General features: G+C 37.0%; 1 protein-coding gene across 1 annotated transcript; it reads right to left on the reverse strand.

Moving 5' to 3' along the window:
• Positions 1-8403: 8403 nt before the first annotated feature.
• LURAP1L (leucine rich adaptor protein 1 like) lies at positions 8404-51276 on the reverse strand. The gene is made up of 2 exons (XM_023213137.1): positions 50238-51276; positions 8404-9151 (listed from the first exon to the last, which is right to left on the reverse strand). The coding sequence occupies exons 1-2, from the start codon at positions 50541-50543 to the stop codon at positions 8777-8779; spliced, it is 681 nt and encodes a 226-aa protein (XP_023068905.1). The 5' UTR covers positions 50544-51276; the 3' UTR covers positions 8404-8776.
• Positions 51277-72089: the final 20813 nt, after the last annotated feature.

Raw genomic sequence — 72089 nt, forward strand, 5'->3', positions numbered from 1 at the left:
ACCCCAAAAAAGTCATGGTTACTGTTTGATGGTCTGCTGCCAGTCTGATCCACTGCAGCTTTCTGAATCCTGGTGAAACCATTACATCTGAGATCTATGCTCAGCAAATCAATGAGCTTCACCAACAACTGCAACACCTGCAGCTGGCATTGGTCAACAGAAAGGGCCCAATTCTTCTTAATGACAACACCTGACCACAGGTCACACAACCAACCCTTCAAAAGTGGAACGAATTGAGCTATGAGGTTTTGCCATACATGCCCAACCTCTTACCAACCGACTACCACTTCTCAAACATCTAGACAACTTTTTGCAGGGAAAATGCTTCCACAACCAGCAGGATACAGAAAATGCTTTCCAAGAGTTCGTCGAATCCCAAAGCATGGATTTTTATGCTACAGGAATAAAGAAACTTATTTGTCATTGGCAAAAATCTGTTGATTGTAATGGTTCCTATTTTGATTAATAAATATGTGTTTGAGCCTAGTTATAATAATGATTTCAGATTCACAGCCCGAAAACACAATTACTTTTGCACTAACCTACTATGTGAACTATGAAGCAGGGTAGACTTTCATAATTAGAAACACAAGGCTGGAATGGAAGAATGTGGAAGTATTTGCATCACTACAAGAAATAATGGATTACAGTGTTAATATAAAATTGAATTGTTCAACTTAAAACCAAATAATTCCCAGGTACCAAATAATGGTGACACCAGCAATTGGCAATTTGGATTTCTTCATAGTACTCTTAAGATAACAGTGGATCACGTATCAGTGGATCACATATCAGATGTAATGATAAAAATTTGGATTTCTTCATAGTACTCTTAAGATAACAGTGGATCACATATCAGTGGATCACATATCAGATGTAATGAATAAAAATTATGAAAAACTTTTGGTGTGGTGAATTATGAAAAACATGCGGTGAAAACTGCATGTCATTTGTTTTTCTGGTCCCCGTTCCAGAGCAAAACCTCAAACTTGAATTCTTAAGACCTTCAAGACCTGTGAGTCCATATATGTTCCTCATCAAAATAGAAAACCGAAATAGGAAAAGAATAACATTTTTACTGTAATATTTTCATTTTTTCTAAATAGTGTTTAATCGACCCAACTTGTCTAACTTTGCAAATTCTCTGAAAGGCTCAAAATTTTCACTTTTTCTAATTAGTCAGCCATCTTGGGACACACTACATTAGATTGCAGTCCTTTTCATAGATCTACTGGTCTTGGGATTTGGGAGTATTCACATTGTGCCTGTCATGAACTCAAGTGGGAGACTTAGCCCTCAATTTGATGAAGACCTTCACTCTGAATGCTGACAGATATTTTTGCCTAGAACCATGCCAATGAAATCTATAAGGATTTTAGTATTTTAAAGTTTTATCAGTAGTACAAATTTGGAATAAGATAGAATCATGACAGATTTTTGATGAATTATTTTGAACATTTATTCAATCAAAATAATCTCTATGGGAAGTGATATGTATACTATAAATAGTATCACCAGCCATCATTTTGTCACCTATTATTGTCTCACTGATTGATTTGACAAACCTAGTAGGAAAAAGTAGGTCAGGTACAGCTCCATTAAAAACTCTACTCCTATTAATATTGGCTTTGTTTTTGCATCTGTAATAAATCTATCAAAGAAAGACATTATCATTTAACTGGTGGTATATTTGTAAGTGATCTAAAAGAAGAAAGTGACACATTATATAAATATTTCTTTCCTCTTTTTAAGACATAGCTCCAAGTGAAATTTGAGACAGCAAATTAACATGCTTTATAAAGTCTTCATTTCTAAAGAATTCTCTATGCACCTTTGTAGGTTTCCAGAAAGTAAATTAAAGAAAACAAGCTGAATTTAGCATAGTGTCATCATTCTGAAGACCTATTATTCTAAAGCATGTACTGTAAAGGTGAAAGCTTGTTTTGCTTTTTTAAAAAAAGTCTCCATATCAATTAGCTGCGTTATGGTAACACTGAGGATGGAATAAAAACAACTGTATTTCGTTTGTTTAATTCACTGCTAGCACTGTGTATTAACAGTACGAAAATGCGAGTTGCACTTTAAACATTTTTTTCCTGCAAGAGTTTACAACTGCCATAGGAAATAAGGATGTGAAAATCTCAAAATATTGTTAGCTCAAGAATGGCTTATATAGACAGCTCAAAGTCAGCAAACGTTTTCCAGAAACCTGTCTCAGAGTTCTGCTTATAGTTTATTGGGCAAAACTTTGTCCTATGGCCATGGTTAGCAACTAGGGGGCTGCAAATGTAACTATTTTATTTCTGCAGGCTTTATGGAAGATATTTTCCAGAGAGATTGACAAGTTATTGGATTGGTCACACAACAGTATGTATACTTAAATTATATGCACTATGATGAACTAGTCTTAATTTCTTCCTTCTTAGATATAAAACAGATTACTTGATTATTTGTTATAATGATAATAACATAGTGTATTGTTTCTGTGTGCTAGGTTACATTTCAAGCACTTTCTAAATATTAATTAATTCTCCATCAATTTTATGAGGCAGATAATCATTATGTCCGTTTTACAAATGAGGAAACTGAGGCACAAAGAAGCGAAGTTACTTATTCCAAAATTACTTAACTCAAACATAATCATGAGTGGTAAAACAGGGATACCCTGAACCCTAAGCCTTGATAGTTTGTTATCTCTTAATTGCAAATTAACGATTATACCATTTTACTTCTTAAATATCATTCTTTTTCCTTTAATATTACATCAATTGTATTTTAAATAAAGTAAATTATTTTTGTTTTGCATTAAAACATCTTGAGCCACTCATTCTATGCTGCAAGTGTGGATCTGATGATTTTCTGAAGCTTAATTTACTGAAGCTTAATTTAGACACACAATGTGGCCATATTGTCTATCAAAGGCACAAGTTGCCCAAGAATGCCTCATTTTCCTTATTTGTACTATTCTACATGTCCTCTAGCAGCCCTTTCACACCTAACACCATGCAATCTTTGAATTAAAAAAAAAAAACTAGATTTTTGAGGGTTTAGCAGAATATATATATATAATAATCTCAGTCCATTATTTTATGATGAACAAAATTTTCAGGGATTTATTGAGGAAGTCTTCACTAATACTTTTGCATAAAAATCACAAAGAAATTGCTTTCAGCAGAAGGCCAAGTGACAAGAAGCTGGAATGCATCAGCAATAAAAGAGTAAGGAATATTCCTTTGCATGAGAGTGAAAAAATGCAGAGTTGCTAGCTAGAAATATATTTGATTTATAGGTGCATTTGGCTGGTGTCAAAATAATTGTAGTAAATTACTCTGAGAATAATCTAAAACTTCAAGAAAGCATGTATTTTCCTATTGGTACAGGATCCTTCATTAGTAAAGAGTGAAATAATGCACCCTCTGACAGTTCTTCCTCCCATATTGGAAAATAGACCCTGCACACAGTGTTGATGACTTGAAAGAATGCAAACTTGGACCATATTTGTAATGTCACTAGCACTCAAATACAGGTAAATGTGAAACAATCCCAGAGCTCTGATTTGACCCAACCAGGCCTTGGATTACATAAAAATAATCCACAATGATAGGTGAGAATATTTGAGTTTTAGTGTTTAATGGGAATTCTCTATTAAATATTTGAACAATGATAACAGTGATTATATAGAAATAGCATAAGATTGATACAGCAGTTCAAGCTGAGAAATAGAAACTGTACCCTGCTTGCATTCCTTGGCTCTGGCCTCTTCTTCTACCCTCATAGCCAGCAATATATCATTTTGCATGTCTTCACTTCTCTCTTCCATTCTCTCTCACTTTTTTACTCTGACTCTCCTACTTCTCTCTCATAGGTCCCATCCAGATAATCTAGCGTCATGTTTCTATCTCAAGATCCTTAACTCAGTCACATCGGCAATGTCCCTTTTGCCACTTAACAGGTTCAAGAGTTTAGGAAATGGACATATTTAGGGTGAGAGTGGAGACCGTTATTCTTCCAATCAGAGAAACGTACTAAACAGATGAACTCTCAGAGGGCAGGTTTCATACCTTCCTCATCTTCCTAACACCAGAAACTAGCACAACTATTGCCTGGCACCTAAAAGGCACTCAGCAAATGTGTAATAATTGCTTTAGTCAAAGAAGATTTACTTGGTATCTACTATGTGACAGATACTTTTCTGGGTTCTAAGGGATATGGCGGTGAACAAAATAAAGTTATTCCTCTCACAGACCTTTCATTCTAGTGTGGGGAGGCAGAAAGTGCACCCCAAAACGTTAGGTACTGATAAGGGTTAGGAAGAAAAATAAGCCAGGGTAAGGAAGATAAACAGTGCCAGGAGACTCTGGAAGAAGTCCTCAGACAAGCGGCCACTTTATTGGAGACCACAAAGAACTAGGGAATCAAGACTTACATGTAATTAGGGGAATATTTCAGAAAGAGGAAATGAGAAACGCAAAGATTCTGAGGTAGGAACATGCTTGGATTTTGAGATTTGTAAGAACTAACAAGGATGCAAATGAGGCTTCACAATGAGAGAGGAGGGGAATTGTACTAGATGAGATCAGGCAGAAGGATGGCAGATTGCATGGGGTTTTGTAGTCCACAATAAAGATTTGGACTAGACTCTGAAGACTATGGAAATTCATTACAGGGTTGAATAGGGGCTGGTAAAATCTGACTTGTGTCTTAGAAGATTACTCTGCTGTGCTGAACACTGACGGTAGGAAGGTAGGGATGGGAGGGAGGAAACAAGACAAGGCTATTGCAGTAGTTTCAGGGAGAAGCGATGGTGCTTGAATTAGAGTGATAGCAGTGGTGATGATGATGAGAATCTGTAGCATTCTAGATATATTTCTAACATGTAACTCATACGATGTGGATGTTGTATAACAGAAAGAGAATAGTTAAGAATGACCTCAAGGTTTTGAACTGAGCAATTGATGAGTGGAAGCACCATTTACTATACTGGGAAGGATTTCAAAATGAGCAAAATTTCCATTTTGGATATGTTCAGATTGAGATGCTTATCAGACATCAAATAGAGATGCTGCAGGGGTAGGTGGACATGGGAGACTGGAATGTAGAGGAGAGATTGGGGCTAGACACATACATTTAGAAATCTCAGCACATACATGACATTCAAAACTACGAAACTGAATAGATTCTCCAAGGGAGCAATTTTGGAAGAGAATTGAGCCCAAGTACGCTCTTGCTTTTGGAGGTCAGAAAAAACGAAGAGAAACCAGCAGTGGAGTCTGCAAACATGCAGGCATTGGGGGATGGGGGAAAGTCTTGTCCTGGAAGAAAAATGAAGATATTCTTTCAAAAAGGAGTGATCAAATATGTCAACTGCTGTGAGATCAGTAAGATAAGGAGCTTGAAATAACCATTTATTTTGTTTTCCTTTATTTGATCTATATTTATTTTTATTAGAAATAGGGTCTTGCTTTGTTGCTCAGGGTGGACTCAGACTCCTGGGCTCAAGCAGTCCTTCCATCTCAGCTCCCTGAGTAGCTGGGACAACAGGCATGTGCCACTATGCTAGGCTTAATAATCATTTGTTGGTTGGGCAGGATGGCTCATGCCTGTAATCCCAGCAGTTTGGAAGGCAGAGGTGGAAGGATCACTTGAGTCCAGGAGTTCGAGACCAGCCTCAGCAACGTAGTGAAACTCCATCTTTACAAAAAATGAAAAATTAGCCAGATATGCTGGTGCATACTTGTGATCCCAGCTACTCTAGAGGCTAACTCGGGAGGATTGCTTGAACCTGGGAGCTGGAGGCTGTAGTGAGCCATGATGGTGCCACTGTATTCTTCCTGGGTCACACAGTGATACCTTGTCTCAACAAAACAAAACAAAACAAAATTTAAAAAAAGTTTATTTTGTCCTCATGGAGGTGATTGTGTTTTCATGAAGTTGGGGGAACACATGCCTGAATGCAATTATATGTGGGGCTCCAAGTACCTTTATAGTCCACCCACAGTAAATAATATTTTTTGCATTTCCAAACATTGATGAATACCTAAAACTTTATAATATGTAATTTGGGGCTGACTGGTAGTATAAACATTGTTTCCTTGAAGTTTAGTTAAGACTCCTAGGGGTCTTCTAGAGTTCCTTTATTTGCAAAACTCCAAAAATGTACTAGTTTTAACTTGTCTAAATTCCTTACATCTAATTATTTTCCATCCATTAAAAGACTAACAAGTCCATAAAAATTGAGAGATTAATGTAACTCAGGAAAATTCCATCTTCTCTGGGAAAACACAACTCAGTGTAGGCAGAATAGTTTGAAAGATACTACAACGTTTTACTCCTTTTCCTTCAGGTGCTGACAGAGATCAAATATCAAATGGTCCAGGTCAGAGATTAGTTACGGGGATTCTTCAGTTAAAAATGAGGCACTCCTATGTACTCACTCTCTTGAGACCAATGAATATGTTAATAGTTAGTGTTGCTTAATTGTTTATTGCCTTCCTTTTGGTAGAATCAATTATTTAAAAATTGTTGGCTTCCATGTGATTCCATGTAAGCCAGGTCAGAGATCAGTTATGGGGATTCTTTAGTTAAAAATGAGGCACTCCTATGCACTCACTCTCTTGAGACCAATGAATATGTTAATATTTAGCATTGCTTAATTGTTTATTGACTTCCTTTTAGTAAAATCAATTATTAAAAAACTTGTTGGCTTACATGTGATTCCATATTTTTAAATGGTGGAATCTATATTTGCTGTCTTGCAAAAAATATTGGAATTAATGTAAAGCATATAAAACTTATAAAACCAAAAACGTTCTCAAGTGTTCTGCCAATGTTCATTATAGGTTCCTTAAAATACAATATATAAATGAAACCTATTCCAGACACTTCTCCTACATTATGCTCTTGTGTTTTTTGCATTTCCTTTCTCCAGAGGGAAAATTTATAGAGGGCATGGGGTGGACATATAGCAGGGGAAGTGGGTTGCATGAGAAGAGTGTAACAGAAATTTACCAGATTGTATTCACGATCTGAAACTGATCTGAGAACAGAAATAGCCTTTCATGTGTATGGCTTGTTCAAGGCAAAGGGCGGGTTTTAAAGAAGTTAGAATTTACCCTTGATGGCTCATACTCTTGCTGCCTGCCACGTCTCTGTACTTGAGGATATCTCCTTGCGAGGCTATAGACATATGGTTACATATTTCATTATCTTCTGCTTGAAATTGGTTGGTTACATTTTTAATTTTTGTTATGGACTTACATTTGCTTTCTCATTCTGATTTTATTATTTAACATCAATAATTACCAAAGAGGTTATTGAGTTTTACTGTTAGGAATAAGACACATGCAAGTTAAATCCTAGCTTTGACACTTACCGGGAGACTTGTCTCAGTAACCTGCCTTCTATTTGCCTCAATTTCCTCAAACATAGGATGGTGACAATCCTCACATTATGACTCTTGTGATGAGGATTATATCAAGCAATTTATGGGAAAAGATCAATGCAACATATAAGCCCTGATATATTTTAATTAGAAATTGAATAATATATGCCTTGGAAACAAACAATAAATTTGACATGTGTGGTAAGCATATAATAACAAAGGAAATTTGGGTGAAGTATTTTTCGGGTATGGATATTTCTCACTTATAAGAAGGAAGACTTTTTGATTTGTATTGTAGAGGGTTTAGTCCAGAAACATTTATCATTACAAAGAACAGCATGAAATCTTAATTAGATTCCCTCACTAGGAGTTATCAAGATAAAAGAAATGCAGAGGATTAATAACATTATATCAAAACTAAATGTCCACTCTATGTGAGTTACAATATTCTATTTCAGAAAACTAAGAGATTATTTATTTATACTAGGATGAATGAATATCATACTGGACTTCTTAAATGAATAACAATTCTGCTTCCCTACTATTGGGATATTTATCTGTCTTTCTATCCATCTGTTTGTATGCATCTAAGTATTTGTACATCCTATCAGAATTGCAAAATGCATACAAGTAAATGCCAACAAAATCTCAAAATACAATTAAATTTAGGACATTTTTGCCTTGAATGGGCTCCATACTTAATCTCAATTATTCTTTGAAATTTGGAAGAATAATATGTATTATTACACAAATAAACATATGATTTGAGTTAGAATCACCGATGACAAAATGTTAATTGTAAGTACCAACACAAGGGTGAGTTGGTTGAACAGACTGTGTATAAGGGACTTCCAAATGACTGTCATGTGGGCATGTGTGACTAACAGTATTGTTGATTATACAGTAGAATGTTGTGGCCTAGAAATAATGCTTAATTTTGTTCCAAGCATTTTATTCAACCTGATATGCAAACAGTAATACATGTCAATATATTGAATCATTTAAGAACACAAGCAACAAAATTAACTGTTATCAGACTTCGGTTTATTGTAAAATTTAGCAAAGTTTTTCTTGTAATCCCTGACCCATTGCTCTGAAAACAAAAGCAAAAACATAATTATTGCTTATACTTTTCCCCCTACTTTGTTTGTGCTACTATAAAAGAAGGGAGAAAATCATTATAATAAATAAAAAATAGAGATATAACAGAGAAAAATAAATCAGTTCAGATGAGAAGTATTAGGAGCAACAGAAATACCATTAAGCAGTTTCAAAATCAGCTTCTTTTAAAAAGATCATCTTATTAAAATAAAAATCACACCAAAAATATAGCAGCGGAGAAGAAGGATAAATACAAGTTAATTGCACACCAGTCCCATGCAAAAAACTGTGTCACTAGCCAAAGCAGTAGTATTGTGAATCCAATTTAGGACGCTTGTGTAGTGCCTGTGGGTCCTCTATTAGGGAGCTGTCACTGAATTGGTCCAAGTCTGAAGGGGTCTGATGGCCTGGGACATCATCTGCCAATGTGTCCAGATAACTTCCCACGGAAATGCCATCCAGCCCATCACTGCCATCGTGTAGGCTGTTGTAGCTGCCACGTAAGGAGGTACTCTGACTCTCCAACAAACTGCACAGGCTACCACTGAGGCTGCTGCCTCTGCTGGTAATGGTGGCTTTCTCTTCAATCATCCACTTGATGGACTCAATGCTCTCATTGATTACAAGCAACTGGCGCATGAGCCTGACGTCTGTGGCTCTGAGGTTAATCTATGGAGAAGGAGAGAAAAAAGACATTCCAGTTATTTTACATTCTTGAAAGACCTCAAATTCATTTGGGGACTGTCTGCTGCATTTCAGAATTTTAAATTCACAGAAAAAAATATAAGTGGACTGGATCTCAGGAACTTTTTGAAAATTGCTGACTGATGGTAGGAGTTGTAATAAAAAAACTCACTTCCTGCCAGATGCATCAGGCTCCAAAAGGTACGACAAAACCCCTGCTGCATCCCTGACCCTAACCAAGTGACCTGAACATATCATATTGAATGGCAGGTTCTCTACTACAAAATTTATTTTCTCTTCGGCCAGATTAAGTTTATTAATGTTTACATTGTAGTATATATGTGAGTCCTGAGGGACGGGGAGAAAATGAAGGTGAAGAAATTAAGGAGTCATCCTCAGCTCATGGAAGACTCTAAAAGCCTCTGATTATAGAGTGATAATGTGCCAAGTGTCATCATAAAAGTACAGCATTCATTAGCAAAATATAATAACACTATATGACAGGTATTATTATTTTTGTCTTCATTTTACAGATGAAGAAGATAAATCTGTAGAAAAGAGTTAAGAGTACAAGAAAAAGGCCTGTATTCTTAATGACTATATTAACATAGTGCTGAATAATGCTTTTGCTTTTAAGAAACAAATTGCTCTAATATTCCCTGAATCCAAAGGATGGTGATACACTAGGCTGATCCAATTTATGAGATGAAGTGAACAAATATTTCTGTAGATCTGACTATTTGTTTCAGATATATCAGGGGCACCCCAATCAAAAGTGGGATATCAGATGTTGGGAAGGTCTGAGATCTCCCTTATGTGCCTTCTAGGTGTGTGGTCCTTCTGATAGATCTAAGTTACTTCAGGGATATCTATCTCCACAGCCACAAAGCAGAGTCTCTTCGCAGGTCCCACAGTTTACTGTAAATATTTGGTAATATCAAGAGGTGGTGTTTGGGGAGGTGGTGCTGTAAGAATTCCCATGATTGTTCTGTTGAAACAGAAGAGATAGGGCTCTTGAGTCCGGAGCCTGGTGTTTGGCCACTAGAGGTCCTAGTCACATTCTCTATGGTTGGTTGGTTTGTTTTTTTGAGACAGAGTCTGGCTCTATTGCCCAAGCTGGAGTGCAGTGGCGCAATCTTGGCTCACTGCAACCTCCACCTCCTGGGTTCAAATGATTCTCCTGCCTCAGCCTCCCGAGTAGCTGGGAATACAGGCATACACCACCATGCCCAGCTAATTTTTAGTATTTTTAGTGGATACAGGGTTTCACCATGCTGGCCTGGCTGGTCTCAAACTCCTAACCTCGTGATCTGCCCACCTCAGCTTTCCAAAGTGCTGGAATTACAAGTGTGAGCCACCACACCTGGCCTTCTCTATGGTTTAAAAATTGATTTCTGTCCCTCCAGTTGGGTTATTGACCCAAAAGTCTCAGTCATACTAATTCTTTCATAGGATCCAGAGCTAATTCAGATTTATGTCAGTTTCTGGAATTATCTGAATTAACATTCATTCTTGGGTGACTCAAACTGTAAGGAAGAAAAGAGCGAATTGTCCTCAAAAGTATTCATTTGTATTGTAAAAATATTTCCGTGTGAGGAGTTAATCCATAACTGAAGGACTGAGGGAACATGATGAACAAACATTAGGAGAGGTGGAAGTTCCATTAATAACTCCAAGAGATGCAAGATTGTGCAGGTTTCAAAAGAATAAAAATATATCTATGAATACAAAAAGCATAAAGTACAATTTAAAATCCCTTAATTTTAGTGGAATATTGAAGTGACTTGAGTGACTTCTTCATCTTCTCTGAACAAAGCACTAAAAATAAATTGCACAGGGAGTAACACAGAAAATTACTTTTCACTGAGATGTTCATGAACAGAAGGATATGAACTTAGCCTTGAGATGCCCCTCTATTTGTTGGGGTGTCTCAATAACCTTGCAATGACTTTATGTTGAGGAAGGAGGCTTTCTGACAATCTTTATGTTTAAATTCATCCACACACCCTATGAGCCAGGAAGACAGTGGTCAAGTTACAAGTAATACAACAAATATTTATAAATCAACAACAATTTGCCTAGGTCCACTGAGCAGCCCAGAAAAATCAATATGAGTCAAACTTTTGCAAAATTATTCAGCAGTCATCTGTAGCTGATAAAACATGCTGGCCCCTTATAAGGCATGGCACAATATCAATCTGACCATTTCCCAACAACTCCCCAAATGAATCACGGTTGCATTTATTCACATCTCCACCCTCTCCCATGAGAATGTTCCAGCCCGTTCCCAGCTCTGGGCATGCTCCTCTGTCATTCCCCATTCTTGAAAAACTTCACTCTCTTCCTCTCCAAATACTCCCCATTCTCCAAGTCATACTTCTCTCATCAAGCACTACTTGAGGGCTCCAGCCTCCTCTGCTGGCCTGCTTCACCACTACAGTCCTATTAGCTTATCTCTCAACATAGCTTAACTTTGTACTGTCATATACTGCCAATGATTGTCTTTTAGCATTTTCAACTAGGCTGTGAACTCCTTAAAGAAAGAAGCCATGTCTCACATTTCTTCCATATCTTAAGGTCTGTCCTAAGCATTGGTTGAGTTTTGGGAATAGTCATAATTAGTTGATTTTTGGAAATAGCCATAATTTTAGAAACTGTGAAAATGTAGCTCTTAAGACAGTCGTAATACATGTTCATAACAACTATGCCACCAGGGGTTAAAACATACTTAGAATACATTTTTTTTTGTCAGCAGTTTTTTTCTGACTTACACAGTGGCTACATCAAGTACAAGTTTTTCAGTTTTATTAAGCAATAAGAAGAAAAGAGGAGTGGACTATGAAGTAACAAAAGCTTCCTTTGACCATGAAATGACTTATTTAAATAGGAAAATCTTTTTTTTTTTTTTTTTTTTTTAACTGAAAGGAAAACATTCACAGGCCATTGAACCACTGTTGGGAAAAAAAAAACGACGAAAGCAAGTCGGTTAGAACGTGTTGATCTGGTTGATAATGATTATAGATTTAACTGTGTCTAACCCTGTGTCCTCCCAGGAGAGAGTAAACAGCTTCCCACCGTGGGAGCGCTGAGCATGCAGGTTCACACGCTGGCAAGTACATCACCAGGAGCTCCAGGCACAGAGAGCCCTGGGCCGGCCCAGCTGCTGCACTCTGCTTTCTCTAAGCACCAAGGTGCGGTTATGCTACTGATGACCCTTGAAAGTATGAGCAATCCACCAAAGAACTAAATCACAATGACTCTTCTGTCTCTAGTAACTGTTCCGCCTTTCCTCACTGTTAATTCATTTCAGTCTTTATGAAGTCTAGCCATCAATTAAAAACAGAGTAGCCTTGCGCTGGCAGCATGAAACTGTGTGTTTCCTTCTGTTGGAGTCTTATAAGGTCCTGCAACTTGACTTCTAGGATACTGAGAGTTGAGATCTCCTAAAGGTCTGAGTTTAAATGTCACCTCCTAGGAGAACCTGATTCCTGATCAATCATAATATACAATACCCATGCCTAGATTAATATTACATTTTCATGTCTGTTTCCTTCATAATATTTATGACTAGTTGAAATCATAATCTTTATCATGGATTTACCTATTATTTTCTGTTTCCCCCATGAGCATGGAAGCACCACAGAGTGCTTGGGTCTTGATCTGTCCTGGTCACCACTCTATGCCAAGACCTAGAAGAGTATCTCACACAAAGTAGGTGCTAAATTAGTACCTATCCAACACCTGAATAACAGACTTTGCTTCAGATTGGATTATCTGTTGGAATCTGGGGTTTTGCTGTGGGTCAGTAATATGTGACTTGAGAGGGGAAACAAAGTAGCCTCAGGAAAGAACATTTCAATATTGAAGCATTCCCAGCAGATAATCTCTTCTATTCCTTCTCCAAACACTGAGTAACTGGTGTGAGGTTATTCCTAGCTTAAATTTACAGAGTATGAGATAGTATCTCTAAAAGGAAGTGGACTTCAAGGTGTGAGTCACACTCCAAACATTATTCTATTTGTTCAGGGGTGATAACTGGTACTAGCACAGTGTGGGTGTTCTGTAAACACTTGACAAAATGAATTGAACAAAGGGAATAAACAACCAGGACATGTACCAAAAAACAACACAACAAAAAATAAGGTTTGGACTGATTGGTCCAAAGGTCCAAAGAGATATGGATGTCCTTTCCTCTTTTCCTCTTCATTTCCCCTCCTCCACACTTGTCCTTACAGTTTGTGTCATATGGTTCAGCTTCCTACTTAGTCTCTCAGGCTTCAGGATTGTGATGTCACAGGTCTCTGTATTTTAGGGAGAATGTGGAGATTTCATGTCATTTTCTTTTTGACAGGTGATGAACTGAGTCTATGGTAGAACTTGAAATGAGGAATCTTGAAGGAGAAAATATTCTTTACAGTAAACTTTCCCAGACACCTTTTTTTCTTCTAGGCTGCCATTGTAATACTGAAAGAATACAAAGGTTATACATTGGCGCAATGGAATCTAAGAAAGAATGCAGTCGAATTTTTGGTTGCTAATCAAGTTGACTTCTTTGTGATGTTGTATGAGAACCATAGCACTGACTCCAATCTGCCACTGCCACTATCTTCTTATTTGACCTTTGGGGAAAGCGGCTTGGCATACAGGACCTCAGTTTCCTTATACATGAAGAAAAATTAGATTTCATTCCGAGCTGCAGTGAACCATGGGACTCAGTGAAGGTGGTAAAGTAGTTCTGTGAACAGAGACTAATCTTACCCAAGAAGAAGACTGAATTCAACTGAGGCATCCACCTAACATACCTGCTTTTCATACTGAGATTTCCTTTCAGATGTTTAATAACATCTTATAACATTTCAGGCATTTAATGTTTAATTTAATAAGAATATTCTACAGATCAGATAATCCCAGGATTTCCTTCCATTTTGACCTATTCTCTGATATTTTGCATTCCTGTGACCATGACCATTTCATTACAAAATTGTCTCTACTATGAGAAAATTATGCAGGCTATAGAGGAGACAGACCAGTCAATTCTGCTGCTCAATAACTCCAGCACAAGATGTAGCTGTTAAAACTCATGGCTAAGGCCAGAAGTTTGGGCTTGATGTTAATTTTAGGTACTTTATCTGAAATTTTGTCATAATAATAATTTTTGCTCTCACCATTTGGGTTTGAATAAAAATTATTTTTTGTATTCCACTCCAAGACAAACATGCATATCATCTTTAATATGTCTATATATTAACTGAAATGTGCACATGAGCTGCTGAATGTATCTTCCAAATAGGGACATTTTTTGCCTTTCTCGCTGGAGACTTGGATAGCATCATATACTCATGTTTCTCATAAAGCACTCCTCCATTATTTTTACCCTTTTATTTATGAATGTCAACTAATCAGATAAAAGCAGGTCACCTGCTAGTTAGGCATTTCTACTGCAAAATCCACAGTATTCAAGATGTAAATCCCAACCATCCTGCAAGCTGTAATATGAATTAGAAGGAAGAAAAACTTCTTTGCAAGTCCATAGTCACATACATTGAAGGAAATGTAATAACTAGGGACATGCCACATTTTTCAAGATTAGACTTGCTTTTTAATGTGATGTTCTAATCCTAGTTTCTCATTAGGAGAAACTAATCATCATTCTCTCTGACTTGTAGTTGGTGTAAGAGAGTTTAGTTCTGTCAAGGCGTCTTTTCTACCCACATTTATTTTAGAATATATTTTTAAAAGTCTATAAGAACTGAAGAGCTGTTGTAAAAGCACTTGGAATGTTGTTTTTCCAGCAATTTATTCCAGTTTGTTTGCTTGTTCCTTTTGCATAACCTTCTTGTGTCCAAATTTACCCTCTCTCCAAACTCAGCACATCCTCAATTTGATGATCACAGAAGATTTTCTGCCTACCTGTCTTTAAAATTTCCAGCAGTTTTTTCAATATCTATACTTACAAAGCACTCCTCTGGTTTCTCAGAAGATCCATAAAATATTATCATCTTTTTTGCAGTCTGAGAAGACACTGTACAACATTTCCACTCACTGTTTTTGGTTTGGAATGGTTCAGGTGAAAAGCCTACAATTACACAAAAGTCATTGCTGTTCCCTCCACCAAAGCTTTCCTTCACTTTCTCAGTCAGTTCAAAATTTACAACAAAATTTGTTTCTAATTGGGCAACAGAGGATTCCATTTTTATATCAGTCAGCTTTGTCTTCCTCCATTTTTGCGGTTTATATGTGGAACTGAACAATAACTAAAACACTTCACTCTTTTCCCAGAACCTTACAGAAGAGTAATTTCCCCAAGGATTAAATTACATACATAAAAATACTGTCATCAGCACAGCGGACTGATTGATGTTGTTTTGATAAAGTAGAAAGCTGTATGTGGTGTATTTGAAAGGGGCACATGTGACTCCCGTGAATCATAAGCATAAATTCCGGCCACCAGGCCTGCTTGTGAGATCTGTACAGTTTCTTCTGGTGAGTCATCTGATTGCCAAAGCAAGACATGCAGCTTTTCAGTATGATTTCATCAGATTCTAGGTCCAATTGATACTTAGATGCCTGTGATGTCAATTCCTTTTCCATATTCTAATACAGTGAAAACTGTTTCCCTGAATATTTTCAACATGAATGTGCAAAGTGTAATTTAGGCTGATGCAATAGGCTATAAATCACCTGAGCCAAGATTGATTTAGAATGATCTAACAAAAACATGGACTCCCCATATTCACAGCAGAGAAGCTTATTCACATTGAATACAGACCAGAGAAGTGTTTCCACTAATTTATAGTAAGTATTGTGCATGCATGTCTTTTCAATTTTAGAACTTAAAATATTCTTTTCACATGGAAGACCAGGGCATGTTAATGTGCTCCTCTGTGATCTGTAGTGGCCACAATTACATTGTGAGAGAAGGACACAGGGTAATGTGCCAGTAAATGTTTAACAAGCAGCTTCCTGGGAAAAATAAACGTGCACACACACACATGCATGTGTATATACATACAATACAAATGTGCTGATATAGAAGATGTATAACACATATTTTACAGATAATAATAAAATATACAGCACTTTCTATTGTCAATTCCATATGACCAACTGATTTCAGAGAATGCTTTTATTTATTCTTGCTGGACTCTTGTATGTATAGCAAACTATGGATGCAGTTCAAACAAAATTTCACAAATACAGTTAATTGGTCATTCATTCCTCAATAATTGTTATCGTTACACCTGATATGTGATCCACTGTTAAATTATTTGTCACTTAGTGAAAAATACATTAATTAAACTGAAACATGTTTCAGCCTCAGCACTGGTTATGTTGGAATTTTACTGGTTCATCAATGATGTGAGCAACTTCTTCACTGAATTGAATAACAGTTTTCAAATACATGGAGAATATTTCCCTTTTTTGACACTATTGGAAATGTAATAACTAGGGACATGCCACATTTTTCAAGTTGAATCTGCAGTATTAACATTTTCTCTATCACTTTCTTAAGTCTAGACAATCAATAAAATAAAAATCAAGTTCTGCTTTATAGTGTTTTTAAATTTATGTAGCATAAATACTCCTATATGGCCAATTTTAAGCTATCAATAGGATGTCCTTAAACATAAACGTGGGATTGATAAGAGATACTCAGTACTGCAGCATATATGGTATTTTCACCCTATAAATACAATAGATGTTTTAAATGACCTCAAAAAATAATGAAAGTAAAATGTAGTAAACTAATTAGGAGGTGATGAATTTTGAGTATTACATTTGTTTTAAATTGCAGGTTTATATAAATACTTATAAGTTTATATAAATACTTTAAATTTTAATAATGTCTGTAATTAGCAACTAGTTCACAAAACTCCTGAAAATTTAACAAAGAGCTCACACGTATCAGTAGGTATTGGCTTCAGTATACCATTGAGAAGGTGCGGAATGAAGGCTTTACTTAATTGATTGCATTTTGTGATAAGCAGATTAGAGACTTGCATTTTACCCCTTAGGGCTTTTAGTTTTCTAGACATAATTAAAATCTGGATGTAATCTTATCTTTTACATTTAATAAAATTTGAAGTAGATGTAAAATATTTATACCAAAGTTTTTAGTGCCTTTTATGGAAAGATTTCAAATACTGAATATAAATGACTCGACATTGTTGAGACATGAAATATACTGAAAAAGGGAATAAGCCAGGTATCTGAACTCGGTTGAACATTTATGTTTTTGTATTATAATAATTTTTGATGGTTATATTTCTAAAATAAGAGGCCACTGTTATAAACAGTAGGCTTTATAATGCAGAGTTGTTCAGCAATGCATTTAAAGATTGTTGAGGAGATAGGACTATAATCCCTATTTTTACATGATTCCTGACATCTTTTCTACCCAAATGCTTTATCTTCTCTTTTAGTAATTTCTTGATACTATAGTTCAATCTGTTTGCCATGGATCTTATGCCCCATATTTCTTCTTCATTCTCCCAACTCTATTTCCTATCTGCTATGTGCAGCCCAGTAGTGCTTTAGTGAACTTACTTTGTAAAATTCTTTGTAGGAGAGAACTGAGTTGCAAAGAAAAGTGATCTCTGTATTTCTTTATAAAGCAACAGACAGTAAAATTAAGTGAGGAAGCAATCTCTGCAACAGAATAAAATGGATGGGCCCTGCTCCTAGAGCAGAGACCTGCAACCTTGAATGGACCTGTGGATCAAATCTTGTTAAAATTTAAGTTTTGCTCACTAGTTTTATGATTCTGTACTTCTAACAAGTTCCCAGTTGTTACCAATTGTGGTAGGCAGTCTCAAAGATATCTCCCAATAACCACCCTCTTCTGGTATCTACATCCTCATGTAGTTTCCTGTCCTGGTATTGGATGGGCCTATTGACTTATTTCTAAATAATAGACTATGGCAAAAGTGATGGGATGTCATTTCTAAGAAAAGGTTACAAAAAGATTGTGGCTTCTGCCTTGGGCACACTCTCTCAAATGCTTGCTCTGAATGAAGCAATCTACCATGCTGTGAACTGCCCCTTGTGAGATGCATAAGGTAAGGAACTGAGATCTCTGGACAACAGCTAGCAAGGACATAGACCTGTCGACTGCTTCTGGTCATGTGATTGAGCTGGGAAGTGGATCCTCCCTGGATAGAGCCTTGAGATGACTGCAGCCTCATCAAGGCACCTTGATGGCAGATATGTGAGAGACACCGATCCAGGGACCTTCACTTAATATGTGCCCAGACTCCTGAATACAGAACTGTGAGATAATACATGTTTGTTGTTTTAAGTTGTTAAGTTTTGGGATATTTGTTATGCAGCATGAATAACTAATACACCAATGCTGTTGGTATACAGACCACACTTTTTAGCAAGGTCTTAGAGATCTTTCCATTTGTGGATAATTTTGTTGATAGATGCTGAATCACCGTCTGTGGAAGGCTACTTTATCAATATATTTCTTTGTAGTTTGAAAAAAGGAACAAATAGAGTTAGCAGTTAGATATTTGTTAATAAAAACAAAAAATGTTCAAGGAAACTGAAGGTCATTATTGAAAGAGCCATTCGCATCTACTGGAGGACAACTTTTCTTTCCCCTAAGAGAAATTGATTTCTTACTCTGAAGGAGAAATGACAGATGATTTATGTTTGATAATAACAAAAATGATTCTTTCAATATATTTCATTTATAAATTATATCCCCTATAATCTGAGGGTCATGAAAGTAGGGCCTACATTGATAATATAATAGACTAAACTTAATAACATTCAGATATAATTTAAAGAGTTTAAAATACAGTGAGATTAACTAAACTGAAATTACTGAATTTTCAATATTGACAACTTTATTAAGTTGCAGTCTTGCTTTTCAGAATTCCTCATTTATTTGAAAATGTGCTTTGACTTGGCCTCAGTAGGAGAAAAAGAGGAGGTGATTAGGATGATAATAAAAGTTACTTATGTTTATTGAGTTTCCTTCTAGGAGTTAATTCTTTTTCATAGATTAACATTTTTTTTTTTTTGGAAAGATCTGTACAATGGCCCTTTGCATAGAAAATATAATGAAGCCTCAGATATTTTACTGCAAATATTTATTTTCACCTGCCATTGATAATTTGGTAATATTTGGAATACTTTATGATGCTTAAGATCAGTTTTGTTTTGTTTTTCATGTGGTGTCTAAACACTGACTAAATATTTTCATTTGGAAACTTTTGGGTGGGACTGTCCAGGTCGGAGAGTTTCACTGGCTGTAAGTGGTGATCTGAAAAGCATCCAATAAGAGACACCTGACATATTCCAACATTCACTGATAATACATTAACTTTCCAGTCTAGTGATTTATTCATTTTCAGCTTTTTAAAATGGCTTTAGGAATATTGATAATAGTATCTGCCATTTATCAAATGCTTCCTATGTACCGTGTACTTAGCTAGGGGCCTTAAATATTAATTTATCTAATAAATGTAGTGCCATTCTTACAACAAATTGGTGAAGAAGCTGATTATTATTCTCATTATGGTTTCAGTCTGATATGTGAAGGGCTCAGAAGTCATCACTCCCATCTTCATAACAAGAAAAAAAGCTGAACAAACTGGAAATCAACAACTATTCTTAGGTTCATCAGAAAATTGAAGTCATTGGGTAAATTGCAGCCCCAGAAGACAGATAGATGGATACAGAGAATCATAGCTTAACAGGAACAGAAAACTGGAAGCAGAAGGCCTTAGCTTTCTGTAGGAACACTAACTGTAATTGGTGAATTGCTGGAAGGTTAGTGTGGACTAGCTTGTGAGTTAAAAAACCCAAGGGGTCCCAGTCTCAGGGGCACCCCACACTTTCATGAGTTTTACCTCCAGGAACCCTACCAGGGTTTCTGGCAGGGAGAGGAAAGTGCTGAAATATATCTCTGATCTCCTTAAAAAAGCTTGTCCAGCAAAAAGAACTGCAGGCCTCTGACCGTATTTAAAGAGTGTCAAAGGAAACCCAAAGACAATAGAGTAGATGGAAGCAAGGATGCTACAGGAAATTTTAGTCTCTGACACTGTAGCTACAGCAAATAGTAAGAAGAATCTAACTCCTAGTCACATAAATATAAAACCTTGCACTAAAGGCCGATCTATCACAGTTCCTTTTATATCATATCCAGCCTTCAACAAAGAATTACGAGCCACCCTAAAAGGCAAAAACAAAGTCTGAAGAGACAAAGCATAGAACCAGACTCAGGTGAGGCACAGATTTGGGAACTATCAGACAAGGAATTTAAAACAACTATGATTAATATGCTAATGGTTCTAATGGAAAAAGTGGGCACATGCAAGAACAAGTGAGTAATAAAAGCAGAGAGATGAAAGTGCAAAGAAAGAAAAGAAAATGCAAGGAATCAAAAACACTAACATAAATAATGCCTTTGATGGACTCATAAGTGGATTGGACGTAGCTGAAGAAGGAATCAGTGAGCTTGAAGATGTGTCCATAGAAACTCCCCAAACTGAAGTGAAAAAAGAAAAAAGAAATAAAAAGAACAGAATATCTAAGATTTGTGGGCTATTAGAAAAGTTACATGATACAGTTTAGATGTTGTGCCACCTCCAAATTTCATGTTGAAATATGATCCCCAATGCTAGAGGTGGGGCCTGGTGGGAGGTGTTTGGGTCACCGGGGCAGATCCATCAGGAATGGCTTAGTGCCCTACTCACGACAATGAATGAGTTATTATTCTACATTAATGTGAGATCTGGTTTTTTAAAAGAATGTTGCATCTTGTCACTTTCCCTCTCTCAGCGTGTGACCTGCTAGCTTCCCTTTCCGTTTGCCATGATTGTAAGCTTCCTGAGGACCTAACCAGAAGCGGATGGTGGCACCATGCTTCCTGTACAGCTTGCAGAACCATGGGCCAAAATGAATCTGTTTTCTTTATACATTAACCAGCTTGCTCTTTTAGCGAGCCTGAGTCCTTTATAGCAATGCAAATGGGCTGACACAGAATAACACATGTATAATGGGAATACTGGAAGGAGGAGAGAAAAAGGAACAGAAGCAACATTTAAAGCAACAATGACTGAGAATGTCCCAAAATGAATGACAGACACAAAGCCACAGATCTGCAAAACTCAGAGAACATCTAGGAGGATAAATACCAATAAACCTATATCTAGGCATATTATATTCAAATTATAGAAAATCTTTTTTAAAAGCTAGAGGAAAAAGAACACCTTACCGACAGTGGCACAAATATAAGATTTACATCAAACTTCTACTCAGAAACCATAAAAGCAAGAAGAGTGTGGAGTAAAATATTTAAAGTCTTAAAAAAAAAAAAAAAAAAAAAGACTACTAACCTAAAATTCTGTGTCCAACAAATTATCCTTCAGGTATGAAGTTCTGGAGATGGATGGTGGTGATCGTTGTACAACAATGTGAATGAACTTATATGCCGTTGAACTATACACTTAAAAGTGGTTAAAATAGTATATTTTGTGTTATATATATTTTGCCACAATTTTTTTTAAAGTGAAGTAGTAAATACTAAAGACTTTCTGAGACCAACAAAAATGGAGGAAATTTGTCATCAGTAGACTTGCCTTGCAAGAAATGTTTTAAAAGTTCTTTAGAGAGAAGGAAAATATATAGGCAGAAACTCAGATCTATATAAAAAAAATGGAAGAGCATTAGGAAAGAAAAAACTGAAGAAAAATGAAGATTTTTCTTATTATTTATTGATCTAACAGAGAACAGTTTGTTCAAAATAACAATGACAGTGTATTCAGTGATTATAGCTTATTTGTGAATAAAATGAATGATAGCCATTTTATAAGAGACAATAGAGAAGAATTGGGAATATTGTTTTATTCCCACTTGTACTATCATGATGTGGCATAATATTACTTTAAAGGGAACTTAGATTGTTTGTAAACATATTCTAAAAACTCTAGGGCAACCACTAAAAATCGTGTTTAAAAAAGAAGTATAATTAATATGCCAAGAGAAGAAAAAGTAGAATCATATAAATTGCCTAATTAAAATCAGAGAAGTGGAAGACATAAAAGGAAAGAAAAGAGAGAAAGAAAAAAGTAAGAATGAATGAGTAAACACAGGAAAGAAATAGAAAATATTTACAAATATGATCACTATTAATCCAACTATATCAATCACTTTAAATGTGAATACTCTAACTACATTAATTAAAAGACAAAGAGTGTCAAAGTGGATAAACAAATAAGATGCAATTATATCTTGTCTGTCTATTAGAAACCCACCTTAAATATAAAGTCACAGATAGATTAATTTCATTATGCCGGTGAAGGAAAACGTGACTCAGAGGAGTAAGGCATCCTATTCTTTTTTTTGTTTGTTTGTTTTTTTTTGAGACGGAGTCTCGCTCTGTCGCCCAGGCTGGAGTGCAGTGGCCGGATCTCAGCTCACTGCAAGCTCCGCCTCCCGGGTTCACGCCATTCTCTTGCCTCAGCCTCCTGGTAGCTAGGACTACAGGTGCCCGCCACCTTGCCCGGCTAGTTTTTTGTATTTTTTTTTAGTAGAGACGGGGTTTCACCGTGTTAGCCAGGATGGTCTCGATCTCCTGACCTTGTGATCCGCCCGTCTCGGCCTCCCAAAGTGCTGGGATTACAGGCTTGAGCCACCGCACCCGGCCAGGCATCCTATTCTTGCAGATTTTAAGTGACAGAGCCAGAATCAGACTGAAGTTTACTTAACTACATAGTCTCCAGTCTCTCCTTCAAACTATGCTGCCTGGAAAGGGTTTTTATATTCCATGCTATGAGAAACAGATGATCTCTTCCAAAGCTTACTCATAATGCGTCAGCTTACCCTAGCCAATTCTCTTTTTCAGTCTTATTTATTTATTTATTGAGATGGAGTCTCACTTCTGTTGCCCAGGCTGGAGTGCAGTGGCTCGACCTCAGCTTACTGCAGGCTCTACCTCCTGGGTTCATAACACTGCCCTGCTTCAGCGTCCTGAGTAGCTGGGATTACAGGCGCCCGCCACCAGGCCCGGCTAATTTTTTTGTGTGTTTTCAGTAGAGATGGGATTTCACTATGTTAGCCAAGATGGTTTAGTTTCATTTTTAAAAGACTTTAGTTGTTCAGAAGAGTAGAGTGATATAGTTGCATAGTGGCAAAAGAACTAATTGAGAGGCAAAAAGGCTATTAACACTTATTGAGAGACTGTATGTATATGACATTCTCCTAGACCCTGGTGGAGCATAGAGACAACACTGTCACCTCAACTGAAGAACACTGGAAATCTCAACACCTTATTTATTTCTAGGCCTACTAGAAAAAATAGAAAAGTAAGTTAGTATAATCCACTTTTACCAAAAATTTTCAAATTTTTCAAAATTCCTTGAGAATATCTATAGACTTCTAAAAGGATAACATAAAATTGTTTTAGAAAATTATTCAACATTTGAAAATAAAGCAAAGTTTGAATGTCTCTTCCATGATAAAATGGAGCATAGCCCAAGAGACGCATCAAAGCATTATTTAATTATCTACGTGGTTATAGTTTTGTGTGACCTACTATTTACTACTGAATTGGCCCAGCATTATGAAGCTGTAAATTGACTTGTAGATTTGTGTCTTGAAGAAATGCAAATTACTTCTATCTAGAAAAAAAGATAATCTCAAAGGTTATAGTTTTATTTTCCTCCCAGATGTTTGATAATTTAATATGCATACAACGAATTCATATGACTTTCCTGAGAAAATATACAACCTATTCCTCCAATACTCTTGAACCAGCTGTACCATCTTGCTGGTTCTCTCATTAAATTAGCTAAATCAATCTTTGACAAATGTTCCCTCTATATTTGTGTGAGAGTCATGTTTTCAACTTTTTTAAAAAATTGTATTTTGACAGATTTGAAGGTCGCCCTAAGGATGCATAGTGTGCTCACGTGCTAGAGCTATTAAGACTTGCCTAAGAAACAACTGGAGTGAATAACAAATAGCAATAGAACTTTCCCTTTTGGACTGTCAGATGTGTCTTCTGATTCTGTTTTTCTTTTCTTTTGTTTTTTACTGGTTTGTTTCATTGTTGCTCCTGATCTTGGCCAGGAAGTTCCACATTTGTTTAACTTATTGTCTAGGATTATGTCCATTTTCACAACTGATACTGGACCACAAAGTTGGGCTTAATTATGTAATCAAGAGAACCCTCATGTATAAAACATATGTATACAACAGCCAGTTCCAGAGACTAGTAGGTACTGAATAACTAGGTGAGTAGAGGTCACATAATCTATAAATTGTTCTCCCTTTGGGATGACAATAATTAGCAATCTGGTTTTATGACAAGATCACTTGGTAACCTATATTAGGATGATGAGAATATATTCTTTGTTGAGTGGTAGAAGAAAGAATATGGTTAGTTGTTGTATATTTTTGTGTGTCTATTTGTCTGCTTAAATCCATAAAGAAAACGTTCATTTTCCACTGAAAAGGAGAATAACCATTGACACTGTGCGTCTTTTGCTTGAGGTTGTGGAACTGAATTTCAAGTCCTGTAGGTGGTTGTGTATTTAACTGAGAAAAACCTTTTACCACTATTTAGCATATTTACTATTTATATGTACATATAACTATTTATCATAATAAGAATATGAAATATTTTCTTCTAGGATATACCAATAAATTAAATTACAATGTATCTTCAATGAAAACAGCTTTTTCTAATTTGAGAGGCTATTAAACACTTGTACAAATTTAATAGTCCCAGAATTCTCAGAAAATAAAGAAACTGGACTCTAATATGCTGAATGTTCTAGTCTTTTAAGGAAAAATAAATTTCCTCATAAAAATGCTACCTCAGAAGCATCATTAGTATGTAAGAATCAAGATGAATCTTTAGGCATATATTGGTTTGCTAATTTTAGTTTATAAAATTTTCCTTGTTTTGTCATTATGAAAAATAAACATCATTTAACTTAATTTTTATAATTTATATTTATTTTCTAATGAAGACACTAGTTAATCTTAAATTTGGTTACAATTTTTGGCTTATATGGGTGGTCATGGTAAATGAATGAACATGTTTGTGTTCCAATAAAAGTATTTACAAAAACAGGTGGGCTGGATTTAGGCAGTGAGTTGGCAGGGTCCCAACCTGACAAGTATTAAAAAAGAAAAAAAGGCACTTCCTGGTTAATTTAACTTGGAATACCTTTCCTAATGAATTTTTTGAATTCTGTTTCTTCCTTTAACCATCTTTCCATCTTGATGATTTCCCTCATTGAGCCAAATAAGTGTTGCGCATATGCTTGTTTTATATTTGTGTATTTTTACTATTTTTTTAAAAAATAATTTTGATAGAATCAAATTAACAGAGGACCAGGCATGGGCTCACGCCTGTAATTCCAATGCTTGTGGAGGCTGAGGCAAGCAGATCACCTCAGGTCAGGAATTCGAGACCAGCCTGGCGAACATGGTGAAACCCCATTTCTACTAAAAATACAAAAATTAGCCAGGCGTGGTGGTGCATACTTGTAATCCCACCTACTCGGAAGGCTTAGGTAAGAGAATTACAAACCTGGGAGGCAGAGGTTGCAGTGAGCCGAGACTATGCCACTGCACTCCAGCCTGGGTGACAGAGCAAGTCTTTGTCTTAATAATAATAATAATGATGATAATAATAACCAGATAACAAAATAACAGAGCCACAGACAAAAATCGTATTAGAACTGATGCAAATGTAGATGCGGCCAATATGGTATAGACTATGCAGACAATACAAAAGAATTTAAAACTATGATTTTGCTGTGACAAAAGTTTCCATCAAATATCTGTCCCCAAACCTTCAACTCCTTTTTAGCCATTATTTAGCCACTTCTTGTCATTGATTTATTAGAATAAAAGACACCCTATTGCACAGGAAAAATTCATACACTGAATTTATTAAATACATAATTTAATACAAATATGACTAAATAAGCCTTGTCTTTTCAGTGTGAATCACAATGAATTCTATGAGGAAATAATAGATTTGCTCTTTATTTCTAATAAGTTTCTGTCTCAGATGATATGCGATTCAGCATATACCAAGTATTGAATATTGTGATGATGCAGTGCTAATAATTTCATGTAGCTGTTTACATTTTATTTTCCACAAATACCTTAATGATATCTCTGGCACCACAAGATATCAATGACTAAATTTTTATGCTTTATCTCTAGTCTTTAGAAATTAAAGTCTTTAAGTTGTCCTTTGGCATGCTACTGTTTTGAACAATTAAAGTGTTTGAGTTAGTTTAAATGATGTTACATTTATTGAAAGAAACTTGCCTAAAATATCAATTTCCTTTTCTAATTTAGTATTCTCCTAGAATTTTAGTCTAATTAATGTAAACAATTTTACCTGGACATGTGAGAGTTTGCTCTCCTTTGAAGGTGATATAATTTATCATGTTTATATGTACACTGATCCATTTCCAGCGGAAATAACTTACAACAAAATTTAGAACAGAGATAACAGGTGTTTTGTATTTATTTACACCTATGATGCCCTATGACTCAACTACCCATTGGCAGTATCATTTAGTGGCAATAGCAAAGAAAGCTAAAACATTGGTTTTAGTCTTGGTTCCACCAGTAAGTTAACCTGTAATATAACAAGTATCCAATCTTCCCATGTCTCCATTCTCCTGTCTGTTACATAAGAATATTGGGGATCATCTTCAAAATTCCTTTCAGCCTGAAAATGTTCTCTGATATAGCATGTTAGAAGTGATAGGAAATTTTTCAAGATATAGGAAAAACAAACATATTGGTGACAATGAAATAAAAAGACAAGTGACAAAGAGGTGGTAAGCATGAACACTTCCAGTGCAGTGGTTTTATGCTACCCAATAAGCCCAGTTTCTAAAATGGCACATGGAAAAGCAATAAACATGCTGAATGAAGAAATGGATGACAGAGGAAGAACAGGTACAGACAGCAGAGAGTAAGTATGGATTCATTTTTGTTAGGAAAAGAAGACATCTGTCAGTCAGATGGGTGTGGGTGATCCATGCCAAGAAGGACATTTCAATTTGAATCTGGAATGAGAGAAATAAGCAAAGGCTCAGAGATGAAAATGTTCATTTTGTGCTAATAAAGTGACAAGACAACCAGGAGAACAGGTGGTGGTAGAGGAAAAGTAGAAAGGTAATTTGGAAGCATTCATGGAGGGTCTGGAATATTGAGCAAAGATAACCCTGAGAGATGCCGTGACAGTTCATTCCATAGAAAAGCTCAACACATTATCCCAAACAGAGGCACTTGATAGGAGTTTTAACCCACTTCTGTGCTGCAGGTTACTGAGTGCATTAATCTGCTCTCATGTTGCTATAAAGAAATACTGGGGACTGGGTAATTTGTAAAGAAAAGTAGTTTAATTGGATCACGGTTCTGAAAGCTGCACGGGAAGCTGATGCTGGCATCTGCTCAGCTTCTGGAGAGGCCTCAGGAAAGTTTCTGTCATGGAGGAAGGCAAAAGGAGAGCTAGCATTTCACATGGCCAGAGCAGAAGGAAGAGGGTTGGGGATGTGCCACATACTTTTAAATGACCAGATCTCAGGAGAACTCACTAATCCAATGACAGCATCAAGGAGAGTGATGTTAAACCATGAGGAACCACCCCCATGATTCTATCACCTCCCACCAGGCCCAGCCTCCACCACTGGGGATTAATACAGAACATGAGACTTGGTTGGGGACACAGATCCAAACAATATCACTGACTTTCAGCTGCCCTCAAAATAGCTTAGAGGCTCTATTAGCATCTCAGGCCTATTCTTTAATGTGGGTAAAATGTACTGATAACAACAAAGGAAGTTAAAGAAAAAATAATTTGGCTGTGTAGGGAAATTATATAAAACTACAGCTTAGACTGATACCAGGACAACTTTTATCATGTGTATCTCTTTCTGGAATGGAGGCTAACTCTTCCAGTACTCAAACTACTTCATTCTCCTGAATCCAGAGTGACAGATTCATTCTCAGAAGGAAATGGGCTGGGAATTCACAAAGAGTTAATTTGTATATGTGAATCATGGATGCTTTCCATGGTTCAATCAGAGGCAATGAAGTGCTTTTCAAATATATGACCCAGAAAAACTCAGAGAGCTTGATCTCCTATTTCCTCCCTATAAATCCAGTATTACAGTTATTAAAATTCCCATGACAAATAAGTTCTTCCTCTTGTGTTTTGACTTATTCTCCCTTTTTGGAACATTCTTAAATTTCCCTGAAGTCTGTGTTTATGCCCTTTAAAAAGAATGAACATAAAAGAAGTTTGTCACATGACTTTCAGATGCAATAAAACTCATTCTCAAGTTTAATTCCTCAACATACTGTTTTAAATTTATCCATTTATCCATTTAAAAATGTTCATAAAGCAATATTTCCTTTTTAAATTGTAGTCTTACAGCAGTTTAATGAAATTGATCTAATAAAAACTTATTAAAGTAATAGATGGTTTGAGAAATCATGTTTCCCTTTAGAAAATACACACATACATGCATACATATACATGCTACATATATACATATCCTGGAGCTCCATAATAAGGAACTGGGGTATGGATTCCTAAGATGTATTTCTCTTAATTCCTCATTCACAACCTCACCATGAGCAAGTTTCTTAACAGCTTTAGCCATCTTTAATATACTTAACCACATTTAACGTAATATCCTAATGCTAGGCTTCTTTGGAGAGATACAGCTAGGCTCCATTAGTTATAGCTTGCGGAGTGGTTGGATGTTCTTGGATGAATGGTGCCATGTGAAATTGCAATATAATTGCTACAATTAAGAGGCCACATTCTCTGCTTATACAACTCACTGGGAAATTATTTTTGCACCAAAGGTAATAATTTTGATCTTTATCATTATGTAAAAGTCCTAAATATTTTCAGTTGCTTTTACACCTAGATATCATAATTAACATTATGCCTTGTCAAAATTAGATAGGTCTTTCAGTTAAGCAAGTATAACCCTGAGAAATGCTGTGAGAGTTCATTCCATAAAAAACTTGCCACATTATCCTAAATAGAAGCACTTGACAGGAGCTTTAGCTCACTGCTGTGCCGCAGGTTACTAAGTGTATTAGTCAGTTCTCACATTGGTATAAAGAAATACCTGAGACAGGGTAATTTATTTAAAAAAAAAGAAAAAAGAGTTTCGTTCAGCTTATGGTTCTGAAGGCTGTATGGAAGCATGATGCTGGCATCTGCTCAGCTTGTGGGGGAGGCCTCAGGAAACTTACAATCATGGCAGAAGGTGATGATTTGAGCTCATTAAGAGATACTATCATACAGTCATTATTTCTTTTGTGGAAATTACTAGATTATCAAATACTCAGATACTCTTGAACGATTCTTGCTCAGAAATTTAAATTCAACAAATGAGTAATAGATTTTTTCTTTTAGATTCAATATGTTTTTTGTTTTGTTTTGTTTTGTTGTTTTGCTAAACTCCTATGAAGTTCCCAATGTAATAAAGACAGTTTAGTAAATGGTATTCCAGTCAGTTGGACACCCTATAAAAGGACATGATTTGGATCTTGGATCTCAGAGGACTGGGGTTGATATGTTATTCTTATATTAATTAGCTCTTGGATTTTTGTCAGTTGGTTACGTTACTTAACATTTTCTCTATACCAATTTTCTAATCCAAAAAGTGGTATATATTATGTACATGACAAGGCAATGCAGTTGGGAAAACTACATAAGATAACATATGCACGTAGCATAAAGCCTCACAGTGCTTAATAAAATTTAGTTATCTCCTCTACTTTTAAATTGACATAATATAGGTCAAAGGGTACAAAGTTGCAGCTCTGTTGGATGAATAGGTCTAGGAATCTAATGCACAGCCTGAGGACTATAGTTAATAATACTGTCTTGCATTCTGAAAATTTACTGAGAGTAGGTTTTAGGCGCTACTACCCCAAAAAGAGAATGTAAAAGTTAACTATATGAGATAATAGATAGGTTAATTCATTTGACGATAGTAACCAGTAACCATTCCCCTATGTATACCAAAAGATTATGCTATATAAATAAATACATAGAGTATATACCATAAAATAAAATGGGATTTTTTTCTTCTTTTTCTTTTTTTGAGACAGAGTCTCACTCTGTCGCTCAGGCTGGAGTGCAGTGGCGTGATCTCAGCTCAATGCAAGCTCCATCTCCCAGGTTCACACCATTCTCCTGCCTCAGCCTCCCAAGTAGCTGGGGCTACAGATGCCCGCCACTATGCCTGACTAATTTTTTGTATTTTTAGTAGAGATGGGGTTTCACCATGTTAGCCAGGATGGTCTGGATCTCCTGACCTCATGATCTGCCCACCTCGGCCTCCCAAAGTGCTGGGATTACAGGCGTGAGCCACTGCACCCGGCCTAATTTTTTAAAATGTCTTCCACATTCAAGGATGTAGAAATATAATGTAATTAAGTAGGTTAATTAAACTGACAATTTGTTTTCAGTAATGATCTAGTTGTTCTCTTTCTCAAAATGATTATTTATATATGGTTTTAGAGTACAAAACCTGCCCAATACACATTAATTTAATTTTTATTTTAAAAAAATGTTATTTAAATCTAAATATCACTGATATTACCTGTATTATTCTGAAAAATTACAGGTGTGCATTGAAACACTGGGTTGACAAATGCGTAAGTTATGATTTCCATGCCACAATGAAAATATACCCTAAAGACAGACAGAGGAATTGCAGATTTCTAGTGCTAAAAGAAACCATAGTTAATTTTGGAGTCAGAGTACCGCATTCTATGATACATAAGTGGACACAAGCTCGATGACTTGGCCAAAATTGTATCACCACTTAGTGCTAGAAATGGGACAAATATCTTGATCTTCTGATTCTAATCCCCTTTTTTCCACAATATTAAGAATAGGAAAATATTTTTATTATGGTCTGGCCAGTGTAGTATTGGCCATTCATATTCTGTGAACATTTTCTAATGACAGTTTAGGACTGGATTTAAAAAAAGAATAATATTTTTCAAGAAAGAATCAATTCTACAACTGAAGTTTAACAGGTACTGACCTGCATGAGCGTTCATGAATGATTCTACCCTATTATATTTGATATCATAGTCACTTGGATGTAAAAATCAACAAATATTTGCAAGCAAGTGTCACGTGCACATTTTGCTGATACAGAAATATAACCATGGAGGTGCTACAATTACCTGAAAGTCATGTACTAATTCACAGAAGTATTTCTGATTTCTATTCTTATTCTCCTGTATTCGTTATATCTGTTAATGACTATGTCCAGATTAAATAGTTTACAAAAAGCTGTTCTCTCCTACCACAAATTAGCATAAATTTGATGTTAATTCATCACTTCTAGCTTTGAAGGACCACAAATGAGGGTGATAAAAGCAGATGCCTAGCATATGGCAACAGATGGGTCACCACATTTAAGAAAAGCTACTGGGAATAGCTTGGTTTACTCTTCTCAGTTCTTACTACAAAAGGTGAAAAGAATGGAGAAGGAAACAATCTAGGCAGTGCAGACTTAATTGACTCCTAATTGTCCTTCAGTTTTAAAATGTCCTGTTAAAATATATAACTTGTAATTTGCTAGTATGTTTCATGTCATAGTGTTGTCTATAGCCAGGTAGAAATAGTCATAAAAAAGGATTCGACCACCTATAGGTAGGATTGTACAATACTCACTAGCAAAATACGTCTGCTGGTGGCCAGAATTATTGAAGCAGATAAGATGATGAATTCATCGGGACATGTCCAGACGCCCAGCTTTATAATATCAAGTTTTATTATTCTTGCTCAGATGCTGCCCTATCCTAATATTACACTTAAAATTTTACCTATGAAGCAGTTACAATTTTATATTAAATTACACATGCTTTTATTGTAAACTAGAAATGAAAATGATGCTTATGTTAAAACTTTGATTCAATACCCATAAAACACTGCAGAGATATCTTAAGATCAAATGCTTGCCCCATGAACTAGCATCTAAATTACTGTTCATTTTTAGGGAATATTTCATTATCTATTTGAAGTTGGTTCCATAAATATAATTCATAAACTCAGAAGATAAAAAAGAAAACAAACAAAAAGAATTTATATCCAAATACATGTGAAACTAAGTAATAGCTGGATTTTATTGGATATAACTGTTTGCCCTATAATTAGCAAAGATAATGTCAAATTATATGTTTTCCCTTGGATATGAATTGGTTAAAAAATAAACAACTCTGTTGGGTTTATTTGATATTTCTCTATTAAAGCAAATATGTAATTCTTACATAAAATCCTTAGAGAACTTTCTGAAGTTAAAATAAAATCCAAAAGCTTTTCCTAGGTTTTAATACAGATAAAAAAACAAAGTTACAATAATAAAAGCTCAAACTTTTGCTCAAACTATTACTAGAATTTGAGATACTTTTGTACTAATAATGAAAATCCTGGTGGATGCAGATAAAAAAATACAGTCCATATTTTATAATACCTATCCCATACCCAAAGTTGTAAAAAGGTCTGTTTTTTTCTTCTCCAGTGTCTATCATCTGATTCAGAAATATAATTTTTTAGCTAGATAAAACTTGGCATTGGTACCTCCTAACGTTTTGTATGTGCTGCTTTTATAAAGTAATCGCAGTGTGATTCCTATTGTCACTCTTCAACCATAGCAGTAGTTTCTTTCTAGGCTGGTTTTGTAGTTATCAGAGTTCCCTGCTCAGGAAGTAGGATAAGGAGCAGTGGGTGGTGATGTATTGCATTCTAGGAAATAAGTATAGTTTCCATAAGTAAAGCTCTTGGTGGATCACATAAATAGGAAGAGTCCTGGTAGCAATGCATTTCAGAGGCAGTGGGGGTTTTGGCTGTTGATAATATGTATGTTGTTTATCTTATTGCTTTTGTTTGATAATCCCATGCAGAAATTTTTAACCCATGTTGACTTTCACAGTGACAAGAAAGAACCCCAATGATAATAATAATAGCATAAACAATAACTTCTAGCCTTTAATAAAGCACAAGTGCCAGGTACAATGACAGGTACTTTAAATACTTCCACCCACCCCACCTAATCTTACTCAAACCTTAAATGGTAGAAATGATTATCTTAAAAATGCAATTTGAAGATAACTTACTCAAGTCATACAACTAGAAAGTGAAGGGGCGGGGATTCAGGCCTAGATTTACTTGGCTCTGAAGTTCACATGCTTAACCTGCTTCCTCACCCCTATGTGAGAGCTCAGTAAATACAGCATTATGCACTCTTTTTTAAAAACTACTAGACTATTCAGTTGACAAAAGAAAAATAAATCAAGAATTGCAAAATTATATCGTAAAAGGAATGAGGTATACTCCCCCAGCTTATAAATTATTACAGAAATAACCTGAAATGTGGAAAAGCACATCACAACAAAAGTATAAAAAACAAGTTAAATATCCAGTATTAGAGAAGTGCACATAAAATAGAGTATTTTCCAGGAAATACAAATGAAGTTTAGAAAAATAACACAGGAAAGGGTTTATAACACAATGTCAAGCAAAGAAGGAGGCACTACTACAAAAAGATACAAGTTATAAATTATAATTTCAACAATGCAGAAAATTACAGAAGATAAACACTTCAATAAAATTTAAAAAATGGCAACAAAAATGGCCTCTGGATAATTCAATGGTGTTTTTGTCACTCTTCTTTATATTTTATGTACTAAAATATTTATCAGGAGTATACATTACATTTCAATAGAAAAGATCTTTAATTATAAAATGAAACCATCATGAACATACAGAATTATATAAATGGGAAATCATAGATAAATGTTTTTTGGATGATTAAAACATTTAAATATTTGTCTAGAAAACTTCAACTAGTTACAAAGGTCACAAGCATCCATGATTAATTTATTGAGAGGACACTGTGAAATCATAAAAATCTGTGTAATTGTTGAAATGTATCTGATAGGAAGAAAACAAACTTTTAAAAATATTTATTTATCTTATACTAGTATAATCTTTTCACTTTCTTTCTATTCTTGTTCCAAAAATATTTTTGTCATTTCTAATTTTACTGCATATTTTCATTCCTCAGTAATCAACAGTGTGCTTTCTTGTTTGTGACTATTTCAAAAGCACAGCATCCCTTAATGATCCCATAATACAAAAAACACATGGAGACCATTTGGTTCTCAAGAAGAGAATTGTAAGAAAAAAATAGAGTAAGTGTGCAAAAATACAAGACAACTTTCATTGTATCACTTCCCTAACGTAACAACTACAAGTGGTCATGTTGCTTTGCAAACCATATTCAGACTTCTTAGCCTGGCATTCAATATTCTTTATTAATTAGGCTTATTTCACCTTTTCAGTCTTGTTTTTATTAACTCCAACATAACCATCACAACTGTCTCAATCTCACTGTGGTTTCCTAGACAATCCATGCTTATCACTACCTTATTACCACCACCTACAGCTATCCTATTTCTCTAATCACTTCCTTAAAGGAAGATTTTTCTAGAAAGAATTTCTCAAAGAAAGAAATTTCTAGATCATTAATTAATTTATTATTAATACATTATTAATTTGTTCCTCCAATACTGACCTCTTACACTCAGCTAAACTTTAAAGATGGAATGAACTGGACTTGGTTCTAGCCATGAAAGAACTGATAGTCTAGTAAGATATGTACAGTAATCAGTGGTGTGACCTGAAGGATAACAAGTTAAAGTTAACTACAAAAAGTGTAGGAAATAGGAGTGGGACAGGAAGAAAGACCCAGACAAAAGCAACATCATCTACAAATGTTAAGGGGCAAAAGTGCATAGGGCAAGTCTGAGAAACTGAGATGGGGATTAGGTTGTAAATTGAGAAGAAATTGACCAGCTTCCCCAGCATAGCATTAAATGACTATGATATAATTTATTTCATATCAAAATTATATTTTTTTACAGACCATGGGACCTCTGAGATTAAACAAGAGTTTTCTATACCATGGACGTTAAATTCCTTTAGTAGCAGCCTCATACTTTACTTAACTGATTGATAAGTAAGTAACCTGAAATACGTATCTTCCACATCATCTGTATTACTTCTGGGGCTTATCACAAGAATGGAATATAGCTGATGTCTAAAAATATATCTTTAGTTACTTCATGCCTATCACACAAACACTTCTGGAAGCAGAGATGGGGAGTAATATTCAAAGCGTGGACATTTACATAGCTAAATGGTGTGCAGCTGAGTTTCCATCTGTCTCAATTGCTCAACAAGGAGTGAGGATTTGGAAATATGTATATTTACTATAGATTTGCATCATCGGTGTTTAATTGTAGCAAACAAGATTTCTGGCTGAGGCAAAAGTAATTTCATGTGTAAGGTCACGGAGATGGCAAATGATTCTTGTTAGATTCATTTCCAAGTGTATGAACCGATCTGACATTCTCAGCATATACTTAACTTATTTTATTTGTTCTCAGAAGAGTTAATACACTTGAGTAGTTCCAAGTTTTGTTTACAAAAGGACATTGGGGAATTTACATGTAGAGGGTACATTTTTCAAGTTATTTGATCTTGTTGACACAAAATCAACTTAATGATGTTTAAAAAAAAGTAACAGAATTGGGAGAAATCCAAATAGAATCCATTTGTCTTAAGACCGAAAGCAAACAAAAATGACCCAACATGTAATGTTATGAAATTACTGCGCATTCTCAGTAATGATGTTTGGACTTTTGGAATTAAAGTATACATAGAAAGACATTTTTTCTATTTATATTGGCTGCTGCATGGCACCCAGAACAACCAGTTTAGGAAGTGGGAAAGCTGCCTTTGTTTTTGTCCACTGTGAATCACTCAGTCTCTGTATCTCCATTTTAAACTCAACAATGTGGACATTTGATATTGCTCCTAGGAGGCTTAATTAATGGTTAATGGTTTTGACTCTAAAAATAATCATTTCAACAGACTTGTTTATTAATGCCAATAACAAGTTTGTGCTATAATTATTTAAAAGCCTCTAACACAGAAAGCGGCATCCATTTTTTGAATTAAGCCTTGTTATTTATTTATTGACTACTAATGACCATATTTTGAGCTCATTTTATTTATTAAATCAAAATGTTTGAGCAGTTCCATTTTGTGCAGGCACCACTCTTCAAAGCATGGTGGTTTTCCATCTTTGGTACTAATTAAAGCTACCATTCACTAAAGAAATTTCTTTGTACTATGACTAGATGGGATGCCGTTTGAAGCAGCTTTTCACTGTCTTTAGCATAATGCACAATGTTCATTAAGATCTTCTCAAAACTTTTAAACATATCATGTATGAATCCCCATTAAGATTTCAACTTCAAGTGGAAATAGTCAATTGCTTCACTGAATATGTTTTCCACCTTTTACAAAATTAGTCTCTTATAATCCCACTTGTATATGTAACTGTGACATTGTTGGAAAGGAGGGCAATAAAAAAAAAATTACACAGCTGTTGAGTAACCAAACAAGTCCTAAAAATGCCTAGCAGGAAAGACAGGACATGCATCAGTCTAATTCTATAAGGTTAAGTCATGGACAACAAATAGAAGTACACTGATAAGTATCAACTTCATTAAGTGATAACCTAAATCATATCAAAACAGACAGATATCTAAGAAAATAGTTGTTTTATATTAAACATATTGGTATGGAAAAATCTAGATTTCATTTCCCTGTGGTGTAAGACTACCCTGAAGCAGAATGCATATTGGTAAGATGGGATGGTAACTTTATTTTATAATTTCTCAGGCTACTGAAGGATGATAATTGGAGGGAGGTGGATGAGACAGAGTAGGGGAAATTTCAAGATCTACTTCTAAATCCTTATAAGTTTGACCCCTACTAAGGTAACATGCAATATGGGTTAATCAGCATGAGCCCAGTGACTACCAAAATAGTCCTTGTCATATTCTAGTTCATTTTCCCCCACAGACAAAAACACATATATAGAGAAGACCATAAATCTCTTAGTTATTCTAAGTTTCTTCTCGCATAATTATACTGGCATCTTCAAACTAATTTTTAGAAACTTCCAAATAAGGAATAATTGGAACTAGTACTACATTACAAAGCAAACACAAAAGCAAATTTAAAAAGAAGCACAAATATAAATCATAAAATTCTGTTTCATTTCTCAGGGTTGTCAGGGTCAGGATTCCTGAAAAACATGAATCATAGCCAGATTCAAGAAAAAACAAGTGGATATTTTTCAACAGTCAATTTAATATGTGGATTTCACTACTAAATATAATCCCCAAAAAGAGTTTGTATGAGTTTTAAAAAATTAAATCCAATGTAGTTTATGGTAATAGTGATAGCATAGTTTGATTCTTTACTTCCTTGACCAAGCAACTGTAACATCAGGGAGAAGGCCATTATTAATAGACACATTTATTGGACAAATACTCTATCCTAGCAAATAGATGCTGAAAATGTTGTATTTAAATGTATGCTGCAAATGTTACATTCATTATTTAATCATTGTACCCTCATAACTTCAGGACTGAGGAAAGAAGATGGCATACACCAAAGTGCTTTGTACACTATGCAAAATATGTGTAATGCAAAAGAAAGTCTCACAGGAGAAATCTTTTTTTTTAGACGAAAGTGCTAAGAAATTATTTCTTTTTCCTGTGTCTTTCATTCTCATTTTCCTCTTCTAACAAAACTGGTTCTCAGAATTGTTGCTTCCATACAGCTCTTGCAAGGCAATTGTTGTGTTACTTCATCTAACATTCAAAACATACTTACTAAACATGATGTATGGTCCCAAACCTCCCAGCTACTATTTTATATTTTCATATGGATCAGAAGCTCTGGCTGAAAAGATGACTTTGTGGGAACTGAATTTCTGGCATTAAGCCAATAATAGAAAGGTGAGAAATTAAGGGCATGTTCTTCTAATCAACCCTCCTATGCTTCAAGCAGACCCACTTGTATTATCTAAGTGAATGCTGGCCTCAAGTATGTTTCTGATTTATAGGAGGTGACCACTTGCAGAGCTCTGTTGAAAAATATTCCTAGGATGGGTCTGAAGTCAGCAGAAAAAAAGTGACATGTCATTAATTGTTTCATTAATTGTGTGACAATAGTGTACACAGGATGGAAGAAGGACATTTATACCCCACAACTGTTCTTTTGGAGAAGGAGAATGCTCACTGAAGTATTTTGAGGAAGGGTGATATCATGTGCAAAATTCTTAAGAACGTTGAAAAATGTTTAAGAAAACGTGTGTGTGTGTGTGTGTGTGTGTCTGTGTCTGTGTGCATATAAAGAAGGGAGGAGGGCAGGAGAGAGAGGAGAGAGGAGGTAGAGGGAGAATGAGAAGGGGAAATGTAAAATGTTTACATTTGGGGGAATCTAGATGAGGGATACATCGTGATTTTTGGTACTCTTTTGCAATTTTTACATAAAATCTGGAATTATTTCAAAACAAAAAATTTAAAATGCCTGCCACTTAGTAGGAAATCCTCCTCTGGATGATATAAATAAAAAATACTGAGATTAAACCAGCAATATTGTATGTACTGTAGCTTCTTGCAAGGTGGTAAAACGAATACCTTTGGGAAAATGGGTATTTAAAAAGTTCATGTAAAGACAAAAAATTCTAGGGGGAAACCCACAGAGCTGCTGGTTTGGTTGCAACACTAGGATATGTGGTAGCCATTTTTCGTATTTTGGATCTGTTTTCAAGTCACAAAGAGAAAAACAGGTTGATTCCTTAAAATTCATTCTAATTCTAAAATCCTGTAATGAACACTCAAGAAACCTAATCTTCCTCATTCCATTCATCCATCTTACCTATGTGAACACTACTGATGTGATGCTCACTATAAGCTTGCTAACAACTGCTTCAAACACCTCAGGTACAATGTGCCCAAGTCACATTTCAATCAAAAGTTGTCAAGTCTATACTGAGGGCTGTGCCAAGGATAGTCAGGGAATTAATGCCCTAGTGATTAATACTTCTTAGGTAATACATCAGGCTACCAAATTAAATGTCTATTTATTTTCAGTTAAAACCATACAGACTTCACTGTTTGTCAATATGTGTAATATACAATGCTACAAATAATGTTTTGTTGTTGCTGTTGTAAGTTCTTCTAATCCTAAAACTTCAGAACCTCATTTAGAATAGTAAAAGAAGATGCCAAAAACTAACATGTGCATATTCTTTGTGGACTTAGGGATGAAAAAAAAAATAATACCTTTCATTTCTATACTCTGCTAACAGCTCTGAGAACAATGGTTCCTGAGAGTGACCATATCCGAGGAAAGAGCAGGTCCTGCAACCAATGAGAAATTCTCCTACAGCATTTCAAAGCAGGCTGTAAATTCTTTTCTTTTCTTTTCTTTTCTTTCTTTACTGTCTTTTTTTCTTTTTGGTGAATTGTTACAGTAATAGACAGGGGAAAGATATTTTAGTCTTTCTTTAACCAGGAACCTTAGTTCCAGATGACTGAGTTTAGCTGGTGAGATGCAGAGGAGGCATTGAATTTCCATGATCCACTACAAAAAAAGCAAATGTTGCTAGTGTACTCCAAACACAAAAATTAGAAGCAGAATTAAGGAATACTTTAATTCAGAAATTAAATAAATGCGTAGTCCCTAAATAATTGGCCAGGCATTAAGGACATACAAGCATTGATTAGTCACAGTTCTGCCCTAAGGTGATTCTGGTGCAGGAGAAAAAGATAGTGAGCAATATTATTAACCAAGATAAGAGAGAGCTTAAAATTTGGCACAATAGGAAAATGACAGATGAAGTCATGTATAGAGAATTTTGTCCACAGACTTTCACTCTTTGGAAATCTTTAGCCCCAGAGACTTGTAAATATTTTTTAAAAATAACACGACTTAACCACAGAAAGATTTTTGTCAATGCATAAAATTTACTTTATCATAAGTCATTAAGTTTTACAATGTGACTAAAATCACAAACCTAAGTGATAAAATTAAGCCACTTGGTGGCTTCTCGTGTATTATTATTTATTTGCAGTACAATTTTATCACCCATTAAAAAACTGTATAAGACTAAAGTATGGTCTCAGATTCTTGTCCATGGTTCCTGCATAATCCTAAAAAGGGCTTTATCTGTAGTCCTAATTTATTTGTAATCAAGGAAGAAGGCACTGAAGAGGGTAGAAGACTCTTGTCTTGCTTACACAGCCTCTCCCCCATCTCCTAGCAGTGCAGCACTGCAGAGAGAGAATATCTGTGTGCTTGAGGGAGGGAGAATACAGTGATTATAGGACTTTGCATTGGAACTCAGTGCTAACTGTCACAGTGCAAAGTCATACAGGGCAGAATTTAGCTAGCTGCCACACTGGAAGCATTCAGACTGGACGTAGCTAGAGGGGAATTTTCTATGCCAGCAGTCAGAATTTGAGTTCCGGCTAGCATCAACACTGCAGGCCAAAGTGCTCTGGGGTCATAAATAAACTTGAAAGGTAACCTAGGCCTTTCAAGAAGTATAGTTCCCAGGCAAGTTCTGGTGCTGTGCTGGGCTCAGAGCCAGTAGACTTAGGGTGTACAGGACCTAGTGAGACATCAGCTGGGGCAGCCAAGGGAGTGCTTGTGTCACCCCCTCCCCCAGCCCCAGATAGTGCAGCTCGCAGTTTTGGCAGAGACACCTTCTGTTTCAAAAGAGGATACCGTAAAGAGGACTTTGTCTTGTAACTTAAGTACTTGCTCAGCCATAGTAAACTAAAACACCAAGCAGAGTCCTGAAGCCCCCATGCCAGGCCCTAGCTCCCGGACAACAGATGTTTCTAGACATACCCTGGGCCAGAAGGGAACCCACTGCCCTTAAGGGAGATAACCAGGCCTGGCAAGATTTGCCGTAAGCTGAATAAGAGCCTTTGGGCCTTGAGTAAACGTGAGTGGTAGCCAGGCAGTACTTGCCATGGGCCTAGGGCAGTGGTGGCCATGAGGAGAAACTCCTTCTGCTTGAGGAAGTAAGAGAGGAGAGTAAAAAAGACTTTGTCTCAGAATTTGGTTAGCAGCTCAGCCACAGTAAAATAAAGTACCAAGTAGATTCTAGATTCCTAAAGTTCCCGACTCCAGACCTTTGCTCCTGGACAGCATTTCTACACCCTCTCTGGGCCAGAAGGGAACTCACCACCTTGAAGGGAAAAACACACGTTTAGAATGATTCACCACCTGCGGACTAAAGAGCCCTTGGGCCTTAAATAAACATCAGTGGTGACCAGGCAATAGTTGTCACAGGCCTTGGGTGAGACCAAGTACTGTGGTGGCTTCCGGTCTGACTCAGCACAGTTGCAGTAGTGGTGGCCACAGAGGTACTTGTGTCATCCCTCCCCCAACTCTAGTAAGCTCAACACAGAGAGAAACTTCTTCATTTGGGGTAAAGTAAGAGAACAAGAGTCTCTACTTGTTAATCCAGGGAATTATCTCATCTAGTACCCCAAACCACCAAAGTGCTACCTCTGTTAGTCTGCAAGAGTCATATTATTAGTGGGCTTGGGTTCCCCGTAATGCAGATATGGCTGCAATAGGCAAATACTTAGATCTGAACACTCAATTTTCTTTATGTACTTCTTCAAAGCCTTCCCAAGAAGGACAGGTACAAGCAAGCCCAGACTATGAAGACTACAATAAATACCTCACTTGTCAACGCCTAGACATTGATGAACACTCACAAGCATCAAGATCATTTAGGAAAACGCGACCTCACCAAATGAACTAAATAAGGGCACCAGTAACCAATCCCAGTGACAGAGATCTGTGACCTTTCAGACAGATAACTCAACATAGCTGGTTTGAGAAACTAAACAAATCAAGATAACAGAGAGAAAGATGAGTTTGTGTCCTTTGTAGCGACATGGATGCAGCTGGAAACCATCATTCTCAGCAAACTATCGCAAGAACAGAAAACCAAATACCGCATGTTCTTATAGGTGGGTGTTGAACAATGAGATCACTTGGACTCGGGAAGGGGAACATCACACACCGGGGCCTATTATGGGGAGAGGGGAGGGGGGAGGGATGGCATTGGGAGTTATACCTGATGTAAATGATGAGTTGATGGGTGCTGATGAGTTGATGGGTGCGGCACACCAACATGGCACAAATATACATATGTAACAAATCTGCACGCTGTGCACATGTACCCTAGAACTTAAAGTATAATAAAAAAAAAGATAAAAATATAACCACAAAAAAAAAGAATTCAGAATCCTATCCAATAAATAGGATAATGGAAATGTAAAATGATATGTAAGTGAGATTGAAATAATTTTTAAAAATCAAGTTGAAATTCTGAAGCTAAACAATTGAAATGACATACTGAAAAATGCATCTGAGTCTCTCAACAGCAGAATTGATCAAGTAGAAGAAAGAATTAGTGAGCCTGAAGACATGCTAATTGAAAATATACAGTGAAGGGAGACAAAATAAAATAATAAAAAAGAATGAAACATGCAAAATTATTTTTTAAAAAAATCCCAGGACCTCATGGCTTCACTGCTGAATTTTACCAAACATTTTAAAAAGAATAATCCTACTCAAACTATTCCAAGAAACAGAGGAGGGAATACTTCTAAACTCATTCTATGAGGCCAGTGTTACCCTGATATCAAAATCAAACAAAGACATATCAAAAAAAAAAAGAAAGTATAGGCCAATATCACTGAAAAACATTGATGCAAAAATCCACAACAAAATAATAGTGAACCTAATTCAACAACACATTAAGATAATCATTCATCATGGCTAAGTGGAATTTATCCCAGGGATGCAAGGACTGTTCAACATATGCAAATTCATCCAATGTGATATATCATATCAACAGAATGAAGGAATAAACCATATGATAATTGCAGTTGATACTGGAAAAGCATTTGACAAAATTTGGCATCTCTTTATGATAAAAACCCTCAAAAAACTGGGTATAGAAAGAATGTACCACTACACAATAAAAGCCATATAAGACAGACCTACAGCTAGTATCATACTGAATGAGGAAACACTGAAAACCTTTCCTCTAAGGTCTGGAAATAATGAGGATGCCCACTTTCATCACTGTTTATCAGCATAGTACTGGAAGTCCTAGACAGAGCAATCAGACAAGAAAAAGAAATAAAGGGCAACCAGATTGGAAAGAAAAAAGTCAAATTATTCTTATTTTCAAATAATATAATCTTATATATGGAAAAATCTAAAGACTCCACTAAGAAATTATTAGAACTGATAAGTTGAGTAAAGTTGTAGGATACAAAATTAACAGAAAAATCAGTAGCATTTCTATATGCCAACAGCAGACAATCTGAAAAAGCAGTCAAGAAAGTAATCCCATTTAAAATAACTGCAAATAAAATTAAATACCTAGGATTTAACTAAAGACATGAAAGATCTCTACAACAAATACTATAAAATATTGATGCAAGAAATTGAATAAGACACAAAAAGATGAAAAGATATTCCATGTTCATGGATTGGAAGACTGACATTTTTTACATGTTCATACTACTCAAAGCAGTCTCCAGATTCAATGCAATCCTTATCAAAATACCAACAACATTCTTCACAGAAATAGAAAAAAATCCTAAAATTTATATGGGATCAAAAAAGAACCTGAATAGCCAAAGTCATCCCAGGCAAAAAGAACAAAACTGGAGAAATACCTGACTTCAAATTATACTACAGAGTTATGGTAACCAAAACAGCATGATACTGGCATCAGAACAGACACATTGGCAATGGAATGAAATGGAGAACTGAGAAACAAATTCACATACCTACAGTGAACTCATTTTTCACAAAGACGCCAAGAATATACGCTGGAGAAAAGATAGTCTCTTCAATAAATGGTACTGGCAAAACTACATATCCATATGCAGAAGAATGAAACTAGACCCTTATCTCTTGCCATATACAAAATCTAATCAAAGACTTATATCAAAAACATAAAAGTACTGAAAGAAGACATTAGGGAAACTCTCTATAACATTGTTGTGGACAAGGACTTCTGAGGAATATCCCATAAGCATAGGCAACCAAAGCAAAAATGGAAAAACTGGGTCACATCAAGTTAAAAACTTCTGCACAGCAAAGGAAACAATCAACAGAGTGGAGAAACAATCCACGAAATGGGAGAAAATATTTGCAAACTACCCATCTGACAAGGAATTAATTGCCAGAATATATAAGGAGCTCAAACAACTCAGTAGGAAAAATATCTAATAATCTGATTAATAAATGGACAAAAGATCTGAATAGACATTTCTCAAAAGACATCCAAATGACAAACAGGTATATTCAAAAGTGCTCAACATCACTGATCACCAGAGAAATGCAAATCAAAATTACAATGAGATACTATATCACCCCAGTTAAAATGACTTTTATCCAAACCACAAACAATAATTAATGACGGTGAAGATATGAACAAAAGGGAACCCTTGTACACTGTTGGTGGGAATGTAAATTAGCATAGCCACTGTGGAGAACAGTTTGGAGATTCCTCAGAAAAATAAAAATAGAACTAATACCTAATCCAGCAATCCCACTACTAGGCATATATTCAAGAGAAAGGAATTTGATATATCAAATAGATGTATTCACTCCTATGTCCATTGCAGCACTATTCACAATAGCTAAGATTTATAAGCAACCTGTGTCCATCAACAGACAGATGGATAAAGAAAATGTTGTATGTACACACAATAGAGCACTAATCTTTAAAGTGGTGCTTGGTCACAAAAAAAGAATGAGAACCTGTCATTTCATCAACATGGATGGAACTGGAGGATTTCATGTCAAGTGAAATAAGTCAGGCACAGAAAGAAAAACTTGGCATGTTCTCACTTATTTGTGGGAGCTAAAAATGAAAACATTTGAACTCAAGGAGCTAGGGAGTAGAATGATGGTTACTAGAGGCTGGGTAGGAGTAGTGAGCTAGGGGGAAGTGGAATGGTTAATGGATATATTAATATAATTAGATACAATGAATAAGATCTAATGTTTGATAGTAAAACAGGGCGACTACAGTCAACAATAATTTATTATAGTACATTTAAAAATAACTAAAAGGGGCTGGGCACGGTGGCTCATGCCTGTAATCCCAGCACTTTGGGAGGTCGAGGGGGGTGGATCACCTGAGGTCAGGAGTTCCACACCAGCCTGACCAACATGGAGAAAACCCGTCTCTACTAAAAATACAAAATTAGTCGGGCATGGTGGCACATGCCTATAATCCCAGCTACTCGGGAGGCTGAGGCAGGAGAATCACTTGAACCCAGGAGGCAGCAGTTACGGTCAGCTGAGATCGTACCATTGCACTCCAGCCTGGGCAACAAGAGAGAAACTCCATCTCAAATGATAATAATAATAATAATAACTAAAAGAGTATAATTGGAATGTTTGTAACACAAAGAAATGATAAATGGCTGAGCTCATGGATTAAACAAACAAACAAAATGTCAGTAGCATTTCCTCTGGAGTACAGAGTAAAATGGGGAGGAGTAAGATTAAGTGAACTTTTCTTTTTATTTATACAATTTATTACTGTATTATTGGAAATTTTATGAGAAACATTTATTTATTTTTTTAAAAAAGAAACAATATTGTTAAAGGAATGCCAAAAAATCCATTGGTAGGTATGTGATGAAATTACTATAAAAATGTTCATTCACAGTAAATGGGCACATTTCATAGTGCATTGATACAGTACAATTTAGGATCACTTTGGATCAAGCAGATAGCCAGGCTCACAGTGGTTCTTGTTTGAATGACAGGCTGGGAATCATAGTTAATTAATCTCTGTAAGCCATAGTTACTGTATCTGTAAAATGAAATAATGCTATCCTAGTTATATCTCAACATCCACCACAGTGTTTAGCCCCTTTTTAAGAAAATGAATAATTCAGGTTTAATTTAGAAGTCTAAGATTGAGACCTTTGAAATGTACGCTTGAAAATACAACCTTGTTTTTTTTCCCTTGTGAATTCTATGAGTGCAGTTTACATGAGCACAATTCAGATGGATGTGTTTTCAACCGCACACCTGGGAAGTCACCACACAGTGCTGTGCAACTGATATCATTTGAGAAGAAGAGGATAACTGAGTTCTTGTTGGAAGAACAGCAATTTGAAAGTGCTGCTTAAATGAACACAAGATGGTGTCAGGATTCCAAGTTTCTAGTTCTTTCCAGTGAGTTACCTAAGGTCTAAGTTTTATCCTGAACAGAATCTCTTGCAGAACTAAAATACTACCAATGAAAAGCTCTTGACACTCCTACATCATGAATATTACTGAGCTCTAAAAGTTGAACTGGTCATGTCAGGAGAACCTGGAACTGCTCATGGCAGTTCTTGTGGACTGAGAAGAAGTGCTACTGGAGATCTTGGTGATAGTGGCCAAAAGGAAAGGGTATGATTGTGATTGCTGGGAAGCAGAGGGCTTTTGAATATGTTCATCCAAATCCTAAGCCAGAGACTGTTTAGTGCTTGTTCCTCCTGGGAAGGCTAATGGTAAACAAAAACACAGTTTAACATGTTTAATGTTTTGAAATTCTGGAAGAACAGAAATATTCATTTATTCCTGGGTGTCCACATGAGCATGGAGGTATTCTAAAGTGTAAGAAGTGACAGCATAGGCATGGTTAAAATCTCAGGTTCTGACCTCATTCTGGCTCCTCCCCTTACTATCTTGAGCATTAGCTCAATAAACCTCAATGCTTTATAAAATTGTGGTGACAGTTACATTTAGTTAAAAGATTATAGGTTCCAATGGGAAAACACATATAAAATGTTTAACTATCACAGTGGCTTACCCATAGAAAAGTCTCACCAAAGTAACCAAATACAGTAGTACACCCTAATCTATGGCTTTGCTTTAATGGTTTTAGTTACCTAAAGTCAACTGCAGTCTGAAAATATTATAGTATTTTGAGAGAGAGAGAGAGAAAGAGAGAGAGAGAGAGAGATTCACATAACAATATACTGTTTTGTTCTATTTTATTAGTAGTTATTATTAATCTCTTACTGCTTTTAGTTAAATATATATAATTTTATAAATTAATTAAATTGATTTAATTATAAATTAAATTGTGTCATTAATTAAATTGATTTAATTATAAATTAAATTGTGTATGTCTTTATAGGACTAAACAGTCTATATATAGGTTTTGGTACTATCCACAGTTTGAAGCATCCATTGGAGGTCTTGGAACATACCTCCCATGGATAAGGTGGGCTACTGTATTAGTTTAAGTACCTCAGATTTCCTGGACTACCTGACATTAGGCTCCACAATTCGTTAATACATGCTACTTCAATCAGCAGCATGCTTAGCACATAGCATGTGTTTAATAAACATCAAATCTAAAATAAAATCAAGATTTCCAGTTGAATTGAAGCTAGGGAAGTCTACACATATTTTGTTTGTTAGTTTGTTTGGAAACATCGTCTCTACAGAGAGTATCTAATGACATGGGAGACGCCATGATAGAGTCAGTCTGGTAGAGAAAATATCTAAACCTTCATCAGTCCCAAAGCCGCATTGAACATCTAGGGCTGCTTTTGTAAGATCAACAGAATCCATGTCATTGACGTAATGCTCATTACTGCCAGCATCCTTACTGTTTTTGAATGCCTATGTAATCGTTGTTTTTCTTACATTATTTCACTGAATTCTTAAAATGCTTTAATGGAGATGCTTTTATTCCTATGTTAACAAGAAAGCTGAGTCTCAGAGTGGTTATATAACTTGTTCAATGCCACACACTAGTGAGTGAAAAAGCCATGACTAGAATGAGGACCACAGAGTAGGACCAGCCTTTTTCCAGGGAAGATAAATACATAGACTGGCAGCTCTGACATCCTATTAGGTCTTATTGATATCCTGACTTGCTTTAGACTTGTCTGAAACCCTGGCTTATCTGGCTCCAAAGCCTATGAAGCTTCCACTAAACCAGAGAACCATCATTTGAGTAGTGATGAAATATTCTTCAAAAAACAACAACAAACGCAATGAATTATCAGGGACCTTAGAGACTCTCATCATGAATCCCAGTTTCAGAAATTGTGTCTCATAAAGTCTTAATAAATATTAGGTTGGTGCAAAAGTAGCTGTGGTTGCCATTAAAACCAGTGGCAAAACAGCAATTACTTTTCCACCAACCTATAAAAAAGACTAATTTTGATTCATCACATAGAAGGTAAAATGTATACTCTTATGTTATGGAAATAAATGTCATCAGTTTAAAAATTCTCACAAAACTTGTAATTTCTCTACAGGACAGCATGGTTGTGCATCCTAAGTGGAACGTAATTATTTTTGTCAGAAAATGATCTTCACATACATACCAATCAGTCCTTGGGACAGGGTGGGGTTCATCGGTTTTTGGAAATGTTACTGTTTTCAAGTTATACATAAATACTCTAAATTGTGTCTGAGTGTCCAGCAAAACGACAGTATTGTCTTTGATGTGCTATCAGTGAGCTACTGAGTAAGAAAATATGTTTCAACAAGATTTATTTATTAGATTAAGTGAATATATTAACATTCCATGGGCAAAATTACAGAAGACATGGTTAGGAATAAAATGTCCTCATCTCATTGATATCTTCATCCCTCATATTAAGTCCTTAATTTGCAGAGTCAGCAACATTCTTAATTCCTTGTACAAGGAATTTTCCTGTGGAAAATAGTTTTACCTGTTTGTCTCCACACGTATATCTGATCTTTGTGATATGGTATCAGGCATCCCCTGACCTGTTGGTTTGTCTTCTTTCCCATTTTATCTTTTCATCTATTTTGCAAACTCATCAAGATGCCTTCCACTTTCCAGCTTCTCCATTATGTACCTAAGGGTTTTCCTTAAATTTTTGTCCAACCTAAAAAGTAATAATCACTAAATGATAGAACTCTATAATAACTAAATGATAGAATGATAGAAATCATTTCCAGCATCCTGTCTGCATGACAGAAATCTAGCCTACTTTGAAGCAAATCAAAACAACTGTGAAGTTAATTTAATGAAATTATCCTCTCTTTTTGAGGCCCACTGTTGCAACTTCCCTCATCTCCAAGCTGGTAGAAAATGCTGCTGCTTTGTGGTGGTATTCTGCAAAGGACTTAGGGAGGGATCATTTTCTGTAATCAGCTCATCAAATTCACGGAGGTCTACAGAAGTGAAGTGACGTGCCCAAGAGCTCATGACAAGTAAATAGTGTCTTAGTCTAAATACATCCAGAATGAGTATTCTTAGACCTTGTACTTGTTTCATTGTCCTATGCTCAGGCAAACGTTTGCAAACAGCAGGGAAAACAACTGCAGATTGAGACTTGAGGGAGATGGGTGGGAGAAGGTCTTTAGCAGATCCCTGGACCTGGGGATCACCTGCTCGCAGAGATCAAAACAGTGAAAAAAGCTATTCATAAGTACATCAAGGACGAGTGGGCCATTGTTTTTCAGAACCAGCTGTGGAGAATCTGCTCAACAGTGGCCTTGGAACAGCTGCGGCTGCTGCACCAAGAAGGGAGGGCAGGAGGGCGGAGCGGTACTGGTGGAAGGGTGAGCTAGGAGGGAGGGCTGCAAGGACCCTGCCACGCCACCTCCTGGCAAACCAGGAAGTATTTTTGCAGTAAGTGCATTGGGCTGAGCCACCTTTTGAACCTACCCGAAGTGTTAACAGCACACAGCAGGCCTTAGATGCGTGCAGTAACTGCAAACTCTCAACGGGCTGGTGCCTAAGAGGCTACGGGCTGGCAGCTACATAGAGCCCGGCGCAGTGAGTAGGCGCTGTCCGAAAGTACACACATTGGAGCCAGCCGACTGTGCTGTCTTTGCAAGCCGTGACCGAGCAAAGTCCGTGATAAACAAGCCTCGCAGCAGCTGCCTTCGGATGAGCGCCCCCTGCGCGTTCCTCCACCCAGCATTTCCCACGCGCCAGCACTCGGCTCTGCAGCCCCTGCCCTCCTATCTCCCAGCCCCATTCTCAGATCCCCCCATCTTTGGGCCCAGCCCAGGTCCCAGCCCCCGCGGCTGGCGCACCACACTCACCATCTCTTGCCTGAGGAGGTGAAGCTTGGTTTCTAGCCTCTCCAGGGCGCTAGAGTGGCTACCTCGTGGGGAGCCAGAGGTTGGGGAGGACGAAGAGGAGGACGACAAGGAAGGAGGGAAGCTGCAGCAGCTGCTGCTGCTACTGCAGCCGCCGCCGCCGCCGCCACCGCTCCCCCCGCAGGGGTCCCTGTCCCTTTCCCTGGAAACCGGCTCCTCCCCACGGAGCGAGCGCACTAGGCTCTCGGGTACTTTGCGCCCCAGCTTCAGCTCGATGTCTCTGAGGTCTGGCAGCGGGCTGTCTTCCATGACTTTTCGGGAACGGCGATAATGGTAATAAAACGCAGCAGATGAGAGGCAGCCACGGCCTCGAAGGCTGCTGCGAGATCAGCAGACCTCTCCGGGCACCAGGGTCTCTATCCTCCGCGGCTGCGGTGTACCGTCCTTTCCATAACCACCCTCGCGGTGTCAGCCCTGAAATCCGCACAGGACGCGGGGGGTCGCAGCTGCAGTTCCCTGGCCGCTGCGACTCCTCCGACACTAAGATGATCAAGATCGCCTCATTCTCTTTCTTTTTGGCCACCTCACTGCAAAGTTGAGTTCACTGATATTGCAAAGAGAGGGCGAATAAAGCAAGTAGTGAAAGAAAAGAGAGGGAAATGAAACCTGTTTTAGCTTTACCAAGGGAAAATTTTCACATTATAAAACCGTCCGTTCACATCCCTGCGCCGCTCACTGACTGCCCATCTGGTACTACGCGACACAAAATAATGATGCAGCCAGAAACGATGTCCTGGGTCGTTTCATTTTCCAGCCATATGTCTCCAAGCTTTCGGGATATCCTGGATTGTCAGAAATAATCTCTGGTCACTGAAAGAGAAGTTCAGTCTTGTGCATGGACGCATAAAAAAGAGCTAGTTAGCTTAGCAGGAGTTTAACGGCTTCCTTGATGCAGGAAAAATGTCCTTCTTCCCATTTAGGCTGTTTGATCCAAGTCATTGTGTTCCTCGGAGCCTCGGAAACTTTAAACTCCGCTGGCAGGTGGACCAAACCAGGGCCAACCCTTGTACCGTATATCACAGACAAGAAGAGCAAGAGGAATTTTCCCAACTCTGTCGCTGGTAGAAGAGTTTTAACGTCCTGCTTTAGTTAGGAGTACCAGTTGATTTTTCAGTTTTCCTGACTAAATCGCCTGGTGGCTATACAACCTTTAAAACAGGTTTTAAAATGAGAGATAGAGGAATGACTTCATATTTGGTGTCGTTCGTTTCCCATCTCTCTACAAACAAAAAACCTCTCTTCAGAAGACTTTGCTAGCAATTTTGTACTAATAAAAAGAGTGAAACAATTTCATCAAAAGTTCAATGAAAATGCATAATCAAACTTAATTATCCTACCAACTGTTACCGTATGCAAACAAAAGTGAAGAATTAATTAGCCAGGATAACTTACATGACTCCTGAGATAGCAGCAGTTTTAAGAGGGAACAGTTGCTGAGCTGCTTACTTTTACTTTAATTATGAAAGGAAAAAATATCGGGAATGACTGTTTAAAATGTTGTCTTCTTTAATAATTTGTCTATAAATTAATTTATAGATTTTTTCAACTCTACAAATTGTACAATTAATTGTATAGTTAAAAAACTGTACAATTTTTTAACTTGTACAATTGTACAATTCATTAATTGCGATACTTCTACCAAGTAAGTTATTATGAGCTATATGGATTACAGGTTTGAATCAGCATTGAGTTTGTGTCAAAAATGTATTAGTAGAGGATACTAATTTCAGTCCAGTAAACTACAATTTTTGATTTCCATTGAAATATTTCAAAGTATATGCCCCTCTATTTCTGCGACAAATAAGTATTTGTGTTCCTGGTCACTCTGAGGCTCCATTTCCAGTGACATCATTCAAGTTTTACACTTGTAAGAACATAGGTATATACATCTCAGAGTTTGTTTCTATCATATCTGACTCTAGGAAAGCTTATACGGAGAGGAAACATAGGCATTCTAAATGAAATATTTCATGTCAGATAAAAAAATGCTGAACTTTCTTATCAACATGCCAGAAATTTGCATGCTATTTCTCCCTTCTGAAAAGAAATGAAGAAAATAGTTATAAGTTAGGTGACCCATTTCAAAGTTAGAACTACCACTTATAGAATCACGGAAAACAAGACCAAATCTCAGCTCACTGATAAAACTACATGCTTGGTCCTAAATTTGGAAAAACACAAGCTTATTGCATAAGAATTGCACTGTGACATGTAATTATGAAAGGCTTGTGTTTCAGTCAAGAACAGTTTATTATTACAAAACCCTTACAAAGTTCAGCATAGGGCTGGCTAAGTGCAGTTTATAGATGCAATATCTAGCTTGAAACTGATCAGTAAAAAACAAGTCAAATTATCGTGTGTCAACATAGAAAAATGGGACACCTCCTTTGCTATGAATCACAGACTGTAAAATCAGTATTTGAAGCTGAGGATAACATATATACCGCCCCCCCCCCCACACACACATATATAGTTTTTTAAAGAAGTCTGCAGAAGAAACTCCTCTGAAAGTAGAAGTGTGATGTATATGCAAAGTAACCTTTAGTTCCAGTGAAATATTAAAAAAATGCAAACTTTTGAACAAAAGCTTAGTATGTCAAACCTTTCAATTATTTTCAGTTAAATGCCTTTTGACATTTTATTTTAAAATGGAGACATTGTGAATGATGCTTTAGCTAGTTTTCAGAATATATTAAAATCATTGAATGTTTATGGATCTATAATAGAGTGTTGTTAGTGCTACCATAGCTGCTTTATGTGGTTTGATCTGAGGACATTTCTTACTCTATTTGAAAAAATATATATTCTTTTACTTTGGTTCTTGAGCATGATTTTGTTTGTTTATTTCAGGATTCTCAAGAAAGTGAGTCATCCTGGGCAATATAGTGAGACCCCACCTCTTCAAAAAGTTTAAAAATTAGCCAGGCATGCACTTGTAGTCGTAGCTAAGGGGTTAGGGGTGGGGAACTGAGACCAGAAGACTGCTTGAGTCCAGGGGTTCGGGGTTGCAGTGAGCTATGATTGAGCCACTGTCCGTCAGTCTTTGAGACAGAGTGAGAAACTGCCTCAAAAAACAAAAACAAAACAATAAACAGACAAAAATGCCCACAAACAACAAGAACAAGGACAAAAATGTGTGAGATGTTTTTCTAATTGCTCTTAGCCTGAGAAGTTAATTACATCTTGATTTGGGGAATCAGTTGAGAAGACTTTGCAGTAATGAGTCCAGGATGGGGGCTTGGGGTAGGAGTGAATTCAGCAACAAGTAGGAGGGGGAACATAGGGAGGACTGAGAAAGACAGAGGGAAAAATTCTTGAGTCATATCACTCTTAGTAGCGCTCCCTCGCTGCTCGTACTTTTCTTGTCCATCTCCAACTACCTCTCTTTCTTTGATTAGTAGTATTTGCCATGTCAACAACCACCTAAACTCAGTGTTTCTCTAAGCCTAACAATATACTGCAGAGTAAAATTGTAAAAATGGTTATTGTATTGTTTTTATTTGTGATATGATTTTTTATACTTTATTATGTGCTTCCTTTTAAGACCACCATATGTATAAGCTGGATTTGCCTTTTTTTTTTTTCTATTCAAAATGCATAAGGAATCTAAGAATGAGTGTTAAACTATGGAGGACTTTAAGAGACTGAGTTTCTTCCCTAGTTATGTTGTGTTCACAGAGAAGGAAAGGGAGCCTCTTATTTATCATTAAAAAGAAAGAAAAACTAGTGGCTAATAGGAACATTGCTGGAGTCAGATGACAAGTTTTGAAAGAATGCCTCAGTCACAACAGACTGATGTGATGCATGCTTCACTCATTCCACACTTAGAACACTTCCGGGTTTGAGACGCAATACTCCCAGCAAGAGTAGACTCAACAACACTTCACGTAGTGTGGGTAACACCACTCCTTAGTCTGCTGCTGGCATTGTGGTTAAAAGAAGAAAAACCTTCCACCTTCTTTCTGGCACTGATTGCAAGTTTGCAGCATTCCCAACTCTTGCTGGCACAGAGTTCAAGGGCTAGGGCAGGGTCTCGTACCTGAGACTCCACTCCCAACAGTGCACAATAATATCAAGCAGCCAACAGCCTCAAATTACGCCTAAGAATTTTAGGAAGTCACTATTTAGTAAATATCAGGTTCTTTCACTGTTTGTTTTTAAATGTGTAGAGCTGCTGCTTCTACGAATATTTTTGTTTGGTTTATATGCATAACAAGGAAGATGTTATAGCAAAGCTAAAGAATGTTGACCCTATCCATATACAGTTGAATTATGTATCTGCTAAAGTTACTAAGGTTTTATCCTGCTTATTTGTAGAGTCATTTAATTTACCTATAATTTTGTAACTGGCTTGGGTCTGTTTTACTATGTGAAATCATCTACTTATTACCAACTTGAACCACTTGTACATGAGCATGCTGTATATATTACTATATCTCTATATCTATCTAACAATTAATCTGTCTGAAATATCTCTAAGGTATATAGACCCTTTAAATAGTCTCTGATTGAAATCTAGTTAATATTTATAATCAGAGCTAAACACTTCCCTGAGGATTTAGTAGACAATACTAAAAGTAGGTCACCAGCATCTAAGTCTTCCTTATCCCCTCTTCACAATCCCTGTCAAATCTCTCTGCCTTCATTATTTGTAATAGCATCCTTTATTTGCTTTTTCTTGCTATCCTGAGCTCTAAATTCCTGCTGAAAGGTACAATGCAGGGCCAAGAAAAGAGATCTCTGCAGCTAACTTTGGTCTGTTCCTCTACAGCCATCCCAATTTGGCCTATAGAATGGACTTTATAGATTATTTCAATGCTGTGCTGGTTTATGTTTACAACCAACTCTCTGAAAACATAAAAATAATTGAGTTGTAGCTTTTAGCAACATTCATGGTGTAAATACTCTCATCATGGCTGATACCAAGCTACCAATGTGAGATGTGAGTTGGGAGAAGATGGGAAGTAGTTCATCATTACATAGTGTTTCTACTATACAGGTAAAACACATGTAAATAATCTCAAAAGCAGCAAGAATAGTAAGCACAGAGAGTAGTAAAATGTATTCAAATAATTAGGAAGTGATGAATTTTGATTATTTATTACCTTTGTTTTCGTTGCCCTATATTAAAACTTACACAATGTAATTTTTAAAATAATGACTGTGTTTAGCAACCAGCTTGCAAAATTTTCAGATTTTAACAATTGTCTCCTGCAAACTGGGATTGGTTGGCACCAGGACACCTGTGTTTCATAAAATCATTGAATGGCAGTCACTAATTATGGTTAAGAAAGAAAATAAAAACTCAAAGCCAGAAAACATAGTGCAGTTTTAAGTCTAAGGGTTAGGCAAATAAATAATTGGGAATATGAGTCCCAAGGTCAGAAAGCAGGAAGATGAGTGAACTTGTGAAACTGTGTATGTTAGTTTCCTAGGGTTGCCATAACAAAGTATCATGCAACAGCAATTTAGTGTCTTATAGTTCTGTAGGTTAGAAGTCCAAAATCAAGATGTGGTTAGGTCCATGCTCCCTCCAAAGCCTCTAGGAAAGGATTCCTCCTTGCCTCTTCCAGCTTCTGGGAGGCCCAGCATTCCTTGGCTTGTGCTTGCATATCTCTGATCACTGCTTCTGTCTTTACATGGCTATTTTGCCTCTGGGCCTATGACTAAATTTCTGTCTTCTTATACTTACACCCGCCATATTGGATTAATTTAGCAAATTATAACTGCAACAGCCCCATTCCCCACATAAGGTTACATTCTGAGGTACCATAGGGTCAGGATTTCAGGATATCTTTTGTGGGGGACAGACTTGAAATCATAACCCTGTAGAGGGGTCTTGGAAGTGTAGTTGAGACACGAGGCTGTGAATAATATGAGATAACTGGAATCTTCTTTTTGTTTCAAACTTTTCTTTTTATTTGGCAGAGGTATAAAGGCAGTTAAGGGCTGGGCACGGTGACTCAGGCCTGTAATCCTAGCACTTTAAGAGGTGAGGTGGGCCGATCATGAGGTCAAGAAATTGAGATCATCCTGGCCAACATGGTGAAATCCTGTCTCTACTAAAAATACAAAAATTAGCCGGGCGAGGTGGCACACACCTGTAGTCCCAGGTACTCAGGAGACTGAGGCAGGATAACTGCTTGCACCCGGGAGGTGGAGGTTGCAGTGAGCTGAGATCCTGCCACTGCACTCCAGCCTGGTGACCTGGTGACCGAGCAAGACTCCATCAAACAAACAAACAAACAACAGCCAAGAACACTTAAAGTCAATGCAAAGAATAGATAATAAACTTTTACTTAATCACAAAAAGAGTATTAAAAATGACGGGCTACTTTACATCACTACATACAATTACTTACAAATTAGGTAATAACCGCTGTTAGCCTTTTTTGAAAAGTGTGCTTTTATGAGCTAGAAAACTAATCACAGACACCCGTATTTTGCCATCCAGTGGCATAGTCATAGACAATTCATACAACCCACCTTTGATGTCTTTCACCGAATACATTGATGATGTTTAAAATTGTATTTGAGATGGCCCCCACAATTATAGTATAGTCATTAAAATAAAGATAAAAAGGCCTAAAGAAATACTCCATTTCTATCTCCTAGCTTAGAAGCAATCTTCTGAACTTTGATTTAAAAAGGATTTGACAGATTTTTTTGGAAGTATTGTTATCATAAATGTAACACAGAGGCTATGCAGTTGAAACTGTAACCCTATTGAAGGTAGAAAAAAAGCAAAGCAATGGTGACTCCTCACACAGAGGATGGTGTCTAAGAGGTTTAGAGGGAGCTGTGCTATTCCACTATGGTTTTGACCTCAGGATGCAGCACATGCTATAAAATTCCCTCTCGAATGTCATGATTTTGTGATCACTATGCTTTTCTGGCAGTGTCTTATGAATATATAATTTTTTTTTTCTATATTTTAGACTCCCAACTTCTCCTTATCCTTGGTTCTATAGGCTTGGAAGGATGGGTAGAACTTCTTTTCAGAAGCTGTGGAAGAATGAGAACAAGGAATAAACATCTTTATGCATTTTTCCATTTTAAAAAGAACACAGAATTTCCATGCAAAGACATACATGAATTAGCTGACATTATTTGGGAGTTAAAACTCAAAACCCTCCATATTAGAATTGCAGATCCTAGTCTTACAGCTTAAGAGCATTACTCTACATTTGAAAATTAGCCTTCTTAAGCTGTTAACTAGCCTCATTCTCTGCATGTGCGTATGTATGTGATTTTCTTTCAGAAGTATGCATGATTCAATGAGAATACTTTGTGATCATGAGTCATGTTGAGTATATGCATCTTATATAAAAGATAAATACTGTAATTAGGTCCTGAAAATATTAAGAAAGATAGTTACTGGTCATATTCATTTGATAAATCAACAGGGACCTTTTTAAAATCAGAAAACACTTTCACATCACAGTAGCATAAATCACTATGATAAAATAATGTGGGAGAAACTGAAAAAGTACTGGCTACCAGGGAAGCTGCTATGTATTGAGCACCATTTTATGAAAGGTTGTATTGAGCACTATTTTGTACTGCTTAATTCTCATAACAAACCAGGAAAACGAATGTGATTAACTCTCCTCTAATAAGATGCATTTGAAGTTCCAAGAGGTGAAATCACTCATACAATGTTCCACTGGCATCAAGTGAGAAAGCTGAGATTTGTTCTAAATTATATTTTATTTTCTGCCGGGCATGGCAGCTCACACCTGTAATGCCAGCATTTTGGGAGGCTGAGACCAAAGAATCTTTTCAGCCCACGAGTTTGAGACCAGCCTAGGCAACACAGTGAGAACCCTCGGCTCTACAAAACAAAATAAATATATTTTATTTGCAAACCCATGTTTTTCCCATTACCCATAAATAGGCATTAGTCCTCTTTGAAAACTATTAAGAGTTCTACTTCTGAACATAGATAGTCACATGTCGCTTAATGACAGGAATATACTCTGACAAATGCATCATCAGGTGATTTAGTTGCTGTGCAAACATCATAGAGTATACTTACACATACATAGATTGGACAGCCTACTGCACACTTAGGATATATGAGATGGCCTATTGCTCCTAGGCTACAAACCTGTACAGCATGTTCCTATACTGAGTACTGTCAGCAATTGTAAAACAATGGTAAGTATTTTTGTATCTAAACATATCTAAATATAGAAAAAGTAATGCATTGTGCCACCTCATTGGGATAGCTACAATGTCACTAGGTTATAGGAATTTATCACCTTCCATTATAATTTTTTTTTTTTTTTTTTTTTTTTTGAGGTGGAGTTTCACTCTTGTTGCCCAGGCTGGAGTGCAATGGTACGGTCTTGGCTCACCACAACCTCTGTGTCCCAGGCTCAAAGATTCTCCTGCCTCAGCCTCCCAAGTGGCTGGGATTACAGGCATGCACCACCATGCACCACCATGCTAATTTTGTACTTTTAGTAGAGATGAGGCCCCCTCCATGTTGATCAGGCTAGTCTCAAACTCCCGACCTCGGGTGATTCACCTGCCTCGGCCTCCCAAAGTGCTGGGATTACAGGTATGAGCCACAGTGCCTGGCCATTCCATTATAATTTTATGGCCCCAACATATTATATGTGGTTTGTTCTTTAATGAAGTGTTATATAGCACATGACTGCATAGTTGAGAAGCCACAGTCGTGTTACTACTGATGATGATTTTGGATAATTCATATTCCAAGTGAGGTAGAGGTCAAAGACAGATAGACAGATGAACAAAAGGAAAAAAAGAAAAAGGAGATACATGTTTTATTGAAAGATTCATTTACAATTACTCATTAGAATGTTCTAGAAGACTGTTCCCATTCTCCTCCTTTGATTTTGTATGAACTATCACACCTTCCTCTAACACAGGACCTATATTTGAGACTGATTCTGCCATTTGGTGGAGCCTGGGTCTGAATAGAAGTGGAAATTCATTCTTTGGTTCACAAGGTCATGGCTCTAAAAGAGAGGTGAAGATGGGAAGGCAACACATGCGTGAAAGGGTGCTGTATGAAAGTTTATGCAAGAGGCAGCTGGAAAGAGGGGTTTATGACCTTTTGATCACAGAGACTGCTCCTTGTCAGTCTTATGTGGCAAATGCCAAGGGCAGGGCAAATTCACAGGGGAAGTCCCAGACACCCTGGGACACCACAGGGAGTCCCAGACACCCTGCCATTCCAGAAGACAAAAGGCAGCTGAAAGTGCAATTGCTCAACTCTTTCTGTCTTTGATGATTTTCCTATAGTCAACCATGTGCTGTAGCTGATTTTGCAGTGGCTGACCCTTAATTCTATAATAAACTTTGGCTTTAGTTGTTCAAACACTTCAAAGCTTGTTTTAAGAAAAGGGGAGGGAGTGGGGAAGAGATGGGGGGGAGAGGGAAATAGAGAGAGACCTTCTGATAGAGGTAAACATCTAACAGTTTTATGCGTACAGAAATGGTCACTCTGTTACAACAGTAACCCATCTCATTTGACAGCTGTGTATAAATTGGAGCAGAAACACATCTGTCCCTCTCTCTCTAAGTTTTGGTTTTGCACTAGAGATGATTTAGGAGAATAATAGAATGCTGAAAAGACAAATTTGTATTATTTATAAATAGACGTATAACTCCTTTGCAATAAAGGAAAGTCTTTATTGTTTAATGCTTATACGTGACATTTAACAGCTGTTTTTTTTTTTTTTTCTAACCCTGAAGAAAGAAATTAGTAGTATATTTTTGAAGGAGAATCTTGAGTGTTTAACAAGTAAAAATATCATTACTCGACAACTCTGTATCATGATTATAAAGAGTTTTCTAAATAACCTTTGTTAATATTAAATGTATACTAAATATAAAATGCCTAGCTCTATAAAGTGCCAATAATATGGTCGTTCTCTGGGTACTTCAAAACAAATTTGCTTTATATCTCTCCCATAGTTAATTGAGCTACCTGTTCTGGCACATTATTTGATTTTCGAATAACTTAAGTAGAGAACAAAGGGTAACTCTATGAATTGTGCAAGATTATTGCCAAATGCATAATAAATATGGACTAAAATAATCAAAAGTAGAGTACATGTTATTTGATTAAATAATGAAAACTCTGTATTTTTAATAAATGATCTAGCAATATTGTCTCACCCACAGTATTACCAGTGCACTTTGTTTTTGTTAACTTTCCCCTTCAATTGCAAATATGATAACTAGAAAGAAATTCAATTCATGAATATTCAGGAACTCTTTGCCTGGTGTGTGTCATGCCATCGTAGTTAGCAAATCACTGGCTGGAGGGAGAATGAGATAGAAGATAGTATCACGGGAAGGGCCAAAACCAAAACTATAGAGTAGGGACTTGATTGGGAGCCCTGTGTAGAAGGAGATAGATGAGTTCATGTGTATATATGTCTGGGTGTATGAGTAAGAGAGGGGCTTGAGAGGTAATGAGTCATGAAATACAACTGCAGGTACTGTACAATTTTGTCTCTGGCCAACCTTAAATGTACACATCTTACATACTGAAAGTTTGCAAAGGCAGGTGTCTGCCTATAGTCCAAGTTACTGGGGAGGCTGAGGTAGGAGGATTGTTTGAGTCCAGGAGTTCTGAGCTGTAACCGTGCTATGCTGATCCGGTGTCTGCACTAAGTTTGGCATCAATAATGTGACCTTCTGGGAGCAGAAGACCACCAAGTTGCCTAAAGGGGGGTACACTGGACCAGGTGGGAAATGGAGCAGGTCGAAACTCCTGTGCTGATCGGTAGTGGGATCACGCCTGTGAATAGCAGGACACTTCAGCATAGGCAACATAGAGAGCCCTTGTCTCTGAAAAAAATGCTCTTGTCTCTGAAAAAACAAACAAACAAAAAAACTCAAAAGTCTCTTGGTTACTAAATATATAAATCTCAGACTATATGAAGGATATCTCAATTCACAAGAAAACTGCATTAAGTACCAACTCAATGAACTTGCATCGTTTACTAATATTCATTTTCTAAGCATAATGTGAGCATCTTATATTGAGTTATTTTTGGTTCTTGTATGAGAACTGTGGTAATCTATAGTAGACCGAGCACGGAGTTTATTCATTTCTTCAGCATGCTATCAACTCCAGACAGATTCCACAGGCATTTGGGTCAGAGATTCCTTAAAAGAATAGTTTAGTTGATAAATAACCTGGCATTACATCATTCTGAATTGTGTATGAATAGGGATCAAAAAAAAGATTTACTAGTTTGCTAAAATATAACCTCTGTTTTATAGAACTGAAGTTTCCTGGTGTAATATAATACCTTTGCTTTGTATTATAGCACCATTCCTAATTATATAAGTGTACTTTGTTTAAAGTAGTGCATAAACACCAAGGCATATTTGACTAAGAAGGCTTGCATTGTACATTATTTAAGAAATAGTTTTATATAGTGATAGAGACATGAAAAAAGACCTTGAAAAGAACCACATGAAGTTATATTTTACACTTTCAATCAGTTCCCATAGGTCCAACACCAAGGCTCTTTTCTTCCCCTTCCTTCTGCTTCCCATGAATTTTCCCATAAAATTTGTATCCAGTTTCATTCCCAGTTATATTTTATTTTGTCCTGCTTCTATTATAATGGCCAAGGAAAAATATATAGAAATCTGAAGCTATAAGTATTAATTTAAATCATTATTTCCCTGTTTTCTTTTACCATTGCTCTTTTCAAACTTTCCCATTATTTGCCTCTTCATTCTTTCTCATTTTTATCCCATTTCCCCTTCTTTATTTACCCATCCTAGCTGCTTGCTCTCTCTTTTCCTTTCTTACTTTCTTGCCATTTTCTCTCTTCTCCCTTTCTTTGTTCTTATATTTAACAACTTCAAGTAGAAAAGAGTGATGTCCTCATCATGCTGGTCAATGCAGATTTAATTCTATTTCCTTATAATAATGTCAACTAGTGGATATTAAGTACTCACTGTGTATCTCATTTCTTCACAACAACATCAGGAGGTAGGTTGTCTTATGTGTCCATATTATAATTAGTGACTTAGCTCACCAGTAAATATCCCATTGCTACACACCTAGAAGCTGTGGTTTAGCTGAGGATAAACACTCCTCTGTCTGAATCCAGAGTTCATGTGCTTAATAATTATTAAATGCTTTCTCCCCTGTCTTACTCAAAATCCCCAGTGATCAGGTCTCTATGTGGGTCTAGCTCTTTGTAGATAGTGCTTTCAGAGGGCCATCTAGCCTTGTCACCAGCACCACTGCCTCTCTCTTCTACCTACTCAGGGTCTCTGTTTTTATACCTGTTCAGGTCCCTTTGCTGAAGCCTGTAAAACAATTTCGATAAATGTGTAGGGGGGTCTTGTTTTTATTTTATAATTAAGAAAATAAAAGTGTTTGCTTGACAGAAGAAAACTCAACCAATCCTAGGATTTGTTTTTTCAGAAAATAAATTCTTTGTTTTCCATAGTTTTGCTATCTTCTATTGCTTTGAAAGTATATGTGGGAGAGTAATATTCCTCTGTAAGATCCTAGGAAAACCAGATAATCCACCTCTATATAGATCATACCTCTGCTTCTGATCTCTAATTTTGACTTACATAAGATTTGACAATTTCCAAGAATTCCAATAATCGTCATTTTATTTTATCCTCATAATGTGATAATTGTAGCAAAAATTAATGTGCCCTTTTAATATTTTAAGAAACATAAATACTCAGAGATGTTAAGTGACTTAAAGAAAATAATAATTCAAACCCTAAATACCTTCTCCGTTGCTCTGAACAGAACTTGTGTTCAGATAATTTTATCTCTAATATGACATCCTTTCTACTACCTCATGCAACTCCCAATTCCCTGGCTTTTCATTCTATCTATCCCTTTATTTTTAAAATTCACAGTATATCCCTTTGAATTATGCACCACTCTATAAAATCACCACATCCAACATTAAATTTATAACTTTCCTCAAACCAACTATTTTTCATACTTCCTTATTTTAATATATGGGCACCACAATTTGTGAGTTCCACCTCTCCCACCATCTAGAGGTTTGATAATATTTAGGATGTCTCTATCTCTTTTACTATTACATTCAGTTAATCATGAAACCCCACTGATTTTCTTTCAGTAATTTTTTTTTCTATTTTGGAAATCCTGCTGTAGTTCTAGTTTATCAGTCCATGATCACATTTTGGTCTAAATGTATTTTTCTCCTTTAATGTTTGCCTTCTCATCTAACTTGCACGATGCTCTTTCTAAGTAATTTAAAACAAATACTTTTCATCATCTTAAGAATCTATAATGGCTTTATTGCCTCCAGCTCCAATTTTAAATTATTTATTCTAATTTTCATAGTATGACTTCCACAGCATAAAGCATATCTCACCTGTTCAACATAATGTCCATAATAAAATAAATTTTTGTTCCAGTTGGAATGGCCTCCACATAACATCACAAACATATACATACTCACACACTGTCAATTTCAACCACCTGTCCTTTGTTGATAATGTTCCTCTTGCCTAGAATTCACACCTTGTCTTATATTCCAGTCCATTTTTTAATACCCAGATTTATTTCTCCCTTCCTTCAATTCTCTCTTTCTACTCTTCTTCCTTTGTCAAAAATTGACATATCTAATATGTGTCAGGCATCATGTTAGGACAAAAACAAGAGTTAAAACATGAAAATGACATAAGTATCACGCCGCTGGAACTCACTGTAAAGTGAATTCAGTGATACCTGCTGTTGTCTTTGTGGTTGCTTTGTTCTGTGAATTTATACTTCATTAACAATTGTCATCATTTTTATGATAATCTGGAAAAAAATGAGTAGTACCTTCATTGTGCAAAACAAAGCATCTGGCTTTGAAGATATGAGAAGGAATAATATATGGACCTTGAGCAAGAGACTTATAATCTAATCGGAGGAGTAGATCGTATATTTTTTAAAAAATTAAAAAGGCAAAGATATATGCTAATTGATAAAGATGTGATTTAATTAGAAAGTGCCCAAGAGAGGACTCTATAAGCTAGAAAATTCAAAAAAAGTCTTCACAGGGTACACTTTAGTTGTTTTTGGGGGTAAAATGTGGATAACAATAGTGGTTAGATAAGGCAAGATGTTTCATAAAATTTGACTCTATATTATCTTCTAATGCATTTTAATTCTTTATGTCTCTAAATTTTGTCTCGCCAACTTCCTGTTGGCTCCTCCAGGATGACGTGTGTCACAGGTTTTTTTTGATCTCTTACCACATCTAGAACTGATGTGGGCAATAAAGGATTGTCAGTTGATTGTGTATTCACATGAAATTTACAGGCAATAATATTGTGAACTTAAGTGTATCATCATGGAGTTACTCATTCTTTCTACCACTCACCCAAGTTGTACAATTTTGATTTTGTATTAGGAAAGCTAATACATAGATCTATCAAGGATTTTTCAGTATAGTTACAAGAATCCTCAATGTAAGCTGAGATCATAACATTCACACCTTCTCATTTATCATTAAGCACCTTTGGAGGTGTTTGTGAGAGAAGATTATTATTTGCTTGCTTTTTTTTTTTTTTTTTTTTTTTGAGAAGGAGTCTCCCTCTGTCGCCCAGGCTGGAGTGCAGTGGCCAGATCTCAGCTCACTGCAAGCTCCGCCTCCCGGGTTTACACCATTCTCCTGCCTCAGCCTCCCGAGTAGCTGGGACTACAGGCGCCCGCCACCTCGCCCGGCTAATTTTTTGTATTTTTAGTAGAGACGGGGTTTCCCCGTGTTAGCCAGGATGGTCTTGATCTCCTGACCTCGTGATCCGCCCGTCTCGGCCTCCCAAAGTGCTGGGATTACAGGCTTGAGCCACCGCGCCCGGCTATTTGCTTTTTAAATACAACTAACATCCTTCAAAAGTGTTCACTGATTTTTTTTACCTTCTTATACTATACACATAGACTTAGTGGAAGTTGCCAACAATAACACTATTCTTAGTTGTACTGTTTGCCCTCATTAAATATTTCTTAGGCAAAGGTGTTTCCTAAACATTTTCTGAACCATGCTCATGAATGCAGTAAAAGGCATACAAAGGCATAAATTGGGAAGAATTAAGTTGGATTTTAGCGTACCTGTACTACTGAGAGGTGGCAATGTGCTAGCAGCCCTCACTCTCCGCGCCTCCTTGACCTCAGAGCACACTCTGGCGGTGCTTGAGGAACCCTTAGGCCCCCCACTGAACTGTGGGAGCCCCTCTCTAGACTGGCCGAGGCCAGAGCCTGCTCGCTCTGTTTGCAGCCAGGTGTGGAGGGAGAGAAGCCTGCCGGAACCCGGGCTGTGCAGGTCACTCACAGGCCAGCGCCAGTTCCGGTACGTACGGACTGGGCGGGCCTGCACTCGGAGCTGCCGGCAGGCTGGCGCCCCCGGTCCAGGGAATTGAAGACCTTAGCACCGGGGCCAGCAGCTGCGGAGGTTGTGCCAGGTCCCCCAGCACTGGTGGCCCACATGCACCAGGCTCAAATTCTCTCCGGGCCTCAGCTGCCTCCTCCTAGGGGAGGGCTGGGGACCTGCAGCCCGCCATGTCTGAACCCCACCTCAGCGGTGGGCTCCTGTGCAGCCGGAGCCTCCCCAAGGGGCGCTGCCCCCTGCTCCATAGCGACGGGTCCCATTGACCCTGAACGGCTGAGGAGTGCAGGCACCACGTGGGACTGGCCGGCAGCTCTACCTCCAACCCCCGTGGGAGGTCCACTGGATAAAGCCAGCTGGGTTCCTGAGTGTAGTGGGGACTTGGGGAACTTTTATGTCTAGCTAAGTCATCGTAAACGCACCAATCAGCACTCTGTGTCTAGCTCAGGGTTTGTAAATACACCAATCAGTACTCTGTATCTAACTAACCTAGTGGGGACTTGGGAGAACTTTTATGTCTAGCTCTCTGTGTCTAGCTAAAGGATTGTAAACCCACCAGTCAGCGCTCTGTGTCTAGCTCAGAGTTTGTAAATACACCAATCAATACTCTGCATCTAGGGGACTTGGAGAACTTTTATGTCTAGCTAGACTATTGTAAATGCACCAATCAACACTCTGTCAAAACGGACCAATCAGCTCTCTGTAAAATGGGCCAATCAGCAGGATGTGGGTGGGGTCAGATAAGGGCATAAAAGCAGGCTGCCCTAGCTAGCAGTGGCAACCTGCTCTGGTCCCCTTACACACAGTGGGAGATTTTTATTTTGTTCTTGCTAATAAATCTTGCTGCCAGTCACTCTGTGGGTCCACACTGCCTTTATGAGCTGTGACACTCACCACGAAAGTCTGCAGCTTCACTCCTGAAGCCAGCAAGACCACAAACCCACCAGGAAGAATTAACAACTCCAGGCCGGGCGTGGTGGCTCAAGTCTGTAATCCCAGCACTTTGGGAGGCCCAGACGGGCGGATCACGAGATCAGGAGATTGAGACCATCCTGGCTAACACGGTGAAACCTCGTCTCTACTAAAAAATACAAAAAATTAGCTGGGTGAGGTGGCGGGCGCCTGTAGTCAGCTACTGGGGAGGCTGAGGCAGGAGAATGGGTGAACCCAGGAGGTGGAGCTTGCAGTGAGCTGAGATCCGGCCACTATACTCCAGCCTGGGCGACAGAGGGAGACTCCGTCCCAAAATAAAATGTAGAATGTATGGAATTGTAACAACTCCAGACAGGCTGCCTTTAAGAGCTATAACACTCACCGCGAGGGTCGGCGGCTTCACTCTTGAAGTCAGCGAGACCAAGAACCCACCAATTCCAGACACACTACAATCTAGGTTCTCCTAAGGGTTTGGTACATGTTGCTTATCAACTGAATCAAGTTTTCATTTTTTGTATTAGAAAGCTAATACTATCTATATCGCAGGATTGTTTGGAGGGTCAAATGTTACCTAACCTTGTTTAAGAAAGATGACCGCTTCTTTCATATCAATGTTTTATCTATAAAAGACAAGATGATAGCAAATAAAACCTACCCCATACCAAAATTAGGATTTCTGCAATAATTAATCTTAAAAAGGATAACCAGAACAAGCTTAATGTTATGGTTTTACCATACCATACAGGGCAAGTGAGAAGACCTTCTAGACTCTTTCTGAGTGAGGTTTGTGAAGTGACTCAGCCCTGAGCATTATTTGTTTGCTCTGGCTTTATTTTCATATGGTGAGAAGAGCACAGAATGAGTGGAACTTCTTTAAATGGACAAGGCACACATCTTGAAGCTCACAGTCCTGCTAACATAAAGTTAGCAAAACAAGCACTTAAAATTGCAGATAGCTGCCAAAGGTTCCCAGAAACCATGGCATGGACTCTGTTGTCACAAATAATCCAGTCATTGTTTGTGTTTTGTTTGATTTCAGTCACACGAAACTCTATGAACTATACTATGGGTTTCCACTTGTGTGTGTGTGTGTGTGTGTGTGTGTGTTTGTAAGACAGAGAGATGACAGTGTATTAAGTATTGTATTCTTGCCATTTGTGACACATTGCCTCATAGAGATTCTGTCCAATTTCACTGTCCAATTCTACAGGGGAGTAGAATAAAGGATGACTGAACGTGAAAGTTTTCTACTATTATGTTATATTCACATCTTCTTTTGTTTCAGGCTGGATGGAGAGTATTTGAGAGGTCAGACAGAGGATGAGAAGAAAAAAAGAATAACTTCTACATGGAAAAATAAGCATATGACTGTCATTTCTTTTGTCTGTTGTCAGTCAGTGCTATAAATCTGTGCTCTTTGGACTATCAGTAATTTCATCTAATGTTAATTTCTTACAAAATGCTTACTGAGCACTGACCTAAATAGGAATAAGTAGAAAGTTAGCATCCAGGTATGTTTTCAAAGAAAAAGATTGCTAATTCCTGAAGATGATACATGATATGGAGAAGCATGTAAAATTAGTGTGCTGTTGGCCTCTATGCTGAGAAGAGCACTGGTTCTGAGAGGTCATTCTCTATTTACTTTCAGAATCTGGGTTAGGGAGTATCATCCCCTTTATTTAGGGCTGGAAGAGATATTTATTGAATTTTTCATATTACTTAAATCTAGCTTGCAAAAGGTGTTGATAAAATCGAACATGCTATTAGCTTTGGTGTCTATATAGGTGGGCACACATGAACTCTTTAGACTTCGTTTCAGATATGAGGCTGTTCCTTATATAATTATTACTACCTTTTGATAATTTCCTATGTGCCAGACACTTTATAAACCTTATCTTGGCTAGTTGTCAAACTATTGTAATCCTGTTTAGCAGATGAGGACAATACATCCTAAAGAGATAAAATGACTTGTTTAAGGTTGCCTAGGGTACACCAATTCTTTTGATTCTAAAATCTTCTCCAATATGACACCAGCATTTCCCCAAATTCCTGTTTCATTGGTATATCATTATGGGTTAAACAAAGTTTGATTTCATATATATGTTATATATGTGTGTGCATGCGTATATGTGAAGGGGTGGCCTACCCCTCCACACCTGTGGGCGTTTCTCATTAGGTGGAACGAGAGACTTGAGAAAAGAAATGAGACACAGAGACAAAGTAGAGAGAAAGAAAAAGTGGGCCCAGGGGACTGGTGCTCAGCATACAGAGGACCCACACCAGCACCGGTCTCTGAGTTCCCTTAGTATTTATTGATAATTATCTTTACCATCTTAAAGAAAAGGAAGTGGCAGGATAATAGGATCATTATAGGGAGAAAGGCGGCAATAAGACATATGAATAAAGATCTCTGTGACATGAATAAGTTTAAGGAAAAGTGCTATGCCTTGATATGCATATGTAAACATCTCCATAAACCTTTTTAGTGCATAAAGAGCAGCATTGCGCTAGCAAGTCCCTCCTTTAGCCCTAAGGCGGTTTTCTCCTTTCTCAGTAAACAGAACAGACAATTGGGTTTTATACTGAGATGTTCCATTGCCCAGGGACAGGCAGGAGACAGATGCTTTTCTCTATCTGAACTGCCAACAACCGCCAAGAGGCCTTCTTTCCTCTTGTATTGGTCCTCCTCAGCACAGACCCTTCACGGGTGTCAGGCTGGGGGACGATCAGGTCTTTCCCTTCCCACGAGGCCATATTTCAGGCTATCACATGGGGAGAAACCTTGGACAATACCTAGCTTTCGTAGGCAGAGGTCCCTGTGACCTTTGGCAGTGTGCGTGTCCCTGGGTACTTGAGAATGAGAGAATGGTGATGACTTTTAACCAACAAGCTGCATTCAGGCACTTGTTTAACAAAGCACACCCTGCATAGCCCAAAATCCTTTAAACCTTGAGTCACCATAGCACATGTCTCTTGCAAGGACAAGGCTGGGGATAGGGTCACAGATTAATAGCATCTCAAATATAGAATGGAGTCTCTTAGGTCTACTTCTTTCTATATAGACACAGTAACAGTCTGATCTTTCTTTTCCCCACATATATGTACATAATATATATTAATATATTACTTCCACTTATAGACATGTAGTGCCTTGAAAGCTCTTGCCCCACAGAATACAATGCAAAACAAAAACAACAAAACAAAATTCTGTGTGTGTGTGTGTGTGTGTGTGTGGTGTGTGTATGCGTGTGTTTATGAGAGAGAGAGAAAGAGAGAGAAATTTTCCTCAGAACTCTCCTTTGCTAATCCTTGTAGTACAAGTAAAGGAAAAATAAAGAAGTCAAGGAAATAGCAGGTTTTAACCAATGAAGTTTGGAGTAAATGAAGAGTTTAATGCCTAATTCAGTGAAGGTATTTGGACTTCATGACATGAATGAATCTACCATGTATTGCTCACAGAGACAGGGAAAACAATTCAGCAAAGTCTTTCAGTGACTGTTGCAATAAGGATTGACATTTGTGTATTTTATGATAGAAATTATATGCTACAGTGATATTCATGAATTTGGGGATTTATGAGAGTTCCAGAATATATCCCTCCCAATGGACAAGAGTCTACCAGAATGTTTCCCAAAATATGTTATGAAGTATACTAGCTCAGAATGTTAATGGGCATTATGTGAAATGGAGAGTTCAGTGGTCTGATCAATTTGGGGAAAGTTTTAGCAAAAAAGTTAGATTTATTTACTGTAGAGCAATTCAGAGCATATGATAGGGTCAAGTGCATTTTAAATTTCCAAGAGGGTATGCAGTTTACAGCTTTTCCTAAACTTATATAGCCATGAAATCCCTTTTTCTTAGACATTTTTGTGAGGTTATTGTTCTATATAAAATATGTTACATACTACTTTTCTACAGTTTAAATAAAAACACGTAAGACTATATGTATTTAGTTATAATAGCTTTTTGGGGGTGAAATGGATTTTTCTGTGTATTTGTAAGACTATCACTGAGGAATAAAAAGTGTTTGATGAATCATTATAGATCATTATTATATTGTATTATTACTGTGCACAGCATGTGATGAGTTTTTATGCAGTTTAGTAAATAAATCAGAGATGCATTTAGATAATATAATAATTTTGTGTTACTCATTTCTCCGTCTGATTTTATAAGTATTTTAAAGCTTAGAATATGGTGGACCACAAAACATACAAGTTATCTTTGTCATACAATCACACAAAATCAAACGAAGCAATATATTCTCACTTTCAATCCTTTACATTAGCAGAAGGGGTGCTTTTTTATTTTAGGGGTGCCTCTGCCTCATACTCACCCCTCTTTTTGTAAGTCAGTATACTAGAAAATCTAAATGGAGGACTTGTTCTCTAACAAAGAAGCAACCTGTTTTGGCAAGCTTATTTTAAAATGCAAATGCTCCCTGAAGAGGATGACTTTAGCAGTTGAATATGCTTTCATTTGTCCTAAATTAATTTCTTGTCTTATAAAAGAGAACTGGAAAGCCTGGGGATTCTGGCTAGTTAAATAGTTTGAGCAAAGTGCTGAGAGGACAGAAAAAGGTACTGCAAGTGGAATGTGAGTATAACAGGCAACTGAAGACAAATCTCCCACTGAAGCATCTGATTTAGGACCAGTTCCGATATTCAGATGGTAGGTTTTTAGGTGTAGTGTGCATAAAAAATAACAGTTCATGGCTATGAAAAAGATGAGAGATTAGCCAACGGGATGTCGATTTACGTTTCCTCTGATGAACTTGATTTGGGAAAGTGAGAAAAAGTCATTGTCAGGCAAAAGTCACTAGAAGTGTCCAGTCTGTTCTGTTGGAGATGTTGGAGAGTTTCATCGTGAAGAAAGGAAAAGGGAACTGACTAGGGAAGCACTCAATAAATTCCTAAGAGACATTGAGGGTAGATGTATTAGCAGGTGTGTGTGTGTGTGTGTGTGTATATATATATTTACTAAGTAGTATTAACTCAGGTGATCACAAGGCCCCACAATAGGCCATCTGCAAGGTGAGGACCAAGGAAGCCAGTCCAACTCCAAAGGTGAAGAACTTGGAGTCTGATGTTCAAGGGCAGGAAGCATCCAGCATGAGAGAAAGATGTAAGCTGGGATGCTACGCCAGTCTACCTTTTCACGTTTTTCTGCCTACTTTATATCCTTTTTATGCCTGCAGCTAATTAGATGGTGCCCATCCAGATTGAGGATGGGTCTTCCTTTCCCAGCCCACTGACTCAAATGTTAATCTCCTTTGGCAACACCCTTACAGACACACCCAGGATCAATACTTTGCATCCTTCAATCCAATCAAGTTGACACCCGATATTAACCACCATAGTGGAATTTAGTGGGAAATCATGAAGCACAGATATAAAAGTTTGGTGACTTTCCCTAACAGCCTCGGGAGAACTGAAGTTGAAGTGAAGAACAAGGATGGTTAGGTTGATGTTTTGCTACTTAGATA

The sequence above is a fragment of the Piliocolobus tephrosceles genome, chromosome 14, assembly GCF_002776525.5.
Source record: "Piliocolobus tephrosceles isolate RC106 chromosome 14, ASM277652v3, whole genome shotgun sequence".
NCBI classification, from domain to species: Eukaryota; Metazoa; Chordata; class Mammalia; order Primates; family Cercopithecidae; genus Piliocolobus; species Piliocolobus tephrosceles.

What these genes read in the sequence shown, in the direction of transcription:
- LURAP1L (XM_023213137.1), bottom strand. Translation starts at nt 50,543, where the DNA reads ATGGAAGACAGCCCGCTGCCAGACCTCAGAGACATCGAGCTGAAGCTG. An exon ending in ACCTCCTCAGGCAAGAGATG is followed by an intron (nt 9,152 to 50,237) that starts GTGAGTGTGGTG and finishes CCTTCTCCATAG; the next exon opens with ATTAACCTCAGAGCCACAGA.